The sequence below is a fragment of the Pelophylax lessonae genome (genome assembly GCF_965119305.1).
Source record: "Pelophylax lessonae genome assembly, chromosome: 11".
NCBI lineage: Eukaryota > Metazoa > Chordata > Amphibia > Anura > Ranidae > Pelophylax > Pelophylax lessonae.
In genome coordinates, this window is record NC_138778.1 from 61,376,907 (window position 1) to 61,448,995 (window position 72,089).

General features: G+C 44.2%; 1 protein-coding gene across 1 annotated transcript; it reads right to left on the minus strand.

Annotated features, from left to right (window-relative positions):
• Positions 1-12,374: 12,374 nt before the first annotated feature.
• On the minus strand, positions 12,375-39,951 carry LOC309567362 (uncharacterized protein; the record flags this gene model as incomplete). Its single annotated transcript, XM_082272776.1, has 5 exons — positions 39,714-39,951; positions 39,264-39,416; positions 36,482-36,836; positions 36,180-36,329; positions 12,375-12,565 (listed from the first exon to the last, which is right to left on the minus strand). The coding sequence occupies exons 1-5, from the start codon at positions 39,831-39,833 to the stop codon at positions 12,375-12,377; spliced, it is 969 nt and encodes a 322-aa protein (XP_082128902.1). The 5' UTR covers positions 39,834-39,951.
• Between the last annotated feature and the right edge of the window lie 32,138 nt (positions 39,952-72,089).

A 72,089-nucleotide genomic window follows, 5' to 3' on the forward strand; every position in this document is an offset into this window, starting at 1 on the left:
TGTCAGCAGAGCAGGAAGTGAAGGGGAATGTTACAACTGTCTAAAAGGGCATCACCCTTCACTTTGAAGAGATCTCCTCTTACTTTCTGTTGTGTCTTCATGTCAAATGAAGGAATATATTCACAACAGGTGCTTTAGCCATTCTTTACTCTTATCTCGATCAAAAAAAAAAAAAAATTTAGCTTTCAGATATTCCATACTTTAGCACCCAAGGATTTTGCAACACTTTAAAAATTCACTGTACCCCCCTCGGGCCTAGTGTCTGGTACTTTGACATGTTTATGTTTGCTATATACTGTCTGGAACCTGCACCTGTTGTTTTATGCATTATGCTTCTAAAAAAACCTAACTTCTTCCCGACCAGCCGCCGCAGATATACTGTGGCAGGCTGGCTCTCCTGCGCAAACCTCTCCTGCGCAGGAGCGGCTCTCGGGCGAATGCGTGCGCCGCAAGCGGCGCGATCACGCGCCTGCTTTCTAGCCCTGCAACTAAGCAACGGGTCGCTGCAGGAACTGACAAAAGGCGGTCTGCCCTTGCAAACAGGGCACACCATTCATCTGTCAATGATTGAAACAGGGTTCCTGTGTTCCTGTCATTTCAGAACACGGGATCCCTGTTTCCATCCACCAAGTCTGGCCCCCACACAGTTAGACTCACCCCTAGGTACACATTTAACCATTTGATCGCCCCTGGTGTTAACCCCTTCCCTGGCAGTGTCATTATTACAGTAACAGTGCATATTTTTAGCACTGATTATTGTAGTAATGTCACTGGACCCCCCAAAACTGTAAAAATGTCAGTTAGGTGTCCGATCTGTCTGCCGCATTGTCGCAGTCCCGCTAAAAAAATCGCAAATCGCCGCCACTTTTACTAAAAATAAATAAATAAAAATGACTTAAATCTTTCCCCTAGTTTGTAGACGCGATAACTTTTGCACAAACCAATCAAAATACACTTGTTGGGATTTTTTTTACCAAAAATATGTAGCGGAACACAAATTGGCCAAAAATGGTGAAATGATGATCAAAAAAAGCGCAGAGGGGATCAAATACCACCAAAAGAAAGCCCTGTTTTGGGGGAAAAAAAGGATGTAAATTTTATTTGGGTACAGCGTCACACCACCACGCAGTTGTCAGTTAAAGTAATGCAGTGCCGAATCGTAAAAAATGGCCTGGCCGTTAAGGTCCAGAAGTGGTTAAATAAATAAATAAATAAACAATTCGCTGTATATTATCACAAGTGCTCCTAACAGTCAGAAATGCTTGTTATCCTTCTCTAGGCAATACTATATGGTCTGTCTTTGCTTTAGATGGAACTGTATATGGCTACCTTAATCTCACATGCACAGAACATTTCACTGAGCTAGACACAATTAAATAGGGAACTATTTTTAGATAAGAGCTTGGTTATAAAAATTCAAGCGCACAAAAAAAAATAATAATATTCTATGAGGTTGAGCACTTCTTGTTTTACTCTTGTAAGAGCAGCTGTTTCCCAACATCAGAGAAAAAGCAGAAGGGACCATACATGAACCAAATGGTTCTCTCAGCCCTGAGGCTTTTCCTGGCTTAGTAATTTTAAGATGAATCATAGAATTTGTTGTACACATAGACCTTGTCCTTGGAGACGCTTCTATCTCTGTATGCTTAAATAAGCAAAAGTGCATTTTTAATTATACTGCTTTCCCTGGGGTGATTGTTCCTTTGCGAAGAAAGAAGGTGTGCTGGTGAATAATTAATTAATTGTGTTTGTGTATTGTTTAATTAGTTCCAAAAGCAATCAATAATGAATCTAAAATTAGCAGACCATGTTTATAAGTTTAACTCGCATTTGAATGCAAGAGAAAAATATTCCTAATTCTGTAGGGGCGGCTAGCTGGCCTTGCATTGTTTTGCACGCTTAGAGCATTGAATTCTGATTGGATTTTTTTGTCTATGTTACAAGGGAATACATTTTGCTGTTGGCTACTGTTTAACTGCCATACCATATTGGATAGCATATATAGGTAACACTTTATACTAAGAGCTAGATTTCAGTTTGAATATACTGATTACCTCAAGTGTAAAGTGTTATATAGTGAAGTGACTTAGGACTATAGTTGAAAGTGAAATGAAGGCCCCTTGAACCTCCTTTAGGGAAAGGGAGCCTTTACTGCTGGAAGCATGGTGTCACTGTGGGTGTGACCCTAAAAGAGAAGTACAGTAGCTCCCTTGGGATTGGCTACAAAGACCTGAGGTGACTGGGTGGAGCCTGAACTCTAGGAAAAGGCTACGCTGGGGCACATCCAACTGCTCTGAGGAGATTCAGCTGTTACAAGAGTTGACAACCTCGGCGTGACTCTTACTAAATACCTTGGACTGTATACTTTCCATAATGGGGTAATTTGGATTTTATTGTACTGTTTTGGCATTTTAGTGCACTTAGGACTGATCAATGTTTAAATATACTGTATATACAATAGTTTGTAGACTCTATAACTTAAACACAGACTAAATAATATGCATTGGTTGGGGTTATTTTTAAATAAAAATATAGCAGAAAACATTTATGAAGAAAGATAATTTATTTCAAAATTATTTATGCAAAAACATGTTTTGTTTTTTTCAAAATTTGGAGAATTTTCAGCAGACCACCACCAAGTGGTGATCAAATACCACCAAAACAAAAGCCCTATCTTTCTAACAAAATGATAAAAATTTCATATTGGAACAGTGTTGCGTAATTGTCATTCAAAGTGCGACAGCGCTAAAAAATGGGCTGGACTGGAAGGAGGTAAAAGACAAAGGAGAATTATTTTTGGAACACAAAAGGAACAACATGTCTGCTTTAGACTTGATAAGCAGTTTAGACTCTGAGCGAAGAACTATGAAGATTCTATCTTGATTCGATCTTTGAGTAACTGTTCAGGATATTTATTGCATACACATTGTACATGCTTATTTGAAGATAATTAGCCTGTGCATGTTGTAGGCATATTTTTGTAACTCTAACACAATTGAATCCACAGTCCATACAAATGTTCAAATGGATCAAATACAAAAGTGCAGTAAACAAAAGTTCATCAGAGAGTGCTCCAATAAAGAAGGGAAACTGTCCACCACTTCAAACTTGGAAAAAGCCCCGAGTGCAGGAACCGCCACCAAGATAATAAATGGCCTCTTACCAAATTGTAATGACCCCCATTACAAGGATCAAAGACAGCCTGTGTGATCAAATCAGTGCAAATCATCAGGGGGAAGTCACGTGTTGACGAAACCGGTCGGAGGAGGAGCCTGCGGTTCGTCGTGCTGAGGCCAGCAAGGAGACACGGCGGCCATTTTATTGGTTGGAAACAAAGGTTCTGAGAGTATAGCTCCGAGACATGCTGTGATTTCTTCATGCAAACGTGAGTTGCCACTCTGCTTTTACTGAATAAACCTGTGAACGTACTTCACTATTGGAGTTGTCCCTCTTTTCCTTATGTTCACTTGTTCCGGTCGGAGCAGCTGAGGGAACACTGGGAATCGATACATGTCGATCTGGGCACAGATTTGATCACACAGGCTGTCTTTGATCCTTGTAATGGGGGTCATTGCAATTTGGTAAGAGGCCATTTATTATCTTGGTGGCGGTTCCTGCACTCTGGGCTTTTTCCAAGTTTGAAGTGGTGGACAGTTTCCCTTCTTTATTGGAGCACTCTCTGATGAACTTTTGTTTACTGCACTTTTGTATTTGATCCATTTGAACATTTGTATGGACTGTGGATTCAATTGTGTTAGCGCTGCACCAATCCCATTCTATATTGCTATTTAGATCTGGTATTTCTGATTCTAGATCAGGTGCTGGCTGCTTTCATATGGTCTGTTGACTTTTTATTCATGTATGTTTTTATCTTTACATTTTAGCACAGCAATATCCCCATTTTTATATTTTTGTAACTATGAATTCTGTGATGTGAGTGATGTATATAGGGAAAAAAGCATTGAGGAAAGCTAGGCCCCTACGAGAAGTAGAAATTTATGAATTGTAATTATTGCCTATGTATGGGATCAACAAGTGGATTGTATCAGTTGTGGATATTTTTAACTGATTCATGAAAAATGTTCCCATACATGTGTAATAATATCTGTCACCCACAGGTGGTTTAGTAAAGATCGAATCAAGATAGAATCTTCATAGTTCTTCGCTCAGACTCTAAACTGCTTATCAAGTCTAAAGCAGACATGTTGTTCCTTTTGTGTTCCAAAAATAATTCTCCTTTGTCTGAACACAAGCTTGTTTCAAAAGTCCTAAACACCTCCCCCACATACTTCTTGTTACATGTTTAGCTCCTAAACCAATCGGACTGGAACCTTCTTAACACATAATCTAACTAACTAACTAACAAATACATTTGCTATAAAATCATCAAATATCCATAGCAACACAGCACTCTACCTGTCACCTGCCCACAGTTGACAGATACATTGCGACTAATGGGTTTCCAACCCCTGCTGTATTCCAAAATGCAATGTGAGAAAAAAAAAGAACTAGGTCAGAGCAGCTCCAGTGACTTCCTGTTTATACAGGACATGTGATAATACCATTTGCTTTTGTGTGCAGGCAAACGCATCAACTCAGCCATCAATACTGACAGTGCCAGGCAGGCGCAGTGGCATTGAGAGTTATTTAAAGCCATCAAAGTTCTGCACTAATCACTGATTAAACACTTCAGGTCTTGACACTTTTATCTCCTTCCAGTCCAGCCCATTTTTCAGTTTTTAGCGCTGTCACACTTTGAATGACAATTACGCAACACTGTTCCAATATGAAATTTTTATCATTTTGTTAGACAGATAGGGCTTTTGTTTTGGTGGTATTTGATCACCACTTGGTGGTGGTCTGCTGAAAATTCTCCAAATTTTGAAAAAAAACAAAACATGTTTTTCTTAGTTTCTGCATAAATAATTTTGAAATAAATAATCTTTCTTCATAAATGTTTTCTGCTATATTCTTATTTAAAAATAACCCCAATCAATGCATATTAGTTAGTCTGTGTGAAAGTTATAGAGTCTACAAACTATTGTATATACAGTATATTTAAACATTGATCAGTCCTAAGTGCCTTAAAATGCCAAAACAGTACAATAAAATCCAAATTACCGCATTATGGAAAGTAGACAGTCCAAGGTATTTAGTAAGAGTCACGGCGAGTTTTTTGAAGTTGTAATTTTTTGGGGAAATGAAAATGAAGAAATAAATGTGTTTTTTTCACAAGGTTGTCATTTTAGCAAGTTATTTCTCGCACACAGCATAGGCATACTTGTAATTACAACTCAAAACACATTCTCCTATTCCTCCTGAGTACTGGGTTTACCACATATGTGAGACTTTTTTCACAGCCTAGATGAATAGAGGGGCCCAAAATCCAAGGAGCACTTTGGGCCTTTAAGAAGCATAAATTACACATCTAATTTTCAGATTACCTATCACATTTTTGGAGGCCCTGGAGCACTAGGACAGAGGCAACACCCACAAAATAACCACATTTTGGAAAATAAATACTCCAAGGTATTTTCTTAAAGCATAGTGAGTCTTATGAAAATTTTATTTTTCGCCAATTTTTTGGGAAAATGCAGGAAAGAAAATCAAAATGTATTTTCCTTTATATAAATTTGTCAACGAATATGATATTTCTAAGATACACCATAGGCATACACTCAACTACACCCCAAAACACATTCTGCTACTCCTTCTGAGTATGGTTGGTAATGCCATATGTGTGAGACTTTTTCACAGCCAGCCACACAGAGTGGCCCAACAGCCAGCCCTTCAGGATTTCTAATTTCCTAACTACAATTTGGGAGGCCCTGGAGTGCCAACACAGTAAAAACACCTTCAAAATGAACCCATCTTGGAAATCAAACACTCCAAGGTATTTTCTGAAAGGCATAGTGAGTCTTTAAAATTGTCTTTTTTTTTTTTTTTTTTACACAAGTTTTCAGAAAATGTAGGATCAAAAAAAAATATTTTTTTACACAAAGTTGTCAAGTTAATAGGATATTTCTTACACACAGCATAGGCATACTTAGAATTGGCAATACCACATGTGTGAGACTGTACTGGTTATATTCTGGAGTGGACATTATACAGTATCTTGTGTATCACACAAATCAACCAATTGTATCAAAAGCAATGTACTGTAATTGTCAGCCCTATACAAGTGGTCAGGGAATACAGCTTAGTATTTTGTCAACTAAAGCTGTCTCAGTTCCTATAAGCCAAACAAGCCTAGCCTTCTGGTACATAGCTGTCCCAGGAAAGCCATGTTTACTGGCCAGAAAGTACAGGAGGCTAAAGAAAGGAAGAACAAAAGAGTTCCTGTGGTCCTAGGAGTGCTGTTGTCTGCAGGGGATTGCTGGGAATGGTGTCTTACGGGAACATAGTCAGTCGTAAGTGTAGATGGGTCAGTTGAGGTGCAAGCAGAGACATGGTCAGCAAACAGGCAAAAGATCAGTCTAAGCAACAGACAGAAACAAGGTCAATAAACAGGCCAGGGTTACTCAGGCCAACAATCAGGGACACCAAATGCAACTAACTGTACTATTAGGATTCTTCACACATAAGATTGGAGAGTGGTAAAACCTCATACCTGAGCTAGGGTTTTACCACCCCTTAATTGCTATCACATTTAGCTGCAAAGGCAGCAGCCGGAGGTGTACACATGCCACAGCTGTGCTGCTTTGCAGCTATAGCAGGAATTATGTCCAAGGAGTTAAAGTGGGTGGTGAGGAGGCGATGGAATGCTCTCTGAAGAGAAATTAGAACACGGAGGGCTCTTCAGTGAGCATTGCACATGTGAACAAGTATAGTGATACTATGAATGTTGTGGTGGTGATCAGGGACACTGGGACTGGTGTGGCAGTGACCACAGACACTGTAACTGATTTTCTGGTAAACAGGGACACTGGAACTGGTGTAGCGTTGATCAGGGACAATGGAACTGGTGTGGCAGTGTTTAGGGACACTGTAACTGATGTGGCAGTGACCAGGAACACTGTAATTGATGTGGCGGTATTCAGGGACACAGTAACTGTTGTGGCAGTGATCAGGGACACTGTAACTGGTGTGGCAGTGATCAGGGACAATATGACTGGTGTGGCAGTGATCAGAGACACTGTGACTTTTTTTTTACAATTTGTTTTTATATACCGTCATACATAGTGAAACTGTATGGCTCTGGGGGGTGGGTGTGATCAAATTTTTTTTTTTTTTTACATTATGATAGCTTATTACAGTCATGATAAGCAATCATTAAAAATGTTTAAGGCCTCATGCACACGGGGCGTTCAAAAAAACGTACGTCCAAGCTAGTTATGACGCCGGGAAAACCGGCGTTAAAAACGCACGTTAAACAGCGTTTTTCAAATTATGTTAATGAGCGTTAAGCCTCGTTAAGCCGCGTCAGTGCTAAACAGCGTTTTTTTTAAAAAAACAGTCCTCCTCCATTTTCCACACCCAAAATAACCACAATGCAATGTGTCGATGCCATTGTGGTAGGAGAGAGAGAGAGGAGAGAGCATTTTCAGATCAGCTGAGAGTGTTTCTTGTATTTTCGGAGTATTTTTTGCATTTCTGAGTCATGGATCCTGTTATGCAGAAGGTTGATGAGGCGATCCTGCTCATCATCTTGAGAAGGATGCGTAGAAGGAGACAGTTGGAGGAGGAGAATGAGAGGAGCAGACGGCAAAGGTTCTGGGTGCATCCTGTCATGTTGCAGCATCTGTCCGTGGGGTACTTTACCACCATGTACACCCAACTCCGCATGTATCCGGACAAGTGGTACAACTTCTCACGTATGTCCGTTCCGCTTTTCGATGACCTGCTGGAGAAGCTCAGGCCAAGGCTATCCAGGATGGACACGAACATGCGAAGCAGTGTGTCACCGGAGGAAAGGCTGCTTGTGACACTTCGGTAAGTGAAATAATTTGTGGGTGTTTTGTATAGGGTTAGTACTTGGGTTAAGAGGGTTAGGTGGTGAGGTCCTATTTAAAACATATTTTCAATGTATTTTTTAAAAAATAGATATATTCTTTTATGTAATATGTAATAATTTTTTCTTTTTATTTTAGGTTTCTTGCTACTGGCCAAAGCTTTGTCTCCTTACACCACTATTTTCTGCTAGGTGTCTCCACGGTGGCCAAAATTGTTAAGGAGACATGTGCGGCAATATGGGAGGAGTTGAAGGAGGTGGTCGGAGCCGACTGAAGAGATGTGGGAAGCAGTTGTCGACGAATTTTGGGAGAAAACTCAGTTCCCCAACTGTATCGGTGCCCTTGATGGAAAACACATCAGGGTGAAGAAGCCCCCCCATTCCAGCTCTGCATACTTTAACTACAAGAAATATTTTTCTGTGGTACTCCTGGCATTGTCTGATGCCCATCTTCAATTCCTTGCTGTTGATGTAGGAGCATATGGCAGCCAGGGTGATGCCCGCATCTTTCGAGAATCGGCCTTTGGACGTCGGCTACACGAAGGACGACTCAACATACCAACAAGCAGGCCGCCACCGTGTACTGAGGAACCAAGCGTGCCATTGGTCATGGTGGCCAACGAAGCATTTGGACTGACAGAAAATCTGATGAGGCCATACAGTGGCTATGGACTGAGTCACACCAAACGTATATTCAATTATCGGCTGAGCCGTGCTCGTCGTGTTGTGGAGTGTGCGTTTGGTGTGTGCTCAGCAAAATGGAGGGTTTTGCTGTCATGTATGCAACTGGATGTTGACAATGCCACCAAGGTTGTCCTGGCCTGCTGTGTTTTGCACAATTTCCTAAGGAGAAGCGACAGGAGCAGCGTTGAACCAGAGCCACGTAACCCCATGCACCGCGTGCAGTTTATGGACTTACGAACAACAGCACGAGTCATGACCATCAGAGATAAGTTTGCGGATTTCTTTGTCTCGCCTGATGGGGAAGTGGCATGGCAGGATAATTTTGTCTAAAATCATTCATCTTGTAAACTTTGTGATATCTTCACATACAGCTTTTATTAAACATTTATGTCAGTTCTTTTGATGTCTATCATTCTTCCATTGTTCCAGTTCAATGTTGCATGTGGCAAGTGTGTGCCAGCCCTGGTCTGTGCATACACTTGCCACATGCAGAAGAAGGAGGGGGGTTTCCTTCTGCATGTGGCAAGTGTGTGCCAGCCCTGGTCTGTGCATACACTTGCCACATGCAGAAGAAGGAGGGGGGTTTCCTTCTGCATGTGGCAAGTGTGTGCCAGCCCTGGTCTGTGCATACACTTGCCACATGCAGAAGAAGGAGGGGGGTTTCCTTCTGCATGTGGCAAGTGTGTGCCAGCCCAGGTCTGTGCATACACTTGCCACATGCAGAAGAAGGAGGGGGGTTTCCCTCTGCCTGTGGCAAGTGTGTGCCAGCCCTGGTCTGTGCATACACTTGCCACATGCAGAAGAAGGAGGGGGGTTTCCTTCTGCCTGTGGCAAGTGTGTGCCAGCCCTGGTCTGTGCATACACTTGCCACATGCAGAAGAAGGAGGGGGGTTTCCTTCTGCATGTGGCAAGTGTGTGCCAGCCCTTTTAATGGCCTGTGCAGATGTACTTCTATTACAACATACAACTTAAAAAAATAAAGAGGCAAAATATAATTTCAACAAAAGGCTTTTATTCAATAAACGCAAAAAAAAAGAAAAAAATCACAAATGCTGGTAGGTGTATCCTGACTGATTGTCCTGGCTTGACCGCGGTGACTTCGCACGTGGATAGCTGATGTCAGGATGCGAGTGGGTGGCTTGGACATGTCGTTCCTGCGCAACCTCATGGTGGTAAGGGGGTCCAGGTAAGTTTGGTGGCGGGTAATGGGTAGGTGGTTGGGAGAAATCAATGGAGGAGTGGGGTGGGAAATAGGAGGGCGGGGACAAGACAGGTGTTGGGTGGCGTTGCGGAGGGGACAAGGTAGGTAGGTGGCGTTGCGGAGGGGGGCGGTATTGAAAGTGGGGTGTTAGCGTTGCTGAGGTCCCAGAGGGCATTGGGGGATCAAGAAAAGTGTTGAATGGATCGTTTGATGGTGGCGGGCCACCACTTAGTTTCGCATGCCTATATTGTGTCATAATGGCGAGCATGCGATCCATACAAAGCTTTTCTTCAGGTCCCCCAATGTCCTCCAGGATGTAGTATGCAGTACGGCAGAAGGCGGCGCGTGAGTTGCCAGGATCGAGGAACACATCCACACTGCGCCTCTCCTGCCGCACTTCCTGCAGCAACGCTAACACCCCGTCCTCATTTTGAAGGACAATACCGCCACCCCTCTGATGCTGATTGCGGCCACGGCCACGCACAGCGCCACGGCCACGCACACATACCTCGTTGCCACGAACAGGTACCTCGCCACGGCCACGCCCCACACCACTATCGGGAATTTCTTCAACAGCAAATTCCTGGTCCCTGGATTCCTGTTAAGAAAGAAAAAGGTTCAGTTTGTCACATACATACAATGAAGAACAGAATGGCAGACAGACTAGACAGACACTAACCTGTATTGTGGATTCATCGCAGACATGAGATCCACTGGATTGGATGGGTATCGTCATGTCACTGTTTTCAGTGGCAGCACTGGGGGGTCTGTCCTCTGACTGTTCTTCAACCACCTCCTGACTAGCATCCTGAGTCAGGTCCACAATATTAGATGTTGTCCTGAAAAATATGTAAAAAAAATGGCTGCAGAATAGCAATACATTCACAGAAAACGATGCTCTGAGCACCCCTATATGTAAGTCAAAAATACAGTATGTGCGACTTACTCTCTACTGCTGTCTATCATTGCTTGACGCAGGAATGCCAGGTGGTTGTGGTACACATGTCTTTTTTTGTGGGAGGCAGCTGCACCACTTGTGTTAACGTTTTCCTCCTCTGTCAGATCCCTCCTGACCCGATCACGCAGGGTCTTCCACCTCTTTTGGAATATTTTGCCTAAGAAGAAAAGTGAAGTAAGGTTAAAATATGCATTCTTTGTAATTATACAGCACACAAGTCATGCATTTCAGAAAAACTTACTTCTTTCCTTCTTTTCTGCGGTACTTAATCGGTCCCAGCCTGGTGTAAGTGCCTCTGAGATGTCCATCCATGTTTTTGATTTCTTAATCCTGTCACTGTAGAATGGATGGGAGACATCCCACAGCTCTGGATGGGCCTCAACGGCAGAGATCGGCTCTGTCTGACCTATATCAGCAGCCATTGTCCCTCTCTCCTGTATGTCCACACAGACACACCCACCCACACGGCTGAGCAAAGGACACTTGGGAAATGTAAAAATGCATTTCCTGTGTTTTTACTCCATTACAGTGACCAATCACATTTCTAAAAATTTCTACAGCTTAATAACGCCGGACGCTGGAAAACGCCGCTAAAAACGTTAAATAGCGTTAAATAGCGTCAATCGCTTTTAACGCTCTAACGCTGGGCCTCAGAACGCGCAGGCCGTGGGTTCTTGTTGCAGCTGAAAAACGCTTAGGCCACTTACAGCTTAAAAACGTCTTTGTGTGCATGAGGCCATAGAATAACATGGAGGGGCGTTTTTAGGCTGCAAGAAGAAAACGTCTGACGCTACTTACAGCGGCGTTAAAAACGCCCCGTGTGCATGAGGCCTATATGTTTAATTCATCAAACCTTTGTTTACTACTGTGATGCTGTGATTGGTCAAAGTTATCACATGGAACAGGGCAGCTGTGATTGGCCCTGGTACCATGCGATCGCTGTGACCAATCACAGAGGCCACACAGTAGTAAACTATGGCTTCATGATTGACAGCCTTGTTTACTACTGTAACTTCGATTGCTGTGATTGGTCACAGCAATCACATAGTACCAGGGCCGCTCACAGTGGCCCGGTACAGTGATCGGTTAACCCGCTGTGTCCAGAGAGCGTGAATTAGCAGCTGATGCACATAAATGTGCAGTGGCCAGAGGTGGCTAAATGGATGTTATTTTGTAATCACAACTGGAAACAAAAAGTGCTTACAAAACTAGGTGCAAAAACAAACAAAAGCAATTACACGAATTGGAAAAATTGCATATGTTGTAAACAATTGCACACACACAGTGAAATAACACTTTGTAACAAAAAGTAAACAATTGACAATACTGTGGAACACTCACAGTGCAAGCATCCAAATAGTTGTGCAAAACATTAAAAGTTGCACAGAAATGTAATAAATTGTGAACAATTACACACTATAAATAGTGGAATAACCATATGTGACAATAAAAGAACAATTTACAATACTGTGTGACACTTGCAGTGCAAAAATACAAATTATTGCACAAACATGAATAGTTGCACTAGACGTGAACAATTGTCCATACACTATAGATTCTCAACTGTGATAATAAATTCACTAAAAACAGTCCAGTGTAACACTCAGGCAGAAAATCAGTGTATCCGATGTATCCAACAAGGAACTTTCAGCTGTGGTGTGATCCCACTTCTCACATTCAAACATGCTTACCAGAGACAATTGACCCGCAATCAATGAGCGGTCAAACAAGACATACGGATTTGGCCCCCAGGAATTGGCCTCCACTTCTCCTGGGAAAAGACAGTATAGCAAAAAGATAAAACAATCCATGTAGCATTTAAAAAAAAAAAAACAGTTTAATAAAAACAAAGATAAAAAGTGCACACTCACAATTGTAATGAATAGGCACTGCTCATTTCAATGTGTATCGCAAGTTCAAAACGCTTCGATCTGCCGGCTGCTGTGCATGATGACGTCAGTACAGTATATCTGGCTCCACCCTGCATGTTTCCTCAATAGATGATGGAGGGAATTAAAGACATGTATCTCCTTTGTGTGTGTTCAGGTACCCAGGAAGTTAAAGGGGCTTGAGTCCGCATCTAAGTATTGACAGTAAATGGGAACTACACTTTGCACCTTATGTAAAGTATAAGCAAGCTTCTGTATCCAACGGATTAGGAGTGCATACCTCCCAGCTTTGCATCAGAAGAAAGAGGGACATCTTTAAGCACAAAATATGTAGGCCACACCTCTGCCACTCCCCCAGGTACGCAAATCATGAAGAATTGATATGAAAACAATTATTGGTTAAATGTATAAGAATTTTTTGTACCACCATTTTTTCTTTTTAGGGTTATTTTTATTACTAGAAGTAATAATTTAATGGCTGGAGAAATATTTGGTGCAGTAAAATACATCTGGTAGATACATATTACATCTTCTATAGAAGTCTATACATTAGACCAAAAAGAGGGACAACGGAGAAGGAAAGAGGAACAAAAAAATTTGGTTTTTAAAAGAGGGACAGTCCCTCCAAATGGAGGACATTTAGAGATTTATGTGCATCAGTGTTGTACCAATACTAAAGTATAAAAAACTGACTGGCAATCTTTTAATTTACATTCATTTTACTGATGGAAAATTTCTAAGAGACACTGCTGGATTAGGACACGATGACACACTGGATTCCGATAATAGCCACATACAGTCTTTCTATAAATTATGTGCCTTACAATCTGAATGTGCAAAAGAGCCAGACATACAGTACATGGAGGACAGTATGCTTGCTACCTGTGTTGCCTGCCCCAAGTATCTTTAAAACCCCGAGCTAAGCTCTGCTCCCTCTCTCCGAACCTCAGAGAATTTCTATCAGCAGCTTTTAATATGCAGCCAGCCACATCATCCTCCTGAGGTCAGCAATGATCAGTGTAGTTTCATCCTCTATCACCTCTATGATCAATACAAACCTCTAAGAGTGGGAATATGACTGACATATACATTTCAGATCTAATAACAGAATTGATGATGGGCTTCTGAATTTGACATCTAAAAAACCGTCATCAGTTCAGACTGAGCAGCGTAAAAATTATTGCCTTGGCCCCAGGGCCGTAGGCTGAACAACCCTGTTCCACAATCTGTTTCACAAGACTGTTTCCCAACAGTCTCTTCTTCTTGGATAAATCTACCCAAAGCATTATGATTGAATTTAAATGTGCTCCTTTAGAACACAACTTCTAAAAAAGCATTTTTTTTACTTTAAGGGTTGATTTTTCTGATATACTGTATAGGGTAATTTATTTAAAGATCATTTCTACCCCACAATAAAAATTCTAATTTGGACAAGATTCTGCAAGCAAAGATGCCAAACTTACTTTTGGTTATGTGGGTTATGTCCCTCCTACTCATGTACAGTGATCATCATACACTGTTGTTCTTTCAATTGTATGTTTCTAAAAACTAGCCTACTTTTTTTTTTTTTTTTAACACTAAAGCTTCAGGGCAAGAAATTTCAGCACAGATTTTTTAATTTAATTTTTTCTAAATCTTTATTTTATTATCAGTGTATACACAAGAAGAAGAGAGTAGTACAGACATATACATGCCCATAAAAGGCTAACAAGTGGATCTCTACAGCTCCTCCAGAGTTACCATGGGCCTCTTGGATGCTTTTCTGGTTAATGGTTTCCTTGCCTGGCCTGTCAGTTTAGGTGGACAGCCATGTCTTGGTAGGTTTACAGTTGTGCCATACTCTTTCCATTTTCAGATGATGGATTGAACAGTGTCCTGCAAGATGTTCAAAGCTTGGGTTATTTTTAATAACCTAACCCTGCTTTAAATTTCTACACAACTTTTTCCCTGATCTGTCTGGTGTGTTCCTTGGCCTTCATGATGCTTTTTGTTCACTAAGGTTCTCTAACAAACCCCTTAGGACTTCACAGAACATCTGTGTTTATATATATATATATATATATATATATATATATAATGACATACAAGTGGACTCTATTTACTAATTAGGTGATTTCTGAAGGCAGTTGGTTCCATTAGATTTTAGTTTGTGGTATCAGCGTAAAGGGGGCTGAACACAAATGCACAACACACTTTTCAGATATTTATTTGTAAAAACAATTTGAAAACCATTTATCATTTTCCTTCCACATCCCAATTATGTGCTACTTTGTGTTGGTGTATCACATATAAAATACATTTACATTTTTGGTTGTGACATTTACGTTTTTGGTTGTAAATGAGTAAAATAAGGGGGGGGGGGGGTAAGAGCATCAAAAGAAAACAGCCATATAGAATAAACACCACAAAAGTGGCTATAATGCCCCTTTCACACAAGGCGGATCAGTTTTGACAGACTACGCCTGGTCAGTGGGGATCTCTTCACTAATCTCCACTGAGCAGGCAGATGACGGTCTGTCTCCACTCACTGTGCAGAGACAGACCAGTCAGAGTCCCACTCTGCTCTATTGGGCGATCCAATGAAAACCGACAGCCTGTCCGTTTTCATCTAATCCCATCCGATCCGACCCGCTGGACGAATGGCGAACATATCGCTATACATCTGTTTTCAGCCGATTTTGTTGGATAGGATGTTAGCCAACACATGTCATATGACATCTGCCCCCCATAGAGGACAATGAGTGGCCTGATCGGGTCCGCCTGAAAAACGGACAGGCGGATCCGATAGGTCTGATCGCGTGAAAGGGGCCTGAGTTAGAGAGGAGGGAAAAGAAACAGTCCATCCAACTCCAAGAAAAGAAAACAATAAACAATAAAATAATGCTGACTGCACACACAGTGTAAAAAAATGTTTTCCTGGTCAGAAAGCCATTGAATGGGTCATAAGTATCACAACATAACCTAACAGTACTTCACGATTAGAGCGTAAGTTGTTTATACCAGTCAGAGGAACAAAAATCTATCCAGAAGGTCCAACATTTATACAATTTTAAATCTGTATTGGAGCAGCGATGCCTCCACTCTTCCGCCTCCATAATATTGTGTACTTTCAGCAGCCATTCCTTTATTGTAGGTGCTGCTGGGGATTTCCAGTGGAGTGGTAAAAGGCATTTACCTGCATTGAGGAGGTGAGGCATCAAGGAATGTTTAAAGGACCCCACCAATTTAAATGTGTCATAAAATAGCATACGGAGAGGGTCATCAGCAATTTGAAAGTGAGTCTTGTTATTAATGTTATGGACATCAATCCAAAAAGGTCTGATAACAGGACACTCCCACCACAAATGTAGGAAGGACCTTTCTGTCCACAGCCTCTCCAGCATAGATTGCATACTTTTGGAAATATATGCGGGACAAAGCACAGATTTTTGACACAAATCACTTTTGCATGTGTTTTCACTTATCACACTGAAAACTGAAAGTATCATTCCATAAAAATGTATTTTCCTTCTCTCAACTACAACAACCCCCTAACTAAATTTTGCCCCCAATCGTAACCCCCAAACCTAACCCTTAACTTGAGCATAACCCCTAAATACAGTTGAGCGAACACCTGGATGTCCGGGTTTGGCGGGTTCGACCGAACTTGAAAAAAAAGTCCGGGTTCGTGACCCGGACTTAACCCGAACTTCGCCCCGATCCCGAACCCCATTAAAGTCAATGGAGACCCGAACTTTTGAGCACTAAAATGCCTCTAAAACAAACAGGGAAAGGTCTAGAGGGCTGCAAATGGCAGCAAACTCATCTTAAGAGCATGGCAAGTGTTCTGCAATCAAATGTGGATAGGGAAATAACTTAAAATAACATAAAAAACAGAAAAATAAAAAATAATCATCTTGAATGATGTAAGAGGAGGATGAGGCCCATATGGAGTAGGAGGCTGAGGTGGCGGTGGATGTGGCGGTGTAGGTGAAGGGCGGTGGAGGAGGACAAGGTAGCAAACACTGTTTTTTGTTTTTAATTTTATTTCTTTTTAAATTGGGTACACCCCAAAAGAGTTAGAAAGATCAAATACAACAATGGCTAGGTAAGGCCGGTATACATGTCTATTCTGCACAAGGTATGGACAAGTCCTGTGGGATCCATGCCTGGTTCGTTTTAATGAACGTGAGCTTGTCCACATTGGCTCTGGACAGGCGGCTGCGCTTGTCTGTGATAACGCCCCCAGCCGTGCTAAATACACGTTCAGATAATACACTGGCTTCAGGGCAGGCCAGCATCTCCCAGGTGTAAAGGGCAAGCTCAGGCCATGTGCCCAATTTGAAGACCCAGAAGTTGAAGGAGGCAGACCCGTCATTCAGTACGTGTATAGTACGTAAGGAATGGTAAAGAACCATATATGGTATTTGGTATATGGTAAGGAACGGTGATGGCGGCGGGGAGGCTTTTTTCTCCCTTCTGGGTTGAGTCTGGCCTTGGAAAAGGTATGTGTCCCTGGTTGTGGGCCGGGCTCTCCCAAAGCTGTCCAAGTTCTGAGGCCTTCTGGTAGGGGCGGGGCTGCACTGGTCTTGCCAGGGACCTGATTCTGAAAAGCCTGTGGTGTATGTGCCCCTGGAGTGTCAGTCCAGGGGTGCCATAATTCACGGTGGATGGCAATACTATGAGTATGGCACCAAGGACACTGCACTTCCTACACACATTTTTCACACCTGCCTCTAGGGCTGGGCCTTTTCGTCAGGAGTCAGGACCAGAGGATTTTTTTATTCCTGGCCGAAGGGCCTGCCATAGTATTGCAACGTGGCACTAACCTTGCATTTCGCTACTATCCCTTTCCCCCTTTTTTTTTTTTTATTGTGGTGGTACACTTTATTTTGCACAGCATGATTAGTAGGGAGTAGGTCCTTGAAAGTCTTGGGAGGGGGTGGATATGGCCTTCTGGCTTGGTTCGCCCTCTCTCATGGGGTCTCTCTTCGGGAAAGCCCCACCTAGTACTTGGGGTGGTCTGTTTCAGCAGACCTCCTAAAGAAAGGGGCTGCCTGGTTTCGGCCAGGTTAGCCAGTGTAAGTACCCCAGTCCCTGTCAGGAGCCTTGTGCCCCTGGGGGTCAGGGTCAAGGACCATGTGTACACCCTGTGCACTTTTTGTGTTTCACTTTTTTGGTGTGCACTTTTTTATGCACCCACCGGGTGAGTCTGAGTGTGTTCACACACCAGGGGCTTAAAAAAAAAAAAACAGCTGGTGGTCCTGGTTGTTGTGGCGTGCCAACAAAGCTTTTCCACATTTCATACATGCTAACCCTGCCTTCTGAGGTGCTGGCGGTGCCCTGGCTGTGTTTGCGACCTCCTCCTCTTCCTCCTCTGCCTTTGCCTTGTGCTTCCACGATGCCCCCGCTGTCAGGTGGGAATGCCACCAGCATCGCTTCTCGACCTTTTGCCTAAGATCAAGTGTAGTATCTGTTGTTATCTGGGTGCCACCCTGCTGTGAACATGGTTCCTCCTCCTCCTCATCCTCACCCTCCACCTCGTCATCCTCCAGAACTGTGCCCTTGCTTGACAATTGTGTACCTGCCGTTTGTAGGTGCAGAAACCCACCCTCGGAGATCAAGTGTAGTATCTGTTGTTATCAGTTATCTGGGTGCCACCCTGCTGTGAACATGGTTCCTCCTCATCCATCTCCTCCTCCTCCTCATCCTCCACCTCGTTATCCTCCAGAACTGTGACCTTGCTGGACAATTGTGTACCTGGCATTTGTGGGTGCAGGAACCCACCCTCGGACCCACTTGTGAATGACTGCCCTGAAAGACTTGGAAATGATCACTGCTCCGGATGTGGAAGAGGATGAGGACGCGGAGTAGGAGGAGTTAGCAACAGGAGGCAAACTGAAGCGCCCTGCAATCCGCGGTGTTGGAAGGAGATGCGCCAAACAAATTTAAAGGGTGTATCTCACAGTAACATAATCAGCAAACGCTGCAAAATTATTAATTTTCACCTAAATGGGTGTTTATTGAATAGCAGAATAGAACAACAGTATACAAAGGGTGTATCTCACACGTACAGATACAGACTAAGCCGCAATGTAATATCTTTCTGACCCTTAAATGGGTGTTTATTGAATAGCAGAATAGAACAACAGTATCCAAAGGGTGTATCTCACACGTACAGATACAGACTAAGCCGCAATTTAATATCTTTCTGTCCCCTAAATGGGTGTTTATTGAATAGCAGAATACAACAACAGTATCCAAAGGGTGTATTTCTTACGTACAGATGCAGACTAGTCCGCAATTTAATATTTTTTCCCTAAATGGGTGTTTATTGAATAGCGGAATAGAACAACAGTATAGAAAGGGTGTATCTCACAGTAAAATATGCAGACTAGCCCGCAATTTTTTTCCCCCCTAAATGGGTTTATATTGCAATGCGCAATACAACAGTATGCAATGGGTGTATCTCACTGTAACATATGCAGACAGGGCCGCAATTAACCTTTTTTCCCCAATATGGGTTTTTATTGCAATGCGCAACACAACAGTATGCAATGGGTGTATCTCACTGTACCATATGCAGCCTAGGCCACAAATAACTTTTTTTCCCCCCTAAATGGGTTTTTATTGCAATGCGCAACACAACAGTATGCAATGGGTGTATCTCACTGTACCATATGCACACAGGGCCATAATTAACTTTTTTTACCCCCCTAAATGGATTTTTATTGCAAATTGGAATACAACAGTATGCAATGGGTGTATCGCACTGTAACATATGAATGAAAAGCTGAAAAATAATTGTCCCCTTAATTGGTGCTTGTTGAACAGCAGATTTGAAATGCAGTGTCTGTCTAAACGCTGAAAGTCACAGTAAAATATGAAGGAAAAAAGTTTTTTTCTTTTTTAAATGCAGATTAAGCAGACACATATGGACTGAGGTTGCAGGAAATGGCCGCTACAAACCGCACGCCTAACAGGTTGCATACTGTTGTTGTTCTATTCCGCTATTGAATTAAAAAAAAACCCCATTTGAATGAAAAACTGAAAAATATTTTTTTTTCCCCTAAATACTGAAAAATAATTATTTTCCCTTTACGTTGGTGCTTTTTGAAGAGCAGGTTAGAAAAGCAGTGTCTGTCTAAAGACTGTATGTCAAAGTAAAATATGCAGGAAAAATGTTTTTTTTCTTTTTTAAATGCACGCCTAACAGGTTTGATACTGTAGTTGTTCTATTCCGCTATTGAATAAAAAAAAAAAACCCATTTGAATGAAAAACTGAAAAATATTTTTTTTTCCCTAAATACTGAAAAATAATTATTTTCCCCTTACATTGGTGCTTTTTAGAAAAGCAGTGTCTGTCTAAAGACCACTAACAGACTGATAAAAGTTTTTTTTCCTCCTTTCTCCTCCTCACTGGGCTCAGGTCAGGGCATAAAGATCGTGCACTGCACCCCCACACAATACAATCAATGTAGATCGCTGTCTGATTAAAGAAGATTTTTCCTATCTATGCTTTCCCTCAAAGCAATCTCCAGCCTAACCCTACAGTAATCTCCTATCTCTCCCTCCGGGCATAAAGACCGTGCACTGCACCCCACACAATCAAATCAATGTAGATCGCTGTCTGATTAAAGAAGATTTTTCCTATCTATGCTTTCCCTCAAAGCAATCTCCAGCCTGACCCTACAGTAATCTCCCTATCTCTCCCTCAGCAGTATCAGCAGGAACCTCTCCCTAGTATAGTTTGAGCAGAGTGATGCGCGGCGCTATGTGACTCCAGCTTATATAGACTCTGGGTCACATGCTGCACTGGCCAATCACAGCCATGCCATTAGTAGGCATGGCTGTGATGGCTTCTGGGGCACACTAGTTAAACGCTTGCTCATTGGCTGCCTTGCACCTGTTGAAACCGCACCATTAAAACTGCGCCAAAACATCAAATAACGTTACCGAACAAGGGACAGTACCCGAACATACAGTGAAATGTTTTGGTCTGGGTACCGAATACCCAAAAATCCAGTACGAACCCGAACAATACAGTCCGAGTTCGCTTAACCCTAATCAACACGCATAAATAACAGTCACTGAAGACCCTGTGGGCCGACACATTTTGAGGAATTACGGTACTCTTCTCCGAGCCACAGTCAGGTGTTTTTATACAATAAAATTGTCTTGGGATAATGCACTAGGTTGGTGCGCCACCCTCAGTTTGTTTGCAGTGTTAGACTTCCCCAAGTCTTTGAGGGCAGCAAGACCGTAGTTACCCATTTTCAAAAGTAATGAAGAGCTAAGCGTAAGTGTAAAAAATGTGTATTAAAACCCGCGCTAAATAAACATAAAATAGTGTCACCTACAGCTGCTGCTCACAAGGTACAAATCAAGAAAAATTGTAAGATGTATTTAAACAGGGCTACCAGGTGTATATAAAGTGATAAATATGAATAATTATAAAATATAAATAATAATGTGCACTAGTGACAGAATCTAAAAAATATACAATCACAATAACAATAAATGTGAATAAAAAATCGATAAATATATTTAATCGATAAATTCATATATGGTGCATAAGTGCCAAAGTGCAGTCCAGAAAAAAATATATAGTCTACTTAGAATTAAGGTGCTGAATAAGGTGCTTCAAGTGCTCCACACAGGTGCCGAAGTGCTTTCAAAAGATACCCTTTGGGGATCTACTCACCAGATTTAGGATATATTAAAGCCTCAAATATGCAGTGGTTGATCAACCAAATGGCCAGTAAAGATGGTCGGATCAGCAGATTACTATCATTTCTTATCTTTATTATAAATGAATTTTGCTGACATATTTTATATCAAGTGATTTACTAATTATTACGCTATTTTTTAATTTAAAGAAATTAATATTCATAATATCATATATTTTTTACTTCATGCAGTAGATGATCCTTTATTTCTAACATATACCATAGTTTTTCTTAAATATTTAATAATTTGTTTTAAAAATGGTCTTAAATATTAAAAAAAAAATTTTTTTTAATAAATAGGTTTTTAATAATAGTTTTCTATGCATTATGTATTGTGAATAGGAAGTGAGGTGGTGTTTTTAGCATATGTTCGAATTTTCATATTAAGATTAATTTGCCACATAAAACATTGAATGATGAATCATGAGATCGTGTTAATTTAACTTCCTGATCTCTATGGGGACATCCATTGTGTAATGGTATAAACAGGAAGTGATAATAACATGAATTGGCACCCACCCCGCTCCTCTGATTGGCTCGATGTACCGTCAGTTTGTTATAAATAGGTTCTGCCATACACAGGAAGTGATGTCTTTGATAACGCCCATTGTAGGCGGGCGAAACGCGTCAACGTACTTCCTGGCAGACAAGAAACCACACAAAGTCACTTTCTATACTCCGTGGAACGCACGCCCGCAGGGTACCCGGAAGTGGACGGATTTGATGTGTTACTGCTAATTCTTACATGCGATCTTATGCTTTACCTTTGTGAGTAGATTTTATATCTAATTTACATTTAGACTCCGTGACCACGTGGGAGAGTGCCTCCGGCGGCACGCGCTCGCTCCCTAGAGCCTCACAGGCTAGCGACGTAGCCCTACGTCGCTTTGCCTGTGAGGGGCTGACCGCCGCCGTAAATAGTCGTGCGGCGGTTGGCAAGTGGTTAAAAAAGAAAAAAAACATTTTTCCTGCATATTTTACGTTGACATACAGTCTTTAGACAGACACTGCTTTTCTAACATGCTCTTCAAAAAGTACCAATGTAAAGGGAAAATTATTATTTTTCAGTATTTAGGGAAAATAACGGAATTTTTGTAAAATCTTACCTGTAAAATTCCTTTCTCTGAGTCCTCCGACAGTCGCCGCCTCTTCATATTCGTCACATATGGGGTATTAGACTTTGCTCCGAAGGAGTAGCTAGGCAACAGAATATGTTAACAATAAAGCTTTAACATATCCCACCCTCAAGGGGTGGTCCCCTCAGTCAATACCCTCCTACTTCCTGCAACCATATCTCAGTTTTAGTGGAATAGCAGTAGAGTATACATTCAAACCCCAAAAGAGGGGCGGGGGCGGCGACTGTCGGAGGACTCAGAGAAAGGAATTTTACAGGTAAGATTTTACAAAAATTCCGTTTTCTCTTACGTCCTCCGACAGTCGCCGCCTCTTCATATTCGTCACATATGGGGACGTCCCAAAGCAGTGCAAACATGAGGGGTGGGAAACGCATCCGCGCCGAAAGGCAACGCAGTCTCCACATCAAAGAAAGGAACCTTACCAAAGGAAGGAAACCAGCTGGGCAACAGCAAAAATAAGTGCTCAACAGGAGCAACAACCCAGGAAAAGACAAAAAACCAGGGGATACAAAACTTATCCCAACAGCCAGGAGTCCCCAACAAGGGGCCCTAGGGAACAGCCGCACTAAGAACCTTGCGGCCAAAGGAAGCATCCGCCGATGCCTGAACATCTACTTTGTAGAATTTTGTGAAAGTGTGTACGGTCGACCAAGTCGCCGCCTTACACACCTGGGCTACAGAAGCCCCATGACGACAGGCCCAAGACGTACTCAGAGATCTAGTAGAGTGCGCCTTCACAGGCACAGGGGGAACCTTCCCCTGCAAGGCATAGGCCTGTTCAATGGTCTGCCTGATCCATTTGGCAATGGTAGAGGCGGAAGCCGCCATGCCCTTCCGAGGACCCTCTGGAAGAACAAACAAGGAGTCCGTCTTTCGAAAAGACTCAGTCGATTTAAGGTAAACCCTAATCGCCCGAACAACATCCAGAGAATGCAATCTCACCTCCTTTGGATGTGTAGGCTTCGTGCACAACGAAGGCAAAACAATATCCTCGTTAAGATGGAATTCCGAAACTCGTTTCGGCAGAAAAGAAGGATTAGGTCGCAAGACCACCTTATCCAAATGAACAACCAGGTACGGAGACTTGCAGGACAAAGCCGCCAGTTCCGACACTCTGCGAGCCGAAGTGATCGCCACCAAAAAGGCGACCTTTTTGGACAACATAGACAACGAGATCTCCCTGATCTGTTCAAAAGGAGCACGTTGTAACACAGATAGGACCAGATTCAAGTCCCAAGGGGGCAAAGGATCCCTCCTAGGAGGAACCAGATGCCGCACACCCTGAATAAAAGTGCCAACCAAGGAGTTGGAAGCCACGGGACGTTGAAACAGAACGGCCAGCGCAGACACCTGACCCTTTATCGTAGCCAGCGCCAAACGCTGATCGACACCCGTCTGAAGGAAAGACAGCACACGGGAAACCGAGTACGTGCGGGGTGAAAACCCCCTGGACTCACACCAGGCAAAATAGGCCTTCCAAGTACGGTAATAAACCTTTCCCGAGGAAGACTTCCTCGCGTTGATCAAGGTATGAACAACCTCTGGAGAGAGACCCTTCTCCTTCAGGACCTCGGTCTCAACAGCCAGGCCGTCAAAGCCAGCGACTGTAAAGCAGGATGGTAAATCGGTCCTTGAGACAGTAGATCGTCCCGAAGAGGCAGACGCCAGGGGGCGTCGACCGCCAGATTCACGAGGTCTGCGTACCAGGACCGGCGAGGCCAGTCCGGCGCCACAAGAATCACCGTGCTGCGTTCCGAGTGTAGCCTGCGAAGGAACCGGGACAGCAACTGAATCGGTGGAAACGCGTACATCAGCCTGTACTGATGCCACGGGGCCACTAACGCGTCCGACGCGTCTGCCCGAGGGTCGCGCGTCCTTGCCACGAACCTCTTCACCTTGTAGTTGAGGCGGGACGCGAACAGGTCCACATCTGGAAGACCCCACTTCGCGCACAACATCTGGAAGACAGCCGGGTGGAGAGACCATTCCCCCTGATCCAGGGTCTGGCGACTCAGATAGTCCGCCTGCCAGTTCTCCACTCCCGGAATGTGAACCGCCGTTATCGCCGGGACATGAGTCTCGGCCCAAGACAGAACGTCGGCCACTTCTTGAGCCGCTCGGGCACTCCTGGTGCCCCCTTGGTGGTTGATGTAGGCCACCGCCGTGGCATTGTCCGTCTGCACCCGAACCGGGCAGCCCTGCAGCCGGTCCGTCCAGCGATGAAGACAGAGCCTTATCGCACGCAATTCCAGAATGTTGATCGGGAGGGAAGACTCCCCCTCCGACCAGGTCCCCTGGGCGGACAGAACGCCCAGAACACCACCCCAGCCCGACAGGCTGGCATCCGTGGTGATTATCGTCCACGAGATCGGACGAAACGACTTGCCCCCGGACACCAACGGGGACTGAAGCCACCACAGAAGGTTTTCCCTGGTGCGATGACTCAACGAGATCTGAAGATCCAGAGATTGAGGTCGCCCGTCCCACTTGGACAAGATCTCCGCCTGGAGACCCCGCGTGTGAAACTGCGCGAAAGGAATCGCCTCGAAAGCCGAGACCATCAATCCCAGACATCTCATACACGTCCGCAGAGACGAGTTCGGAACGTCCCTGAGGGACCTGACTTCCTCCTGAAGAGTCCTGAGTTTGTCTTCCGGCAGGAAGACCTTCGCCTGCACCGAGTCCAGTATCATTCCCAGATAGGGAAGACGAACCGACGGACTCAGTGTCGACTTTGGAACATTTATCGTCCAACCGAACTCCTGCAGAGTTTGCATCGTGACAGACAGGTCCTTCTCCAGACCCTGACTGGTCGCAGACCGAATCAGAATGTCGTCCAGATACCCCAGGACAGAAATGCCCTGGGCCCTCAATAATGCCAGAACCGGTGCAAGCACCTTGGTGAAGACCCGCGGAGCCGAGGCGAGCCCAAAGGGCAACGCCACGAACTGGTAGTGATCCTCCGCAATGGCAAATCGAAGGTATCTCTGATGACCCTCGAATATGGGGATGTGAAGATACGCATCCTTCAAATCGATGGAGGCCATGAATTCCCCCGGAACCAGGGCAGCCACCACCGAGCGCAGGGATTCCATGCGGAACTTGCGAACCCGCACAGAGCGGTTCAGAGCTTTCAAGTCCAGAATTGGACGAACCTTGCCCTCCTTTCTGGGCACGGTGAACAGATTGGAATAAAACCCCCGAAATCTGTCCCGATGAGGCACCGGAACCACCACTCCCTGAGCCCTCAGGTCCCGCACCGCCAGGTGCAGATCCCGCAGGCGCTCTGGAGACAGTTGTAGATTTGAGGGAAAAAATCTGCTCTCCGGCCGAGAGAGAAACTCGATCTTGTAACCAGATCGAACGATTTCCAGAACCCATCTGTCCCGCACACGGGCCAACCAGGGTTGAAGAAAACCGAGCAAGCGTCCCCCCACCCCAAAACTGGGTGAGGGCGCCCCTTCAGGCCGAACTGTTATGGGCCGCAGGTCCGGATTGGCCGGACTTTTGTTTCCCAGACCAGGGTTTCTTCTGAGAGCCCTGGCCCTTGAACGGTTTGCCCTTGTAGTGCGGCCGAAAGGCACGAAAGGACCCCTGAGGGGGCCGAAAATTCGCATGCTTCTTCCCAGAAGCCCCCTTAGCCTTGGGGAAATGGGGCAAGAGAGTGCTCTTACCCCCGGTGATCCCCTTAATCAACACATCCAAGGACTCCCCAAAAAGGCGAGACCCATCATAAGGCAGATTGGCTAAGGTTTTACGTGAAGATTGGTCCACCGACCAACATTTCAACCAAACCAGGCGGCGAGACAACACCGCCACGCTGTGCACACGTGCAGCCAACGGAATCAAGTCCAGGTCCGCATCACACAGATACATGACACCCTGGTGGATCTGATCCACCATGTCCAGGGTCGCCGCCGAGGCCGAATCGGCCACTAGGACGCGCCTAAGCATCTGCGTCCAACTTGCGATCGCCTGGGCCGCCATGAGAGAAGCAAATAGAGCTTTAAGCATAGAACCCGTAACAGAATAAGTATGACGGGCAAGAGACTCCAGTCTCCTATCCGTGGCATCACGGAAAACAGGGGATCCCTCTGCAGGAATCGCAGTGGCTTTGTTCAAAACCGCAATTGCATGATCCACTGGTGGAGGCACACACCACCGTTCATCAGTGGCAGGGGAGAAAGGATAACGCAGCTTGAATTTACTTGGTACCGCAAAAGGTTTGCGCAGATCGCGCCATTGATCCTTTACCGCGCGCTGAAAATCAGCATTGCAGGGAAAAACCTGCGGCGTCCTGCGTTTTCTCTGCGTCCCATAAGCCGCCAAGGCAGCGGGGGGACACACTTCGTCCTGCAAACGTAGCGTCTGCTTAATGGAAGCAATCAACTCATCCATGATTGCAAGCTCTTCAGGCGAGCCAGGGGGAGAATTATCAACCCCCTCAACCTCAGCCTCTACCTCAGACCCCACTAGATCAAGAGAGGAGCGGGACCCCGATAGGGAGGTCCCTGCCAGAACAGCCCCATCACCTTCACCCTCAGAATCGGAGGACAGAGTAACTCTGGGCCGTTTAGTAGATTGAGCAGCCACCAGCATTTGCACCTGGGCAGCAAGGCCAGCCACAATAGTGGCTAAATCCCCCCCTGGGGGGGAAACAGCGGTCCCCTGGCTTTCCACCAATACTGTGGGAAACTTGCCCTCCTGAGAATCCATTGCCCCTGTACGCCAGACAACCAAGGGTTAACTGCCCCCTTTCAGCAAGCGCGGTAAGCGCAGCCCACCGCACACACTCAGGCACAATGAGACCCCCACAGGGAATATACAGACTGAATACAGGCAATGGACAACAGGAATAGAAGGATAAAACCTGAGGAGACCCCGCTGCTGCTGCTGCCTCGACCGGTGTTCCAGGAAAAAGGAAGTGATGCTGCCAGGGCGCTCTATGTAAGCCTATGGAGGCTACAAGAAAATGGCCGCCGTGCATGTAAACCATGCGGCCGGAGCGGGCGCCGGTAAAATGGCGTCGTTTGGCGCCGAAACCGCCGCTCCACAGTGCATAAAAACACACACAATTTCATCCATTATATGGATACATGTTAGATCGCCGCAGCGATCGCTGTATATGCCCCAACATGCCATTAAAAACATGCCCCACAGCACACAGCTTCCCACACTGCCCAGCCTGACACACACAGTGTCATACAGCTCCCCCCCCCCCTTGCAGCCCACAGCATGCAGCCGAGAGATAGGGAGACAAGCAGTGTGATGTAAAGGCAGGTTACACAGTCCCAGACTGAGACCCCCCCCAGACAGACAGGTCCCCACATAGACACACTTACCTCATATGGCGTGGGGAACCCGCACAGGCGAACAAGCCGCTGCACATGAGGCAGGGAGAGTCGCAATTCAAGACGCCCACAAAGGCGGTTAAGAAACCGCACAGCGTCCGGTGAGGTAGCCACCTCACCAAACATCCCTGCACCGAACAGGGATGGGTCGTTCACCGTGCCAGGAGCGTTACCTGGCTGAACGCTCGATGGCAGACTGGGAAGCCACTGACCCACGACCTGCGATCAGGGGGATCAGCCCGAGACCCAGTCCACATGATCCTCTTCGTCCGAAGAACTAACTAATGCTGACAAAAAACAACAGCTAAGTAAAGGTAGAGAAAAAACTCAAATAAAATATTAAAAAGAAGAAAGAGTCTGGGACAAAAAGTCCCAGCACAGAGAGAGCCAGCCACTCCTGACAAGCTAGACATTAAAACTGAGATATGGTTGCAGGAAGTAGGAGGGTATTGACTGAGGGGACCACCCCTTGAGGGTGGGATATGTTAAAGCTTTATTGTTAACATATTCTGTTGCCTAGCTACTCCTTCGGAGCAAAGTCTAATACCCCATATGTGACGAATATGAAGAGGCGGCGACTGTCGGAGGACGTAAGAGAAAAATTATTTTTCAGTTTTTCGTTCAAATGTTTTTTTTTTTTTATTCAATAGTGGAATAGAACAACAACAGTATCCAACCTGTTAGGCATGCAGTGTGTGCAGTGCAACCTCAGTGAATATGTGTCTGCTTAATCTGCATTTAAAAAAGATAAAAACTTTTTTCCTTCATATTTTACTGTGACTTACAGCGTTTAGACAGACACTGCATTTCAAATCTGCTATTCAACAAGCACCAATTAAGGGGACAATTATTTTTCAGCTTTTCATTCATATGTTACAGTGTGATACACCCTTTCTATACTGTTGTATTCCGCTTTGCAATGTACGTGAGAGATACACCCTTTGGATACTGTTTTTGTATTCTGCTATTCAATAAACACCCATTTAGGGGACAGAAAGATATTAAATTGCGGCTTAGTCTGTATCTGTACATGTGAGATACACCCTTTGGATACTGTTGTTGTATTCTGCTATTCAATAAACACCCATTTAGGGGACAGAAAGATATTAAATTGCGGCTTAGTCTGTATCTGTACGTGTGAGATACACCCTTTGGATACTGTTGTTCTATTTTGCTTTTCAATAAACACCCATTTAGGGGACAGAAAGATATTAAATTGCGGATTTGTCTGTATCTGTGCGTGTGAGATACACCCTTTGGATACTGTTGTTCTATTCTTCTATTCAATAAACACCCATTTAGGTGAAAATTAATAATTTTGCAGCGTTTGCTAATTATGTTACTGTGAGATACACCCTTTAAATTTGTTTGGCGCATCTCCTTCCACCACCGAGGATTGCAGGGCGCTTCAGTTTGCCTCCTGTTGCTAACTCCTCCTACTCCGCTTCCTCATCCTCATCCTCTACCGCCACCGCATGCGGAGCAGTGATCATTTCCAAGTCTTTCAGGGCAGTCATTCACAAATGGCTTCGAGGGTGAGTTCCTGCACCCACAAACACCAGGTACACAATTGTCCAGCAAGGGCACAGTTCTGGAGGATGATGAGGTGGAGGATGAGATGGATAAGGAGGAACCATGTTCACAGCAGGGTGCCACCCAGATAACTGATAACAACAGATACTACACTTGATCTCCGAGGGTGGGTTCCTGCACCCACAAACGGCAGGTACACAATTGTCAAGCAAGGGCACAGTTCTGGAGGATGACGTGGTGGAGGATGAGGAGGAGGAACCATGTTCACAGCAGGGTGGCACCCAGATAACAACAGATACTACACTTGATCTTAGGCAAAAGGTCAAGAAGCGATGCTGGTGGCATTCCCACCTGACAGCGGGGGCACAGTGGAATCACAAGGTGAAGGCAGAGGAGGAGGAGGAGGTCGCCAATGCACCTCAGAAGGCAGGGTTAGCATGTATGACATGTGGAAAAGCTTTGTCGGCACGCCACAACAACCAGGACCACCAGCTGTTTTTTTTTAAGCCCTTGGTGTGTGAATACACTCAGACAATCACCCGGTGGGTGCATAAAAAATGTACACCAAAAAAGTGAAACACAAAAAGTGCACAGGGTGTACACATGGTCCTTGACCCTGATCCCTCGGGGCGCAAGGCTCAAATAAAAAAATCTATTTGAGAGATGGCCTTTACCTTTATTATGGATACCATTTGATGCATCTTTATTATTGCATTTCCTTTTGGATACTGTGCTTACCCCTTACGGGCTCATTCGGGGATCGGCTTGCTGTCGGCCAACCCGGTGACAATTTGTATTGCTGAAAATGCTCTAACAACTGGCCTCTCAGGACTGTCCAGTTACTATCATATGAGGAACTTCTCGTCTTACCTCTGATAGTCCTCTAACAGGGCTAATCCCCTTGTTGTTTTTATTACATCACACTCAATGAGTAGCTTTTGCCTAGGTCAATAAAGGCTTAAATTGCATACCATGACATAGACCCCTGAAGAAGCGGCTTTTCAGAGTCCGCGAAACATGTCGGGTTAATTTCCAATGAGTTCCACATCGGATGAGCTGTATATTTATATACATTGCCATTTTGTACCTTTGCATTGTAATACTGTTTGTTTCACCATTTATGTGTTTTTTTCAGTACTTGTTTTTAAGATGTATAAATAAATATTTATATTTTATATATTGTTGTTATTTTCTGATTTACGGTACCTCAAAAATCCCACCAGTCCTCCATTTGTTCCTTGTTTAGCTCCCCTTTTCCTTGTCTATTGTTTTGTTTGTTTTTTCTCTTTCTTTTTTCTATTTCTGGCTTTCTCCCCTCTTCTTCCCCTGTTCCCATTCCCCCCCTTTCCTTTCCCTCTCACTTTGCTGCCCTTTTTCCTCTTCCCCTTCCCCATCCACCCCGGTTCCCTTCCTCCTCCTTTCTTTTCCTCCTCCCCTTCAGCCTTTCTTTTCTTTCCCTTCTCCCCCCTTCCTTTCTTTCTCCCCTTTTTCTTTTTCTTTTTGTTCTGTTTTTTCTCTTTATTCTTTCTCCCTTTTCCCTTTTTCCATATTTTTTGTTCTTTTTTCTTTTTTTCTTTTTCCTTTCTCTCCCTTTCTGTTTTTTTGGAGCCATCTTCCAGTTTTTTTGTAGGGTTTCTTCCCCTACTTACATTGTTTACATACAACTGGGATGTTGGTACCCTGTTACTTTTCTTTAAAACAAACACTATTTGTTTCAAAGGATCAGATAAAGTAATAATATGATAAGATGACTACTTTGTGTAATTTTACATTTTTTCCCTGTGGTCTAATGACAGCAACATGATATACCTCTATTCCCCTGCTGTATGTACCGAATACTTGCCATCTTTTTGAATTTGTGATAATGTATAATGATGAAAATGTTTCACCCTTTAATACATGACAAAAACAGCAAAAAAACTATGAAAAATTATGTATATCATTTTATTTTTAAACGCAGTATCATTTGTATGTTCAAATAAAAAAGATTTTTAATTCAAATAGAGAACTGTGTAATATCGGTTTGTGTTCAAATCCCACTGTGGTTTAGACCACATGCATCCTCTAACATTTCAATAATATTAATTACAAATGAACTCATAAGACAAGAAATATTTATGAACAATACTATCTTTGGTTTTGATCACTAGGTAGCAGAAACTTTATTTTCTCAAATATAAGCGCTGCCGCTTCCCCCCTCCGAAAGTTTGGTTCTTAAAGCGGAGTTCCGGCCTCAGAAACTATTTTTCAATAAAAATACCCCGGGCAGTCAGGGCTAGTACATTCCACAATGGATAGCCTCTGAACTGTCTCAGGTTGCACTTACATTTTAGAAGAAATACTTACCTTGAAAATGTCTTGTCCAGCGCTGCCATCTCAGGTGTGGGCAACTGAAGCCAGCGCGTCCTCTTCGGCGTCCTCTTCCGTGTCCTCTTCGTCCCAGAATGCGCCTGCACCAGCCCCGCTCATCATGTCCGGTGCAGGCGCGTCATTCCTGCACAGCTTCTGGGCATGGCCAGAAGCTGTTTAGCAGGGAATGACGCGCCTGAACCGGAACTGACAAGTGGAGCCGGTGCAGGGCATTGACTCCTGGGATCGATAACGTTCAGCTCCCAGGAGTCAGCACAAGCAGGAAGTGATGGCACGGGCCGTGGCCAAAGAGGGAGGAAGTAGAAGGAAGGTAAGTATACTTTCTTCAAAAATAAGGTAAGTAAAGGAAAAAAAATAAATAAAAAATCGGGAGAATCCATTTGTTTTTTAGGGGATTTACAGCAAGCAGATGGGCCAAAGTCGGTTTTGAGCCCGGAACTCCGCTTTAATAATGAAAAAAAAGCAAAAGCCTGAATATAAAGGTCTTCATTATTTGAAAAAAAAATAAAAATAAATAAAAATATTACAACACATGTAAATTTTAGTAATTAATAATAAAAAAAGCATGCACATTTTTCTGTCCTCTCTTCATCGTCCAGATTTCTCACAGTACAAAATGATCTCCATCATACTTTGCCACACCACCAGACTGCTAGGATTTCTAATTCATCAGCTTTGGAGGAAGTCAGCCCGCATGTCGCAGCACGGAAATCCAGCTGCCCACAATGCCACCAAGGAAATCCATTTCTTCAACAGCATTGCAGGGCACCTGGATCAGAGCCTTATAAGCAAATCTCTATTTAACGCCTGATCATAATGTGTCATTGAATAAAAGGCGAGGTGACTTTCATAGCATTTGTTCTGAAAAATAACTTATAATATTTGAGAAAATACGAGAAATAGTTTCATGCACTTAATTAGGCTATTCAAAGATGTAAGCGTGTCAAAAATGGACTTGTGATTAACTATAGAGCATATTCCACACATTAGCTGAAAACACGCTTTCCACAACTCAGGTACTTGCTGTGTGGGACAATTAAAAATGAAATTTTAACATAACTTTAAAAGGGAAGGTCAAAAACATTGTTAAAAACAGTAAATGTAGAGAGAAAAAAAAAAGTGATACATTTATTGAATAACTTGTATTGGTAACTTTACAAAACACATTGTAGTTACATTTATTAGTTCACATAAATTATAGAACAGGGGTGGGGAACCTGCGGCCCCCAAAGCCATCTGATCTGGCCCTGCCATTGGGCTGCCTCCGGAGGGAAAGGGGAGGGGGAGCTGATTACACACAGAGCGGGTTCCTCTGCTTACCCGGGGTGGCCGCTGTCATACAAAGTCGCTTGATCTTCCTGGGAAGGCAGTACACCTTCCTGTCACCTTCGGTGGATCGTCCCGATGTGAAGTATCATTCATTTCATCATGTAATTTCAATAATCTGTACCTGTTGTTATAACTCACCAATGTAATTGCTATATGTTGGATATATTTGTACATTTACGCCTCTTTGTAAGGCGACGTCTATGCTAATGTTAGTTTTTTTTCCTTTGATGCTTTTAATAATGTGATTTAATAAAATGTATATATTTTATATACTCAGTGCCTCCAAAGTCCATGTTCTTCCAAAATGTTTTTGTTTACACATACAACATACTTACTACTGTATATATTAGAATGACATGAAACGTGATATTACCTTTATTTCTGGCATCCATTGTTTGAAAACCATTGTCTCAATGCGTCATTCTTGTGCCAAATGTGGGATTCAGTAAGTGCAGAAAGTGCCTTTTGGTGGTCTTTCAAGCAAGCTGCTAATGCAATTCTCCGAAGCATACTTGTACGTGTTGCCGACTCTCATATACACCATGGTCTTTTTTGTTAACCCACTCGGTCCATACTTTCGCTCGATGAAAATCGCAAAAAAAAATATTTGTGTCTGAAATGTAAGCTATAAATTAGGACTGTGTACTAGATATTTTGATCTCATCTTTAATCCGAAAACTATTCAGAACTCCTTACATTTAATGAGGATTAAAAAAAGCACGTGATCCACTAACATTTGTGGGTAAAGGGTCAGTAATGAAAAACATCTTAAAACTACACTGCTCCAAAAATGTAAAGAAACACTTTGAAAACACATCAGATCTCAATGGGGAAAAATATAATGCTGGATATCTATACTGGTATGGACTGGGTGTTAAGAGTGTTAAGCTCTATACTGGTATGGACTGGGTAATGTGTTAGGATCTATACTGGTATGGACTGGGTAATGTGTTGGGATCTACAGTATACTGGTATGGACTGGGTAATGTGTTAGGATCTATACTGGTATGGACTGGGTAATGTGTTAGGATCTATACTGGTATGGACTGGGTAATGTGTTAGGATCTATACTGGTATGGACTGAGTAATGCGTTAGGATCTATACTGGTATGGACTGAGTAATGTGTTAGGAAGGAAAGGATTCCACATCGTTGGATGTAAATGAAAATTATCACCCCACAGAGAGCTGAATTCAAAGACACCCTCCGAAAATCAAAGTGAAAAAATGATGCAGCAGGCGAGCCCATTTTGGTGAAATGTCATTGCAGCAACTCAGAATGGTCCTCAGTAGTTTGTATGGCCCCCACGTGCTTGTATGCATGCCTGACAACGTCGGCGCATGCTCCTAATGAGATGATGGATGGTGTCCTGGGGTGTTTCCTCCCAGATCTGGACCAGGACATCACTGAGCTCCTGAACAGACTGAGGTGCAACCTGGTGGCGTCAGATGGACCAAAATATAATGTCCCAGAGGAGTTCTATTGGATTTAGGTCAGGCAAGCGTGGGGGGCCATTCAATGGTATCAATTCCTTCAACCTCCAGGAACTGGCTGCATACTCTCACCACATAATGCCAGGCATTGTCGTCCATCAGGAGAAACCCAGGACCCACTGCACCAGTGTAGGGTTTGACAATGTGTCCAAAGATTTCATCCCGATTCCTAATAGCAGCCAGGGTGCCATTGTATAGCCTGTAGAGGTCTGTGCGTCCCTCCATGGATATGCCTCCCCAGACAATCACGAACTCCCCACCCAACCGGTCATGCTGAACGATGTTACAGGCAGTATGATGTTCTCCATGGCTTCTCCAGACCCTTTCACGTCTGTCACATGTGCTCAGGGTGAACCTGTTCTCATTTGTGAAAAGCACAGGGTGCCAGTGGTGGACCTGCCAATTCTGGTGTTCAATGGCAAATGCCAATCGGGCTCCACGGTGCCGGGCAGTGACCTCAGGGCCCACTAGAGGATGTTGGGCCCTCATGAAGTCTGTTTCTGATTGTTTGGTCAGACATTCACACCGGTGGCCTGCTGGAGGTCATTTTGTAGGGCTCTGGCAGTGCTCATCCTGTTCCTCCTTGCACAAAGGAGCAGATACCGGTCCTGCTGATGGGTTAAGGGCCTTCTACTGCCCTGTCCAGCCCTCCTAGAGTAACTGCCTATCTCCTGGAATCTCCTCCATGCTCCTGAGACTGTGCTGGGAGACACAGCAAACCTTCTGGCAATGGCACATATTGATGTGCCATCCTGGAGTTGGACTGCCTGTGCAACCTCTATAGGGTCCAGGTATGGACTCATGCTACCAGTAGGGACACTGACCCTAGCCAAATGCAAAACTAATGACAGTCAGAAAAGATGAGTAGGGGAAAACTAAAAAAATCCCAGTGGCCTCCACTTGTAAAACCATTTCTGTTTGATTTGGAGGTTGTCTCATTGTTGCCCATCTAGTGCACCTGTTCATTTCGTTAACATCAAAGCAGCTGAAACTGATTAACCCCCCCCCCCCCTCTCTCTGCTACTTAACTGACCAGATCAATATCCCAGGAGTTTAAATGACTTGATGCTATACTCAATGAAAAGTGTTCCTTTGAAACAGTATTTTATCAGTTAAAGATTATATTATCTTTGGAGATTTTAGATTGGCGGCACAGTGGTGTAGTGGTTAGCACTTTCACCTAGCAGCAAGAGGGTTGCTGGTTCAAATCCCAACCAAGACACTACCTGCCTGGAGTTTGCATGTTCTCCCTGTGCCTGCATGGGTTTCCTCCAGGTACTCCGGTTTCCTCCCACACTCCAAAGACATGCTTGGATCCTGTATAAAAAATTTAAAAAAAATGTCCCTACTGTGTATGTATGTGAGTTAGGGACCTTAGATTGTAAGCTCCTTGATGGCAGGGACTGATGTGAATGTACAATGTATATGTAAAGCACTGCGTAAATTGACAGCGCTATATAGGTACCAGAAATAAATAAATAATAAATACATTTTGCACTTTTGAGCAGATCTTTGGGCCTCAGTGATCTATGATATGTTCTTTATTTTAACTTACAAAATAAAATGTAATTAATTACCTTTAAAAGTTTTGGAGACGTCATTTATCTCTTCCACACAAAAATCAACCAAAAAGCATCTTGGTTTCCACTCAGGATTCCAGGTTTTGAAAATTTCCAAAGACTCTTGTATGCATGTTGCTGTTTCCTGCTGAATTAGAAAAGCCCCAACTATGACACAGCACACATTTGTAGGAACACAAATAAAAATAAAAAAATGGGACGTGCGTAACGTGTTGTTCGGTAATGTAGCATCCAAGAGAGTTATTTGGTTACCATAGATTTTTAGTAATCTCTTTTGCCAGTGTGTTTGGTAACAATACATAAAGTTTTTTGCGGATGCAGAGCATCATCCTCACAGAAGCTTAACCGACAACAGACAATCATTTCTGGATTCTTTTCCTTCCAGGAATTTACCAAGTTCAGAATATTTTCCTGATCTACTGTTGAGCTTCGTCCCTCACGCCTGGATTTAACCAGTAGCTTGGCAATATCTTTTCTGGTGGGATAAAATCTTCTCTGTGACTCTTCTGGTAAACTTGCACCTGGGTAGAGTTCTTGAGCAACAAAAGCATTAGTGTGTCTTAGAATTTTGCTTACTTTCCTAACACCACTCCGGTACAAATCTATAATTTTTATTTGTACTCTTATATCCACCTTCTCCCGGATATTTGCCAACTGTAAAAAAATAAAAATGCTTACAATTTAATTGAATAATATCTACTAACTGTGTGGGGAGAAGCAAGGTTTGTTGTTCTGTCCAGACTGGACTCAAACTACTTCTCTGATGTCCAGAATGCTATTTGATCCATTGCAATAGTTCACAAGAGTTTCTTGAGAGTCAGAGAAATGGGATTAAAAGGCTGTTTTTTTTGGAATTGTAGAACCATTGTTTTCTATAATCATGGATTTGGATTTACTAATGCCAATCAGAAATTAAATTGTTGGCTTATATGAACTGTCCTGTTAGTTGCTATTATATTTAAGCACTCATACTTTTAATACATTATAAATATAAATGCATACATCAGCATAATGGGATATATGTGAAGGTTGCATATTTTTCATTTTAAAGTTCAGGCCCTCACAATTCCCATTCTTAATGTACAACTAAAGTTTTAAACAGTATCCCTTTCCAAGTAATAAACTAAACGTGTTCCTTTGTAGATACAGATGGGTTTACTCTCACCCAGGGCCAGCCCTTCCATGGGTCCCACTTGGTCTATTGGACCCAGGCGGCAATTTGAGAGGGGTGGCAGAGCAGGGCCGGCGCTACCAATACGATTCGCACCGAGTGTGAACTTAATGAGTGTCACAAGCTGCCTCATACAGTGCTGTCCTGTGCAGCTGTGGCACTCTCACTATGTCTGCCCCCAATGCTTCAGTGACAGCTGGAGAGCAGTGTGAGCGAGTCTCCTCCTTTGCTCAGCCCATATGATGGAGCCAGGAGGAATTTTCTCACACAAGCTCCTGATGAGCAGGGGTGGCGCCAGGTAGGTGCAGGTCATTGAAGGGGCAGTCGGGGAGAACTGTAGATTCTGCATACTGATCAGCCGATCACAGAGCTCCCACCCCCTGATCCAACATCAAGACCCCTGAACTTCCACTGTCTCCCCATTACTGAGCATAGTGACTCAGAAGGGTGACAGGGAGAACCTGGACTGTAGGAGGGAGTGACAATACACAGAACAGGTAAATTCTGCATATACTACCCTAGCCTGCCCATTTACCACCCTAGCCTAGAGCCAGCCAGAGAGTGATCACCCAGGCTGCACTGTTTGCAGATCACAGGTGAGTCCTGGTCCGAACACCCTGTCCTCTCCTCCTTCCCTAGGGGAGACTGTATGTGGTCATGGAGATTGCTGGCCTGTATGCGGGATTGAATGTAAATAGTAAAGTCATGCTTATGTCATTTATGGGGGTCTGGGGCTCCCTGTTATACCTGGTTGATTGAGAGCCGGTTCACACTAGCACACAGTCGGTGCACTGTGTGCACGTTTTCCACGCAGCAGGTGACTACACTACCCTTGCAATCTGCTGCATGTGTGTGACAAAGTATTGTTAACGGCATCCCAAAAGCAGATCACAAACACAGTGTGTTTGCAGACACAAAATCGCATGGGTACCACAGTACTTTGAGGTTTGTTGCAGTGCGTTTTTAAAAGTAATGCAAACACTACTTTTTCCGCAGTCTTACTTTTTGAAGCCCATTCAAATGAACGGACTGTCAAAATGCTCCCCACAGGAAAGCGTGTGTTCCCATGTGATCCTGGTATGAACTGGCCCTTAAACTTGGTTCACACTTGTGTATAGTGCAAAAATCGGACTTCCTGATAAATTACATTTTAGTTTTAATTATATTTTAGTTTTAATTATCATGATATAAAAATGATGGATGTGGGGGACTTTTGGTGGGTGTGATTTTTTTTTTTTGGGGGGGGGGGCAGCAATTCATTCTTGGACACAGGCAGCACAAGCTGATCTCAGAGTGGGGTTCGCCCAGTTTGTCTGATTGGGGTCTGTCAGGTCCGGGGGTCTCCCTCTGCTAGTTAAGGTCCCCTTTGGTGAGGACATGTAAAAATGAGCATCTCTGCACTAGGAGAGAAAGGCAATTGCCAGCAGTTGCCTTTCCAGTGAAGCATGGCAGCTTACGATCAGAGGATAAACTTGCATGTATCATCAAAAGTACATGCCATTTTATCCTAATACTAGAGACACTGTATGAGCACAACTGTAGGTACGAGACCAGATCAGATCAAAAATATCTGACCCTATAGGATGTTACCTAAGACAGGTCTGAAAAAAAAAAAAAAAATTCCCCCACGTCTGTTATTAGAGAGGATAACTTTCCATTAGCACATCATACGGTTTTCACCTAAATGCCATACAAGTTTTTTCAGCATGTATAGGGATCATATACACCAAAGCACAAAATGCTATGGCCTCAAAAGTGGATATACTCTATGGATTCTGTCAAAACCAAACATGTATGTTTAGGAAATGTATATATTTACAACATATTATTTAACCGGAACTAATGTAGGAAGATTTTAACATGCATAGAAATGTTTATTAAATATATAATAAGCATTCTTCAAATATTACCTCTACAGAAGTTGCATGGTTTTTGTGGTCAGACAATTGTGGAAATATTCTCTTATATCCATGAGCCACTTTTAATTTTTCAGTACTTTGCATAAGGGCCTTGCAAAATGTCTTTGATGCCGTTTTTTTCCTTCCCTCTGTATAACTTTTAATCTGAAAAATGCATTATTAAAATATTATCAATTACAATAGGTAGAACACATTTTAAAGTAATACATTTTAACTGTACAGATGAATGAATGTTTATAAAGCTTAAAGGCACTGACTTACCAAAGTGTTATAATGCCCAAAATTAGTGGCAGGCATTAAAAAAAATAAAAATAAAAAAAGGCACCCCTCTGACAGTGGACACATGCACTCATGGCAGAATGATTAACATTTACGGATGTTGCAACAGACAGAAATCATGAAAGTATCTACATTCATAAAAAGATTAATTCAGAAACCTACCATATTGTCCCAGTTATAAGCTTGGATTTTTACAGCCCCATGCAATAATGGGCGATTGAAAGCAGCACCAGGAGTAGAGATCACTTGGAGCCTCCTTGATATGGCTGGCGTGGAGCTCATTCTTTATCTTCACAGGCCGATTGTGCCGTTAAAGGGTGGGGGCCTGCTAGGATGCTGTGAAAAGGTAGTGGGATCTACGAGAATGCGGTTGAGAGTTTGGGGAGAATTTGATAATGCTGTAGATAAGCCTTCCCAACCTAGTGTGGGAAGATGAAGTCAAAGATGAATGGGTGGAGAAAACAAAAACAGGTAAGTTTTTCACCCATTGCCTTCTGTGATGGCCCATTTACGGTTCTTCTTCACATACATGGGGCCCTTCCTAAAGTGTATCATGAATCAAAAAGTTTACTGTAAAATTAATATTTTATTTAAAATGATCCTAAATGTAAGTGTGCGGATTATAAAAAGGAACAAAAATGCATGAGCTATTTGAAAGTTAAAATTTACATATTTTGGCTTAAATAAATCATGTATAATAAACTTTGAAATAAAAAAAAATATTTATTTAAAGAAATGTATATATATATATATATATATATATATATATATATATATACACATACATATACATACACACACACACACACACTTGAAATAGAAAATAGAATATTGGATTGGAAGACCTACATATTTTGGTATTTGAGCTTTGAACAAAAATACTACAAATTCTATAACAAATGTGTATGTCCAATTACCTCAAAGTTAGGATATTGTATTATGTGAGATATGTGAATTTTTGCTGGACACCCCATTTTTTTTGTATCCTGTATCAGACGTCTTCTTTTGACAAAGCTATGGTCTTCTCCCTTACAGTAAGAAATGTCAAAAAGAATGTTAAAACAATTGAGATGATTTGGAAGGAAAGTGATTATTACTTTGAATAATAATGTCCAGTTAATAGCTAGTGACTTTAAAAAGGGATTGTAAAGTCTCATTTTTTTTTCATATAAAAAAATAGAATTTTTGTAAGAACTTACCGTAAAATTATTTTCTGAGTCCCCTGACAGACGCAGCCCTTCCAAATGTCATCACTAGTGGGTAATGGCGCCCTCTGCAGGAGCAGGCTAGGTAGTAAAACTTCATCAAAAAACTTTCAGCAGAAATACCTTTTGGGGGCTGTCCCTCCAGACATTACCCCTAGACACATTGAGCTTACTAATCAGTTTTGTAGCAAGCAGTACAGGAAGACAACCAACCTCAAAATAGAGGGGCGGGGGCTGCATCTGTCAGAGGACTCAGAGAAAAGACTTTTACGGTACGTTCTTACAAATATTCTATTTTCTCTTGCATCCTCTGACAGACGCAGCCCTTCCTAATTTCATCACTATTTGGATGTCCCAAAGCAGTGCAGGTGTGAGGGGTGGGAAGAGACACAACCAGCAAAATGGTAACGTGTCAAAGCCAACAGGGCAACAAAAGCTCAGCCAAAAAGGAGCTAACCCCAAGAAGAGAAAAAGTATGTCTCTTCAACAAACTGCAGCGCTCAAAACTTTGCGGCCAAAGGAAGCATCCAAGGATGCCATCAAATCAATCTTGTAGAATTTTGAAAAAGTGTGCACAGATGACCAGGTCGCCACTTTGCACACCTGAGCCAGAGAAGCCTGATGGCGAAAAGCCCAAGAGGCAGCTCTAGCAGAATGTGTCCTCACAGGGAAAGGAGGCACCTGACCCTTCAGTGAATAGGCCTGAACAATAGTCTGTGATCCATTTGGAAATGGTTGCAACACACACAGCCGAACTCTTCCGAGGTCCCTCAGGAAGGACAAACAGGGAATCAGACTTCCTAAAAGATTCCGTGGCCGACTGGTAAACCCTGATCGGCCGAACCACATCCAATGAATGCAGGGCAAATTCAAATTCCTTGGGATGCTTGGGCTTTACACAAAGCGAAGGCAACACAATATCTTCATTGAGGTGGAAGGCAGATACCACCTTAGGGAGAAAAGACTGGTTGGGTCGCAGAACAACCTTATCCCTATGAACAACCAGTTAAGGCGAACAGCAGGACAGAGCCGTCAATTCAGACACTCTGCGAGCAGAGGTGATAGCCACCAGAAAAGCAACTTTCTGGGACAACACAGGCAGAGATATTTCTCTGATATTTCCCTGAGGGACCTGATCTCGCCCTGCAAAGTTTGAAGTTTTTCCTCTGGGAGAAAAACCTTCGCTTGAGCAGAGTCCAAGACAATGCCCAGGTAACTCAGACGGGCTGATGGGGTCAGTGCCGACTTCTGGAAGTTGATGGTTCACCCGAACTCCTGGAGCGTCTGAACCATGACCGCCATTCCATCCGACAGAGTGGCACACGAGTTCACCCTTAACAAGAGATCGTCCAGATAACCAAGGACTGCAATCCCCCTCTTGCATAGCAGAGCCAGCACCGGGGCCAAAACCTTGGTAAAGACCCTGGGAGCCGAAGCCAGACCAAGGGGTAATGGCACAAATTGAAAATGGTCCTCTGCCACTGTGAAGCGGAGATACCGCTGGTGACCTTCATAGATAAAGGATGCATATCTGCACATCCCTAAGTCGATGGATGCCAGAAAATCCCCCTGACTCAAAAACGCCACCACCGACGGATGGATTCCATCCGGAACTTCTGCACCAGCACAAAGCGATTCAGAGATTTGAGGTCCAGAATCGGACGCACCTTGCCCTCTTCTCTGGGCACCGTGAACAGATTTGAATAGAAACCGCAAAACCTGTCACCCGCTGAGGAACCAGGACAATAATGCCGTGAGCAAGAAGATCTTGCACTGCCCCCTTGAGATCTGTTAAACGATCAGGAGAAAGACGGAGATTTGATGGAAAGAACCTGTTTGCAGGGCGAGATCGAAACTCGATCTTGTACCCTGAATGAATCAGTTCATGCACCTATTTGTCCAGAATTTGGGACAACCAGGGTTCCTGAAAGTAACGCAGATGTCCCCCCACCTCTGAAACGGGTGAGAGCGTTCCTTCAGGTGGATGAAGACTAGGCCACAGCACCGGACTAAACGGCCTTGCTTACCAGACCAGGACTTGTTACTGCAGGAGGCCTTGAAGGATTTTCCTTTGTCCTGTATCCCTGAGGCACGAAAGGGCCCCCGATGAGCCTTGAAGGAAGGACCCCACCGCGCGCGGGATGTTTTACCCTTTGCAGCTTCGGGCAGGAGGGTACTCTTACCCCTTGTGAGACCCTTGACAATCTAATCCAAGGAGTCCCCAAAAAAGACATTCCCTCAAATAGGGGATATCAAACACGTCTTTTTTCAAGGCATGGCCTGCTGACCAGCTCTTCAGCCATACCATGCGGCAGAGTGCAATCCCCACCGCAGACAATCTTGCCAGGGGAGCCTCGCCCAGGGCCACATCACACATGTACACCATGGCCTGGGCCATTTGGTCCACAAGGTCAATGAGAGTCGGGGGGACCGATTCAGCCACCAAGTTGCACTTAAACACCTTGATCCATTCCGTAACTGTTTGAGAAACCAGCACGGAAGTGAAGACAGGCTTGATGAGTGAGCCTGCCACCAGATACATGTGGCAGGAAAGTGACTCCACGCGCCAATCCTTCGGGTCTTTAAACACCAGGGAGTCCTCCACGGGCACCACCATGGATTTATTCAACCTGGAAACAGTGTGGTCCACCCTAGGTGACACCGTCCAGCGATTGGAAATTGGATTTGCAAAAGGGTAGCGGCGTTGAAAACGCTTAGGCACTGCCAGCACGTGCTTAACTGTTCATTCACGATATCATGAAACTCCTCGGGGCAGGGGAAAACCTGACTTGACTTCTGGGCTTTGCGGGACCCGAAGGAAACCCACTTACCTGACTGGGTGGGTTCATCATCAATGTTCAAAGTCTCCCTAATGGAGCGAACAAGTGCTACAACCAAAAGCGCGTTCCCAAGCCGCAGCGGGGGAGGACTTATCCTCCTCCCTATCCGAATTTGTGGACAAGGATCCCTCAGGGAGGGCAGTGTCCATGGCAACCACATCAGGCTCTGAATCAGAAGACAGAGTGTATTGGCCGTTTTTTTATATTGACCTGTGACATGACAAGATCAACTTTGGATGCCGAAGTTTCAATGGCTGCAGATAAGGAAGCTAGGGGAGGTGATCCGGATGTCCAGGATGCACAAACAAGATCAGTGGGGAAATTGTCACTCTGGGACTCCATTTTGGTAGAAATACAAAAAAGGAATGCTGGCCCTTTGAATCAGCGATTCAACCCGCTCTCCACGCTACTCTGCAGCAAGTGAAAGATAGCTGACGGGGAGTGACCAAATAACTAGAGGCTGAAATGTGCCCTAAGCTACTCAAACATGGTGACAATAGAAAGTAATAGGGGAAGCACAGGGAAAATGGCTGCCGCCCTTACAAGGCGGCTTGCCCACATCCAAGAAGGCACCAAAAACTGCGCCAAAAGCACACAGAAATGCAAGAAAATGGCTGCTGCCCTAAAACGGATGCAGCCAGTCTTGCCCTCACCCAAAATGAAACCGGCGTCGACAATCAGGAGCCCAGGGACCCTGGCCACCGCGGGAATCCACTACAGGAAGCCCCCCAGGACAAGGTAGGAGCCCTACAACCCCCCACACAGTAGGCTCCGCTAGAGCACCCCCATAAGGAGCAGGGAGGCAGGATCTGTCCTGACCGGCAAGGGGGGATATCACAGAGACTGCAGCTCTGACATCCCCAGGAGTGGGCCCACATCACCCCCCCCCCCAGAGGATTTTCCCAGGGACACAGGGGGTAGCATCACTCACCATACCATGGACCGTGGGCTCTGCTCCGATACGGCTCGTCACCCACCCTGAGTGGGGGTGCCGTCAACCAAGAGGGGACGCTGCAACACGGGGCATCCAGAGTTGATGCGTTTCAGCTAAGAATTTTCTCCGCAGGCTCATCCCCATCCGTCGTAGCACCCGCTGGGGTACCATAAGGAACTATATTATCCAGTGCGAAGCCCAGCCCGGCTGTCGCTTGTAGTTCTCCAGGAGGATCCCCCTGACTAACTAGCGATAGTGAGTGAGGAAAATACAATAAACATTTTTCAAAGAAAAATAAAAACAGAGACCGGAGTCCCAGCAGGGTTTCCTAGGTCCTACTCCTGAGCTAGACAGCAAGAAACTGATTAGTAAGCTCAATGTTTCTAGGGGTAATGTCTGGAGGCACAGCCCTTAAGGTGTGCCTGGTCTGATGAACTTTCACTACCTAGCCTGCTCCTGCAGAGGGCCCCATTACCCAATAGTGATGAAACTTGGAAGGGCTGCCTCTGTCAAAGGACAGCCTTTCTAACCCTTGGAGATAATACTCCTTACTGGGAAGGATGTGCAAATGCACTACAGGGGACTCCTCCTATATCCACTTGATGGTGGACACTGATTGAGTACAGGTGTGCGTGGGGGGGTGGGGAGGGTTGCTCAACCTCGATAGTCTGGTCAGACCGAATACATAATAAACAGGCAAAAAATTTGGGGGAGCATACCCATGTATTTCTAAAGCTGCTGCAGCTATGAACCAAAAGAAATGTATATTAAAAAAGAATAGCGCGCAAATGCAAAAGAAATAACTACCAAATCAGAAGACAATCCATAAATAAAAATGGGGGTTTGGTCCCACCATATGGCCATATCGTGCTCAAGCCCACTACTGCGTCAAAGTACCCCATTATCAGTGGGTCCTACACTATCCATGAAAAAGAGATGAATCCAGCCTTTCTAACCCTTGGAGATAATACTCCTTGCTCGGAAGGATGTGCAAATGCACTACAGGGGACTCCTCCTATATCCACCTGATGGTGGACACTGATTGAGTACAGGTGTGTGTGGGGGGGTGGGGAGGGTTGCTCAACCTCGATAGTCTGGTCGGACCGAATACATAATAAACAGGCAAAAAATTTGGGGGAGCATACCCATGTATTTCTAAAGCTGCTGCAGCTATGAACCAAAAGACATGTATATTAAAAAAGAATAGCGCGCAAATGCAAAAGAAATAACTACCAAATCTGAAGACAATCCATAAATAAAAATGGGGGTTTGGTCCCACCATATGGCCATATCGTGCTCAAGCCCACTACTGCGTCAAAGTACCCCATTATCAGTGGGTCCTACACTATCCATGAAAAAGAGATGAATCCAGCCTTTCTAACCCTTGGAGATAATACTCCTTACTGGGAAGGATGTGCAAATGCACTACAGGGGACTCCTCCTATATCCACTTGATGGTGGACACTGATTGAGTACAGGTGTGTGTGGGGGGGTGGGGAGGGTTGCTCAACCTCGATAGTCTGGTCAGACCGAATACATAATAAACAGGCAAAAAATTTGGGGGAGCATACCCATGTATTTCTAAAGCTGCTGCAGCTATGAACCAAAAGACATGTATATTAAAAAAGAATAGCGCGCAAATGCAAAAGAAATAACTACCAAATCTGAAGACAATCCATAAATAAAAATGGGGGTTTGGTCCCACCATATGGCCATATCGTGCTCAAGCCCACTACTGCGTCAAAGTACCCCATTATCAGTGGGTCCTACACTATCCATGAAAAAGAGATGAATCCAGCCTTTCTAACCCTTGGAGATAATACTCCTTGCTGGGAAGGATGTGCAAATGCACTACAGGGGACTCCTCCTATATCCACTTGATGGTGGACACTGATTGAGTACAGGTGTGTGTGGGGGGGTGGGGAGGGTTGCTCAACCTCGATAGTCTGGTCGGACCGAATACATAATAAACAGGCAAAAAATTTGGGGGAGCATACCCATGTATTTCTAAAGCTGCTGCAGCTATGAACCAAAAGACATGTATATTAAAAAAGAATAGCGCGCAAATGCAAAAAAAATAACTACCAAATCTGAAGACAATCCATAAATAAAAATGGGGGTTTGGTCCCACCATATGGCCACATCGTGCTCAAGCCCACTACTGCGTCAAAGTACCCCATTATCAGTGGGTCCTACACTATCCATGAAAAAGAGATGAATCCAGCCTTTCTAACCCTTGGAGATAATACTCCTTACTGGGAAGGATGTGCAAATGCACTACAGGGGACTCCTCCTATATCCACTTGATGGTGGACACTGATTGAGTACAGGTGTGCGTGGGGGGGTGGGGAGGGTTGCTCAACCTCGATAGTCTGGTCAGACCGAATACATAATAAACAGGCAAAAAATTTGGGGGAGCATACCCATGTATTTCTAAAGCTGCTGCAGCTATGAACCAAAAGACATGTATATTAAAAAAGAATAGCGCACAAATGCAAAAGAAATAACTACCAAATCTGAAGACAATCCATAAATAAAAATGGGGGTTTGGTCCCACCATATGGCCATATCGTGCTCAAGCCCACTACTGCGTCAAAGTACCCCATTATCAGTGGGTCCTACACTATCCATGAAAAAGAGATGAATCCAGCCTTTCTAACCCTTGGAGATAATACTCCTTGCTCGGAAGGATGTGCAAATGCACTACAGGGGACTCCTCCTATATCCACCTGATGGTGGACACTGATTGAGTACAGGTGTGTGTGGGGGGGTGGGGAGGGTTGCTCAACCTCGATAGTCTGGTCGGACCGAATACATAATAAACAGGCAAAAAATTTGGGGGAGCATACCCATGTATTTCTAAAGCTGCTGCAGCTATGAACCAAAAGACATGTATATTAAAAAAGAATAGCGCGCAAATGCAAAAGAAATAACTACCAAATCTGAAGACAATCCATAAATAAAAATGGGGGTTTGGTCCCACCATATGGCCATATCGTGCTCAAGCCCACTACTGCGTCAAAGTACCCCATTATCAGTGGGTCCTACACTATCCATGAAAAAGAGATGAATCCAGCCTTTCTAACCCTTGGAGATAATACTCCTTGCTGGGAAGGATGTACAAATGCACTACAGGGGACTCCTCCTATATCCACCTGATGGTGGACACTGATTGAGTACAGGTGTGTGTGGGGGGGTGGGGAGGGTTGCTCAACCTCGATAGTCTGGTTGGACCGAATACATAATAAACAGGCATAAAATTTGGGGGAGCATACCCATGTATTTCTAAAGCTGCTGCAGCTATGAACCAAAAGACATGTATATTAAAAAAGAATAGCGCGCAAATGCAAAAGAAATAACTACCAAATCTGAAGACAATCCATAAATAAAAATGGGGGTTTGGTCCCACCATATGGCCATATCGTGCTCAAGCCCACTACTGCGTCAAAGTACCCTATTATCAGTGGGTCCCCTGTAGTGCATTTGCACATCCTTCCCAGCAAGGAGTATTATTTCCAAGGGTTAGAAAGGCTGGATTCATCTCTTTTTCATGGATAGTGTAGGACCCACTGATAATGGGGTACTTTGACGCAGTAGTGGGCTTGAGCACGATATGGCCATATGGTGGGACCAAACCCCCATTTTTATTTATGGATTGTCTTCAGATTTGGTAGTTATTTCTTTTGCATTTGCGCGCTATTCTTTTTTAATATACATGTCTTTTGGTTCATAGCTGCAGCAGCTTTAGAAATACATGGGTATGCTCCCCCAAATTTTTTGCCTGTTTATTATGTATTCGGTCCGACCAGACTATCGAGGTTGAGCAACCCTCCCCACCCCCCCACACACACCTGTACTCAATCAGTGTCCACCATCAAGTGGATATAGGAGGAGTCCCCTGTAGTGCATTTGCACATCCTTCCGAGCAAGGAGTATTATCTCCAAGGGTTAGAAAGGCTGGATTCATCTCTTTTTCATGGATAGTGTAGGACCCACTGATAATGGGGTACTTTGACGCAGTAGTGGGCTTGAGCACGATATGGCCATATGGTGGGACTAAACCCACATTTTTATTTATGGATTGTCTTCAGATTTGGTAGTTATTTCTTTTGCATTTGCGCACTATTCTTTTTTAATATACATGTCTTTTGGTTCATAGCTGCAGCAGCTTTAGATATACATGGGTATGCTCCCCCAAATTTTTTGCCTGTTTATTATGTATTCGGTCCGACCAGACTATCGAGGTTGAGCAACCCTCCCCACCCCCCCACACACACCTGTACTCAATCAGTGTCCACCATCAAGTGGATATAGGAGGAGTCCCCTGTAGTGCATTTGCACATCCTTCCCAGCAAGGAGTATTATCTCCAAGGGTTAGAAAGGCTGGATTCATCTCTTTTTCATGGATAGTGTAGGACCCACTGATAATGGGGTACTTTGACGCAGTAGTGGGCTTGAGCACGATATGGCCATATGGTGGGACCAAACCCCCATTTTTATTTATGGATTGTCTTCAGATTTGGTAGTTATTTCTTTTGCATTTGCGCGCTATTCTTTTTTAATATACATGTCTTTTGGTTCATAGCTGCAGCAGCTTTAGAAATACATGGGTATGCTCCCCCAAATTTTTTGCCTGTTTATTATGTATTCGGTCTGACCAGACTATCGAGGTTGAGCAACCCTCCCCACCCCCCCACACACACCTGTACTCAATCAGTGTCCACCATCAAGTGGATATAGGAGGAGTCCCCTGTAGTGCATTTGCACATCCTTCCCAGCAAGGAGTATTATCTCCAAGGGTTAGAAAGGCTGGATTCATCTCTTTTTCATGGATAGTGTAGGACCCACTGATAATGGGGTACTTTGACGCAGTAGTGGGCTTGAGCACGATATGGCCATATGGTGGGACCAAACCCCCATTTTTATTTATGGATTGTCTTCAGATTTGGTAGTTATTTCTTTTGCATTTGCGCGCTATTCTTTTTTAATATACAGAGCTGAAACTTCACAGGTACACTTTTTAGACCCCCCAGACACTAAATCACACAAAAAAAAAAAGTTCTTAAAAATTGTCATTTTTGATAGAGAGCCAATGATCTTTTTTTTTTGGTTCTGGACATGCTACAGAGCTGAAACTTCACAGGTACACTTTTTAGACCCCCCCAGACACTAAATCACACCAAAAAAAAGTTCTTAAAAATTGTCATTTTTGATAGAGAGCCAAAAAATTAAAAAAAAAAAAACTTTGAAAAAAAAAAAAAAATCTTTGAAATTAGTGTCTGGGGGGGTCTAAAAAGTGTACCTGTGAAGTTTCAGCCCTGTAGCATGTCCAGAACCAGAAAAAAAAAGATCATATAGGTGTAAAAGGAGGGTCCCACCATCCCTGCTCTACTGAAAAATTATCTTTTTTTCTGGTTCTGGACATGCTACAGAGCTGAAACTTCACAGGTACACTTTTTAGACCCACCCGAGACACTAAATCACACAAAAAAAGTTTTTAAAAATTGTTATTTTTGATAGAGAGCCAATTATTGGAAAAAAAAATTTCTTTGGATTTATTGTCGGGGGGGGGGGGGGTCTAAAAAGTGTACCTGTGAAGTTTCAGCTCTGTAGCATGTCCAGAACCAGAAAAAAAAAATAGAATTAGGGTTAGGGCTAGGGTTAGGGCTAGGGTTAGGGCTAGGGTTAGGGTTATTTTTAGTGCTTAGGGTTAGAGGGTTAGGGTTAGAGGGGTAGGGGTAGGGTTACTAACTCTAACCCTAAGTATCTCACCGTAACCCTAACCCTATCCCCGAACACTAAACCTAACCCTAACCCTCTAACCATAACCCTAACCCTCTAACCTTAACCCTAACCCTCTAAGCCTAGCCATAAAAATAACCCTAACCCTAAACCTAACCCTATCCCTAACACTAATCCTAACCCTCTAACCTTAAACTTAACCCCCTAACCCTAGCCCCAACCCTAACCCTAGCCCTAACCCTAGCCCTAACCTTAATTCATAATTTTTTTCTGGTTCCGGACATGCTACAGAGCTAAAACTTCACAGGTACACTTTTTAGACCCCAGACGCTAAATCCAAAGACATTTTCTTTTATTTTTTATTTTTTTAATAATTGGCTCTATCAAAAACTACAATTTTTAAGAACTTTTTTTGTGTGATTTAGTGTCTGGGGGTCTAAAAGTTGTACCTGTGAAGTTTCAGCTCTGTAGCATGTCCAGAACCAGAAAAAAAGATCATATAGTTGTAAAAGGAGGGTTCCCACCATCCCTGCTCTACTGAAAAATTATCTTTTTTTTCTGGTTCTGGACATGCTATAGAGCTGAAACTTCACAGGTACACTTTTTAGACCCCCCAGACACTAAATCACACAAAAAAGTCTTTAAATTCTTTGGATTTATTGTCTGGGGGGTCTAAAAAGTGTACCTGTGAAGTTTCAGCTCTGTAGCATGTCCAGAACCAGAAACGAAATTAGAATTAGGGTTAGGGCTAGGGTTAGGGTTATTTTTAGTGCTTTAGAGGGTTAGGGTTATAGGGTTACTAACTCTAACCCTAAGTATCTCACCATAACCCTAACCCTATCCCCTAACACTAAACCTAACCCTAACCCTCTAAACATAACCCTAACCGTTTAACCCTAACACTAACCCTTACCCTAACCCTCATCCTAACGCTCTAACCCTAAGCCTAAATCTAACCCTAAGTATCTCACCGTAACCCTATCCCCTAACCCTAAACCTAACCCTAACCCTCTAACCATAACCCTAACTGTAGGTTTCTAACCCTAATCCCTAATCCTCTAACCATAACCCTAACCCTCTAAGCCTAGCCATAAAAATAACCCTAACCCTAGCCCTAACCCTAATCCTAACCCTAACCCTCTAACCCCAACCCTAACCCTCTAACTATAACCATAAACCTAACTGTAACACCCTAACCCTAACCCTTACCCTAACCCTAATCCTAACACTCTAACCCTAACCCTAAGTATCTAACCCTATCCCTAACTCTAACCCTAACCGTAAGTATCTAACCCTAACCCTAACCATAAGTATCTATCCCTAACCCTAAGCCCTAACCCTCTAACCATAACCCTAACCCTCGAACCATAACCCTAACCCTTACCCTAAACCTAACCCTAATCCTAACGCTCTAACCCTAAGTATCTAACCTTAACCCTAACCATCTAACCCTAACCCCCTAACCCTAACCCCCTAACCCTAGCCCTAAAAATAACCCTAGCCCTAATTCTAACCCTAACCCTCTAACCCTAACCCTCTAAACCTAGCACTAAAAAAACCCTAACCCTAGCCGAAACCATAGCCCTAACCATAATGCTAATCCTAACTCTAACCCTAGTTCTAGGCCTGACCCTAACCCTAACCCTAAACCATAACCCTAACACTAACCCTTAACTCTTAACCCTAACCTTTAACCCAAACCCTAAACTCTAACCCTAACCCCAAACCCTAGCCAACCTTAAAACAAACTCTATCTAACCCTAACCCCCCTAACCCTAACCCTAAATCCCTAACCCTAAATTCTAACCCTACCCCTAACCCTCTAACTCTAAGCACTAAAAATAACCCTAACCCTAGCCCTAACCCTAACCCTAATTCTAACCCTAACTCTAACCCTAGCCCTAGGTCTGACCCTAACCTTAATGTTAAACCCTAAGCCATAACCCTAACCCTTAAAGCCCAGTTCCTGTCCCATTTTGGTCGGTTCTGGTCTGTTTGCGGTTGTTTGCGGGGCGTTAAACGGGGAGTTTGGTCTGTCAGAGTTTGGTCAGACTGTCACTGTGAAGCGGGCGTAACCCTTACACTACCTGATCGATACAACATCATACCTGATCGTATACACACACTGGATGTTTTAAAGCACGTTATTGCAAACAATTTAGGAATGTTAGGTGATTTATGCCCTTTATGCATTAACCACTTTACCCCCAGCCCTATTTCGGACACTTTTTGTTCACTAGTTAAATCCAGTATTTTTTCCTAGAAAACTACTTAGAACCCCCAAACATTATAAATATTTTTTTAGCAAAGACTCTGGAGAATAAAATGTCGGTCATTGCAAAATTTTTTGTCACGCGGTATTTGCGCAGCGGTCTTTAAAACGCAATTTTTTTGGAAAAAATTTGAAAAATCACATTTCACTGCATTTAAAAAATACTAAACAGTAAAGTTAGCCCATTTTTTTTGTATATTGTGAAAGATGATGTCACGCCGAGTAAATAGATACCAAACATGTTACGGTTTAAAATTGCGCCCCCCCGTGGGATGGCGACAAACTACGGTCAATAGAGATCTCAATCTGCGACGCTTTAAATTTATTTAACGGTTACCAGTTTAGAGTTAGAGTGTAGCTCTTTTTTTTTAATTATTGCCCAAGCTCTGGCGATCGCGGCGATACCTCACATGTGTGGTTTGAACAGCGATTTCATTTGCGGCTCGACTTGCGTATACGTTTATTTTTGTGCGCGAGCTAACGGTGACGGGGGCGGCTAATTTTTTTTTTTTTTTTCCTATTTATTTTTTCTTTTTTTTTTAACTTTATTACAGGTTTTAAAAAAAAAAAAAAAAATCTGATCACTTTTATTGCTGTCACAAGCAATGTAAACATCCCTTGTGACACCAATATGTAGTGACAGGTACACTTTATGGAGGGATCGAGGGTCCCTAGACCCCTCCACTACACTTCCCTGTATGCAAAACGCCAAAAACGGCATTTTTGCATACAGCCGTTTTTCAAATCTGCCGCCTTTTGCAGCACAGTAACCCGGAAGTGACGTCATGGACGCCGCCTCCGGGTTACGTCATCGGAGACCCGATCGATGCCGTTTCCGGCATTCATCGGGACTCCATCCAGCCGGCGGATGCGCCGGCTGGGTGCTCGGGGCTCCCGGTGGGACGGGATCCCCGAGCAAAGCCGCGGAAGGCGACGGGAGGGGGGGTCGTCCCCTCCTGCCCCCCCGGGTAACAATCGAGCGGCTCCCGAGCCGCATCGATCGTTACCGACGGAAAGCCGACCATCGGCTTCAAACAACGGTACAGGGATGATGCCTCTAGCTAGAGGCATCATCCCGGTATAACCACTCAAAGTCAGCCGACCTAGATCTACGTGGCTGGTCGTTAAGTGGTTAAAACCCGACTCTGCGTCAACTACGTAATTTTCCATGGGAGTTTTGTCATGGATCCCCCTCCGGCATGCCACAGTCCAGGTGTTAGTCCCCTTGAAACAACTTTTCCATCACTATTGTGGCCAGAAAGAGTCCCTGTGGGTTTTAAAATTCGCCTGCCTATTGAAGTCTATGGCGGTTCGCCCGGTTCGCGAACATTTGTGGAAGTTCGCGTTCGCCGTTCGCGAACATTAAATTTTATGTTCGCGACATCACTACTTACCTGCTCTGTTGCAGTTGGTTTTGGAGCAACCCAGATCCTCCTCTTCTTCTTGGGTCCCTCGTTGCTGCTTCTGGCCCCTCTGCCTCCTGTTCAGTGCCCCCACAGCAAGCAGCTTGTTATTGGGGCACCCGAGCTGAGCTGCAGCTTCCTTTGTCTATTCAGACACGGAGAGCCCCGACAGGGCCCCACCCCCCTCTCTCCTGATTGGCTAGCTGACTTTAACAATAGCAGCAGCCAATGGTGCCAAATTAGGAGGGAGAATCTTGGATGGCTGAGACACTCATGAACATCTCTGGACAGGGAGGGACCTCAGGTAAGTATTAGGGGGCTGAGGGGAGATGCTACATACAAAATGCATAGAATGCATGAAGATAAAAAAAAAAAAAAAAACTTTCTAACTTCAACTCCTTTAAGTTCTGTTGTCAGTTGCTTTGAAAGGTATATGGTAATGATGCTTTTTTGAAAAATTTGATTATGGACAAAGCAAATTATTTCAGCAAATTTAACATTTGGCTACACTTAATATTCCTTGCCCCCATTATAAAAGGTTTACTTTTGAAAACGAATCTCTTCTCATGTTGGTAAATAATGAAGACTTTGGCAGTCGGTAGCGAAACTAATCTTAACATTGATAGATTTGGGCTTTATATTACAGGGTCTATAAAAACATTAAAGGCCAACTGTTTTAACTGTAAAAATTAAAGTGTAACTCTACTTTTGTTGAGAAAAAAAAACAACCATTCCCCGCTGGGTGATCTCTGTACATTACGGGGATTGTAACAACTTTGTTGCAGAGTACCTACCTTTTGTTATTCTAAAGAAATCCCTGTGTGTTCCTCAGTGCCGAGTGAGTCTAATGGGAAACCGTGGTGCTGCAGGGCACTAATGAGGGAATATAAAAAGTATATCTGCTGACTTTTCATAAAAACACACACTCACCTGTCCCACGATCCAGCCTCGGTTCTCTCCCTCATCTCCCTGAGGAGCACTAATGTGGGAATCCAGCTGTGACAGCTTGTAGCTCCGCAGCCGGGTGCGCACTGCGTGTCCTAAGTGGATGGCAATCTTTTGGGACCTGCGACGTGTCCCAGAAGATTGGAGGGAGGGGGTAGAACTTACGATTGAGACGTCTAGGCAGCATGAGCGGAAGTGGGAGCGGATACCTGTCAAATTAGGTACCCGCTTCCCTCACCCCAAAAAAAAAAAAAATGATATGGCAAATGTGGTATGTTAAGGGGTCAGGGGGCCTTAAAGCATAAGTTTCACTTTTGGGTGGAACTCTGCTTTAACTGTACATCACTACACTAAAGGTATGCAAACAAAATATACATTTTCAGCTAACACTGCCTTAATGATTAATTCACAATTGACCTGAAGACACTTTTTTTAAACCTCTTTGTTCAGTATATTTTCGTTTTTTGAAACTTTCCCTAAATGACACTGGAGGATTTTTTTTCCGACAATTACATAAGGAATGCATGTATACAAAGGTGGAATATCACACTTGTCTTTCCATCAAAATCGTGACTTCGGAGTTACCTGAAACTCTTCAAAATCATCACACATATGTTTAAATGTACTCATTTTTATAATCCGTATATTAATATAAAGGTTTATTTCAAACAAAACCTACAGAGAAACTAAAGCAAAACAAACAATTTTATTCAGATGGAAGCACACTTATGTCTTATTAGAACACCTTTTTAATAGTTAGGACTTCAGCTGCCACAAAGGATAGCTCCATCGTATGGTCTTCAGTCTGACTGAAGAGGATTTTTGGAGTTTAGGGCCTTCAACTCAAAGCACTACTCACAGTAAAAACCATTCACAGATTTTATTTTTTTTTAAATGTAACTGGCCCCACTAAAGTGTCCTTTTTTGTTTCTCTGAGTCAAAGGGTAATTATTTCAGGAGGACTTGTAGGAGAAGTACGGGAAAAGCTTGTTTGGCTGTACATCTCCTATGGATCACAGGATCGCAAGTTGTTTTGCACTCATGTGACCCATTTTCAGCAGAGAACGGTCTTAACTCTCTGCTGACTTCACAGATGTTAGTCCAGGCTCTGCGTCATCACGACCACAGAGCCGGAATCGGCAGGATGCCTGGACTGACACAAAGACTCCTGTTCTTCTCTTATAAAACCTCCATATGCTCCAAACATCAGGAATCGGGGTATAAAATTTTGACCAGATGGTATCACACTTCGACGAAGATTCGTAAGATGTTCCCAATCTGCTCTGACTTGTGCTGGGAGGTGAGGGGAGGAGCCGGGATCTCTCTTCCACATCTATTGGTCCTGTTGCCTATTGCGGTCTTTTTGGACTGAGGTCCTTGAGATCACCCAAAAATTCATAGATCATACACTCCACCTTGGACCCTGTGCTTTTTCTGCTGCACCATCACTGGTTTGCTGTAATGTTCTGGTACCTTTGGGTACCCTAATTACTCTTTCATAAGTGTATGCGCCCCACCATTCTCTTTTGGTAAGGTGCGCATACACCTTTAAGACTGATGCTGTCATCACTGAGCGCCGGACTGATGGCTATTTAGATCTCCGGCTCTTACTCACATGTGTTCGTTCAAACTGCTTTGTGCCTTGATGCTAACCTGTCTTGAAGCTCTCATGCTTGCAAGCTTACCTCGCTGTCGGAACCACGCTGCGCTGATCCCTGTATCCCGCTACCGGATCATCCGCTCTTGCCGAACCTCTCCTCTGCTACATTGCTATTAGTGATAAGTACCCCGTAGGGGAAACCTCTATAACTTTCATACTAAAGCTTACACTATCTAGCTCTGCATACTAAGGACTATTACTACATCTGCATTATCTAAGATTGCTAGCTCTTGAGCCTACTACCACCTGTTCTTGCACTGATCTCTCTTGTATGTCCACCTGCTACTCTGTCATCTGCTACCATACATGATTGCTAAACCTATCTGCATCTCATCTGCTACTATCTTACTTTCAAGAACATTTCCTTTCAAGTGTCTGTCATCTACCATCTCTACCCAACCTGTCTCTTCAGCCTATCATCACTGTGTTACTATATACATAAGCCACTCTAGGAAACATCTTATTGAGTGTGTGTATTTACTTGCTGAATTGAGATCCTCCACACATGATGAGTCATTGAGAGTTGGGAATGGTGTCTCAGCGTTTCTCTACATGACTACTGAAGTGGAATATTTCTGCAGCTGAAAATCCACATCATACATAAAACGCAGGAGCGTTACAGATTGAACGAACCACAAATGGATTCAGCAGAAATAACCACTCAGATGACACAATTAAAACAGCAAGTACCTGCGTTAATACACGCACTTGCTGAATTAAAAGAAGACAATCAGGCTCCGTCGCAGCAGGTAATTAGACTGACACAACTTTCCACTGCTCAGTCCCCTGAACCCAAAATAAATCCTCCTTTGGTATTTACAGGCGATCGCAAAAAATTTTGCGAATTTAAAAACGCATGTGAGTTACTTTTCTTGCTAAAACCCCGTACCTACCTTACTGATCACATTAAGGTTTGTACTATTATTTCTTACCTAACAGGCGATCCTCGGGCCTGGGCAGACTCTCTTTTTGAGAAAAGCGACCAGCTTCTCAACTCCTATGCCTTGTTCCTAGCAGAACTCACTAGCCTATATGATGATCCCAATAGGCAGAGTACTGCCGATCTTCAATTAAGATCCTTGAAACAAGGTGGGAGACCTGTAGAAGACTTTGTCGCAGAATTCAAGAGATGGACCCTTGATTCAGAATGGAATGATGCAGCTCTGAAATCCCAATTTAGGCTTGGCCTATCAGAGGCCATTAAGGACGAGCTCGCCCGAGCGGATCTGCCAAAAACCCTGGATGCATTGATACAACTCAGTGTCACCATAGATAGAAGACTACGAGAAAGAAAGGCTGAGAAAATGGGAATGCCATTATCCAGTTCTTCTCGGATTTCGGCCGTTGACCCCGTTCCTATGGAGGTAGGAACCATACGCCCACCTCTATCAACTATGAAAAGAGCCAGAAGACGATCTGGTAATCTCTGCTTGTACTGTGCATCCCCGGATCACAAGATAAACGTCTGTCCCCAAGTCTACAAAAAGAAGGGTGAGTGTTCACATGTCCTCCTAGGGGGATTGACAACTTCAATCACTAACTCTTACCTTTCTGTTTGCTTAACATTACAGTGGGACCAGAACAGGATTACTACTAAGGCCATGATTGACACAGGATCTTGTGGAAATTATATTGACATACGTTTTGCTGCTTTAAATAAAGTTCCTATTATTTCTAAACTTAAACCTGTCTCAGTGAGTCTTATTAACGGTGTTCCTTTATCCTCTGGTCCGATCACTGATCAGACACAGGCACTCCTAGTCACTACTAACGGGTCTCATATGGAGACCACTACCTTCGATCTAATACCTTCACCCCACTTTCCCATTGTTTTGGGACTTCCCTGGTTGCACACACATCAACCAACCATAGATTGGAAGGAACGGACCCTGACCTTCCTCTCTTGCTATTGCGAGGGTACGTGTAACCTCCCGTCTTTCCGGAAGATCCTGTCTGTGGTGACAGATGAGATTGCACCACTATGTTATCAGGATCTCTCTGAGGTTTTTCTTGAGAAAAATGCTCAAGCACTACCTCCCCATCGAGACTATGATTGTAGCATTGATCTACTCCCAAATAGCAAATTGCCGTTCGGTCATGTTTATCCTCTTTCACAGGATGAACTTTCCCATCTCAAAGACTATTTGGATGAGAATTTGGAAAAAGGTTTTATTAGACCTTCCACTTCTTCCACAGCAGCAGGACTCTTTTTTGTCCGCAATAAGGACTCAAGTCTCAGGCCTATCATCGACTATAGGCAATTGAATGCTATTACAATAAAAGATCGCTATCCTCTACCGCTTATCCCTGAGCTCATTGAGCAGGTGCGTGGAGCTACCTATTTTTCAAAATTGGACCTGAAAGGAGTATACAATCTCATTCGAATCCGTGATGGACACGAGTGGAAGACTGCATTCAGAACCAGATACGGATTGTTCGAATATCTTGTAATGCCATTCGGGCTATGCAACGCCCCTGCAGTTTTTCAACGATTTATAAACAATATTTTCAGAGACTTACTAGATGTCTGTGTTGTGGTATATCTGGACAATATACTTATATACTCACGATCCCTGTCTGAACACATAAGACATGTAAGACTAGTATTATCGAGATTGCTTGCACACAACCTTTATGTGAAACTGAAAAAATGCTTGTTTCATAAAGAAGAGGTACTGTTTCTAGGCTACATCATATCCAAAACAGGAATCGAGATGGACATGAGTAAGATATCCTGCATTCAGGATTGGCCTACACCAACCACACGCAAGGCGCTACAGCGATTCCTTGGATTTTCGAATTTCTACAGGAAGTTCATTAGAAACTTCTCTGCCATTGTGAGACCCCTCACACAGCTCACTAGCATTAAAAAACCATTCAAATGGTCAGATGAAGCAAATAAAGCTTTTCACCTGTTAAAGACAAGGTTTACTTCTGCTCCCATACTACGCCATCCAGACCCATCCCTCCAATACATTCTGGAAGTAGATGCGTCAAACATGGCAGTAGGAGCAATACTCTCCCAACGACCAACTCACACTTCACCACTTCATCCAGTCGCCTTTTTTTCTAAATCCCTAAGCAGTCCAGAGATAAATTACCCCGTGGGTGAAAAGGAACTGCTTGCTATAAAATTGGCTCTGGAGAATTGGCGACATCTACTCGAAGGCACCCAATTACCAATACTTATATACACGGACCATAAAAATCTCCAATATCTTCAGACTAACAAAACTCTCTCGCACCGACAGGTACGATGGTCACTATTCTTTCTAAGGTTTAACTTCCTAGTGACCTACACACCTGCAGATAAGAACAAAAAGGCGGATGCACTATCATGACTAACTGAAGAAAACTACTTCGAAATCCCTTCCGTTCCTATAATACCTCACAAACGCATTATTGGAGTTGTCCGTTCCTTGAAGGAAGAGGTTTTGCATGGTATAAGTTTGGATTCACCCCCACCACAACTAAATACTGATGCAGAAGGCTTCCTCTACTACAACAACAAACTTTACATACCACCTACCATACGCACCAAGATCTTGGAATTATCGCATGATGTGCCTATGGCAGGACATATGGGTATGACAAAGACTCTTAATCTGATTACCAGGCAATTCTGGTGGCCTGACATGAAAACATCTATACAAAAATTCGTCTCTTCATGCAATGTCTGTGCCAGGTCCAAAATTGACACTACGAGACCATCCGGTCTACTATGCAGTCTACCAATACCCCAAACTCCATGGGAAGTTGTGTCCTTGGACTTTATAGTGGAATTGCCTCCTTCCAAAGGATTTAATACCATCTTAGTGTCAGTGGACCATCTGACAAAAATGGCACATTTCATTGCTATTCGCAGACTACCTTCGTCCAAACAAACGGCAGAACTCCTGATGAAACATGTCTTTAAGTTACATGGTATCCCAAAAACTCTTCTGTCTGACCGTGGATCACAATTTATTTCCAAGTTATGGCAAGAACTATGTCACATACTACGGATCGAGCGGAAGCTCACTTCTCCTTACCATCCGCAGACCAACGGACAGACTGAAAGAGTCAATCAATGCATCGAGCAATATTTACGTTGTTACACTTCTTACCAACAGGATGATTTGGTGGATCTTCTCCCTCTGGCAGAATTTGCCTACAACAACGCAACCCACAGTACGACCAAGCAGAGTCCGTTCTACTTGAACTATGGGTTTCATCCCTCTATTCTTCCACCACGCATCCTTCCTTCAAATAACCCAGTAGCTTCAGACTATCTTACCCAAATAAAGGACTCTCTGGGTTTGCTTAATACTACCATTGCACACGCTCATAGTCAACAAAAGAAGTACTATGATCTTCGCAGAAGACCTTCTCCTCAGTACGCTATCGGGGACCTCGTTTGGCTCTCAACAAAAAATTTAAGACTGAAAATCCCTAGCAAAAAGCTTGGACCTCTGTTCTTGGGACCTTTCCCAATCAAGAAACTTATTGGAAAAGCTGCAGTACAGCTTACATTGCCAATAGACCTCAAAATACATCCCATTTTCCATGTGTCGCTACTGAAGCCCCATGTTCCTGACCAAGGAATAAGGCCTACGATCCCACCTCCTCCTCCTGTACAAGTTGAAGGTGGAGAAGAATATGAGATAAAAGAGATTCTGGATTCTCGTATCCACAGAGGAAGACTTCAGTACTTGGTTCGATGGAAGAACTATGGGCCCCAAGACGACACCTGGCTAAACACCTCTGACATACATGCCTCTAGATTAATCCGCAATTTTCATGCGAAGTACCCAGACAAACCAGCTCCAGAGGCCTTCAGGAGCCGGCCTTAAGGGGGGGGGGTACTGTAATGTTCTGGTACCTTTGGGTACCCTAATTACTCTTTCATAAGTGTATGCGCCCCACCATTCTCTTTTGGTAAGGTGCGCATACACCTTTAAGACTGATGCTGTCATCACTGAGCGCCGGACTGATGGCTATTTAGATCGCCCGCTCTCACTCACATGTGTTCGTTCAAACTGCTTTGTGCCTTGATGCTAACCTGTCTTGAAGCTCTCATGCTTGCAAGCTTACCTTGCTGTCGGAACCACGCTGCGCTGATCCCTGTATCCCGCTACCGGATCATCCGCTCTTGCCGAACCTCTCCTCTGCTACATTGCTATTAGTGATAAGTACCCCGTAGGGGAAACCTCTATAACTTTCATACTAAAGCTTACACTATCTAGCTCTGCATACTAAGGACTATTACTACATCTGCATTATCTAAGATTGCTAGCTCTTGAGCCTACTACCACCTGTTCTTGCACTGGGTTGATCTCTCTTGTATGTCCACCTGCTACTCTGTCATCTGCTACCATACATGATTGCTAAACCTATCTGCATCTCATCTGCTACTATCTTACTTTCAAGAACATTTCCTTTCAAGTGTCTGTCATCTACCATCTCTACCCAACCTGTCTCTTCAGCCTATCATCACTGTGTTACTATATACATAAGCCACTCTAGGAAACATCTTATTGAGTGTGTGTATTTACTTGCTGAATTGAGATCCTCCACACATGATGAGTCATTGAGAGTTGGGAATGGTGTCTCAGCGTTTCTCTACATGACTACTGAAGTGGAATATTTCTGCAGCTGAAAATCCACATCATACATAAAACGCAGGAGCGTTACATTTGCGAGGTCATCCTACAGGAGATCCATTTTGCCTGTGCTGATTACAGCAGCAAAACATTGCATCCCTTTATTCTGGAAGCAGACTCAGCTCCCTTCAGTGGCCATATGGTTGAAAAAAGTGGCCAACATCAATGAAATGGAAGATCTAGTGGCCACAGAGAAGGGTACACGGGAACAGTTTCTTACATGCTGGTTTTATTGGGACAGATTCATTTACTCTGAGGAGTACAAAAGGTTCATAGCATAGATGGGCCTCCACAGAATATGGCAGCACTTATTCCCCTCCCACAGGGGTGTCAGTTTTTTACCTCCTCTCCCTCCCCTCTCTATCTTTCTTTTCTGGCTGTTTCCTCCCTTTATTCATGTCTTTTCTTCTCTCTGGGACACTGCTTATGTTCTATTTTCTCTCTGATAATAATTTTAAATTACTCAAGGGTATTCTTACAATCTGGGTGGATATGCATGCCTGTGCGCGTGACTGTCCCTGGGGCCGAGAGCCATTGCCTTCATATGCCGGCCAGTAGACAGATGCCGTTGGGGGCTTTGGTTTCATCTGGGGCTTCTCATGTGCTTGGGTACCTTCTACTCTAATTGTTACATGGCAACGTATGATGTTATACATACTAGAAGTTTGGTGATATCCTATGGGTTATACTTATGATCTGTATGTCGGAACGCAGTGTGACGAATGTCCCCTCTGACCCTTTCGGACGCTTTCTAGTTTTGTTCCACAGATAGCATCATATCCCAAATGTATGCTATGTATTAATAATGCTTCTCTCTGTACTGCATACCATTAAATAAAAAAAAAAAATGATAAATATCTATTTAAAATCACAAAAAAAAAGTTAACTTGCTTACCTTCATTGGCAAAGTTCTTACTTTTTTTTTTTATACATGCAAAGTTTGATTTTGTAGCTTCCTCAAACTCATTCACCGCATTGAACATCGTGTGAACTGAATCATACAACTCCACTTTTGGATTTTCTACTGGGTTTGCATCATCATGAAATTCAAAATCAGTAACCTAGGGACCCAAAAGGTAAGATTTTTACTTTACTGGTGTGTTTTTGTTGCTCATATTACTGATACTGTGTGTAAACCACAAATCCAAAAAAAAAGGTGAAATGAACAAAGTATATATACTTAAATATTTTGCAGAAATGGCAGTGATGTACCCTGTCAACTGGGATAGGTGATGTTGAGGATTTCTATTACTATATACATTTTTAAGTAACTGACCAGTGTTTAACAATAGTAAAAAGTATTAGTAAGTGAAAAAGCTGCGCATCAGGTGTGCCATTTAAAGAAGGAGCGTGCTCCAAAAGGCATTGAATGAAGTGGGGAAGGGGTAATTCAATGTGTAACATTACATTTAATTTTAAGGTAGTCCAAAAAGTTTTCCATGTGTGCATATAAAATGTTTGAACTTACTCTGAGTTATATTAGTTAAACAACATATTACACAGTCCTGTGCAGAAAGGACGTGGCGACAAACAGGAATTTCATTGTACTCACATCTTGGGTTAATTTTTTTTCTCTAATGTATTAATCTCATCTGCCATTGTAGCTGAAGTTTATCTCTTCCACATCAACTCCCCTGCCAAAAATACATTTACACGATTAGGTAAGGATGAGTTGTATACAGCTACAGACACCACCACCCCCCCCCCTATATACAGCTACAGACACCCCCCCATATACAGCTACAGACAAACACCACCCCCCTATATACAGCTACAGACACCACCACCCCCCCTATATACAGCTACAGACACCACCACCCCCCTATATACAGCTACAGACACCACCACCCCCCTATATACAGCTACAGACACCACCACCACCCCCCTATATACAGTTTCAGACACCACCACCCCCCTATATACAGCTACAGACACCACCACCCCCTATATACAGCTACAGAAACCCCCCCCCCCATAATATACAGCTACAGATACCACCACCCCCCCCCTATATAAAGCTACAGACACCACCACCCCCCTATATACAGCTAGAGACACCACCACCCCCCTGTATACAGCTAGAGACACCACCATCCCCCCTGTATACAGCTACAGGACACCACCACCCCCCTGTATACAGCTACAGACACCACCACCCCCCTGTATACAGCTACAGACACCCCTCATATACAGCTACAGACACCCCCCATATACAGCTACAGACACCCCCATATACAGCTACAGACACCCCCCATATACAGCTACAGACACCCCCCATATACAGCTACAGATACCCCCCAATATACAGCTACAGAAACCCCCCCCCCCCCTATACAGCTACAGACACCCCTCATATACAGCTACAGACACCCCCCATACACCCCTCATATACAGCTACAGACACCCCCCATATACAGCTACAGACACCCACCCCCCATATATACAGCTACAGACATCCCCCCATATACAGCCACAGACATACCCCACAACTGAAGTCAAGCCATCAGACAGTTCCAAATTAGTGGTCATGCTATCAGACAAGTTTTTTTGAGTTGGAAATTGTAGACGGAAACATTATTTGACACAATACACAGCAGATTGTAACCTACAAAATAATGATTACACAAATGTGTCATACACACCCCCCTCTACCATATCTTACAATACGGTGAGATTTTACTGTGGAAATATAAAGATACAGAGCCCCAAATATCAATCCATTGACTACAAACTGACATTTTCGCAATACTTCAAAATGGGTCAGAAAGGAAATCTCACATTGGACCAATACGTTTACAATGCAGATGTATCATACACACCCCCCTCTACCATATCTTACAATACGGTGGGATTTTACTGTGGATATTTAAAGATACAGACACCCAAATATCACCCCTTTGGCTACAAATTGACATTTTCGCAATACTTCAAAATGGGTCAGTAAGGAAATCTCCCATTGGACCAATATGTTTACAATGCAGATGTGTCATACACACCCCCTCTACTATATCTTACAATACGGTGGGATTTTACTGTGGAAATTTAAAGATACAGAGCCCCAAATATCAGATTGACTACAAACTGACATTTTTGCAATACTTCAAAATGGGTCAGAAAGGAAATCTCCCATTGGACCAATACGTTTACAATGCAGATGTGTCATACACACCCCTCTCTATGATATCTTACAATACGGTTGGATTTTGCTGTGGAAATTTAAAGATACAGAGCCCAAAATATGAATCCATTGACTACAAACTAATATTGTTTTCAAAAATTTTAAATGGGAGAAAAATAAAATCTCCCATTGGACCAATACGTTTACTATGCAGATGTGTCATGCACAACCCCCTCTACAATATCTTACAATACGGTGGGATTTTACGGTGGAGATTTAAAGATACAGAGCCCTAAATATCACCCTTTAGGCTACAAACTGATATTTTTTCAAAAATTTTAAATGGGAGATAGATAAAATCTCCCATTGGACCAATACGTTTACAATGCAGATGTGTCATACACACCCCTCTCTACGATATCTTAGAATACAGTGGGATTTTACTGTGGAAATTTAAAGATACAGAGCCCCAAATATCACCCCTTAGGCTACAAACTGACATTTTCGCAATACTTCACAATGGATCAGACATAAAATCTCCCATTGGACCAATACGTTTACAATGCAGATGTGTCATACACACCCCGCTCTATGATATCTTACAATATGGTGGGATTTTACTGTGGAGATTTAAAGATACAGAGCCCCAAATATCAATCCTTAGGCTACAAACTGACATTTTTGCATTACTTCCAAATGGGTCAGAAAGGAAATCTCCCATTGGACCAATACGTTTACAATGCAGATGTGTCATACACACCCCCTCTACGATATATTACAATGTGGAAGGATTTTCGTGTGTAAATTTAAAGATACAGAGCCCTATATCAACCCATTGGCTACAAATTTAAATTTTTTCAAAAATTTTAAATGGGAGAATAACAAGATCTCCCAGTTACTTAACCTTCCTAGCAATATTCCCGAGTGTGGCTCGGGGTTAAATTTTAGTTCCAAAAGCAGTAACCCCCGAGCCACACTCGGGATACCGCCAGAAAGATCGCTGGATCCTGGTAGAGGGGTTACTTACCTTTTCCCCGGGATCCAGTGATGTATGCGGGCGGTGAGCGGCGGCGGAGCTTCCTCCCGATCCTCTGTGAGCCCTGGCTTCCGTCTCCTGCGATGTGACGTCCGCAGGGGGGTGGAACCGGCGGCAAATTCAAAAAGTAAATGCACAAACACACTGATACACTGTAATCCTATTGGATTACATTACTAAAATAAAATAAATTGACCTTAGATTGCCCCCCAGTGCTTTCTCCATTGCCCTTCCTGCATTTTTCCTGTACCTTGTGTCTGGACACTGCAGAGCGACCATGGCATCAAACAAGCGCGCCGCCACCTCAAAAGCGGTATATGACCTTCTGGGTGACAGCGACAGCGATACAGAATAGCTTGCAGAATGGAGTGACAGCGATTCGTGGGGAAGTTCGTCATCAGACACAGAAAGCGATTTCAGCGATGAGCCTGCGACTGCCCAGCGATGTGCGGGCTTGGTGCTCGATCGACTGCGGTACGGAGCACATAGCGCCCCCAAGGTTCCGTTTACCGGAGCACCTGGTATCAAAGTGGATGTTGAGGATGACAACTCCTTGGCATACCTGCAACTTTTTTTGACCGATGAGGTTATTGAAAAGATTGTTGTGGAAACCAATCGGTACCACGAGCAACAAGCTGCAGCGCATCGGCGGTTTTCAAGGAGCAGGATGTGGGAACCCGTGACCAAAGCGGATATCTGGAAATTTCTGGGCCTAATTATTCTGCAGGGAGTGGTGGGGAAACCCCTGCAGAAGTGGTATTAGACCACCAACAAATTACTGGCCACTCCTTTTTTTGGCACGGTTATGTCGGAGTACAAATTTTAGCTCATTATAAAGTATTTGCACTTTACAAATAATGATGAATTTGACGAGACTTCCAGCTTCAAAGCTCAAAAAGATTTGGGACGTTTATAGAGTCATTTTGAAAAATTTCCAGCATTTTGAAAAAAAGAGACATTTGTATAGACGAAAGTCTAATGGCCTATAAAGGGAGACTCAGCTGGATACAGTATATTGCGTCCAAGAGAGCACGCTTTGGCATTTATGCTATGTGCATCCAGCTCTGGATATATTTGGAATTCGGTCCTATACACCGGGAGAGGAACTAAGTTCAACGAAAGGTTCAGCAGCTATGGAATGGCAACCGCTTCAGTTCTGATGCTGATTGAGCCTCTGCTGAATCAGGTGTACTGTGTCACCACAGACAATTTTTATACATCCCCAGAACTGTATGAGTTCCTTCTTCAGAACAAGACGGATGTGTATGGGACTGTTAGAGCTAACCGGCGTAACATGCCCCCCACCTTTGCCAACAAAAAGCTCAAGCCCAGAAATAGTTGACTGGCAGAAAGGAAAAATGTTGGCACTGAGATGGCGCGACAGAAAGGATGTGTGCCTGATGAGTACCATTCACAACACCTCTACTGTCATGCAGTGGCGTCGGCAGGGGGGGGCTGACAGGGGCTATAGCCCCGAGTTGGCCCCCAAAAAGCCCCGAGTCTCATATTCCATTTTAAAATGATTAGCCCCGAATCACTCCGAAGGCGTGGGGTTGGTCGGGGCTAAATACTCAGCATAATGTCCATCCAGTGATTGGTGGGGCAGCTGCAAAAGGCTGGAGCTGTCAAAACGAAGAATTGATGTCGGGGTGGGCGGGGCCGAAATGTGGGGCTCCGCCCCCTTGTTCGGTTTCCCTTTTGCAGGCAGCATGAGAGCCAGGGACTCAAAAGAGCTCCACCATGGCACCGCCTCCTTGACCCCGCCCCCCTGAAGAGACGAGATAGAGCTGTGTAATGTTAGAAAAGCATACACACTCCTGCTGCGAGTTGCTTTGTGTCCTGTGACAGGGAGGTCGGCTGCACCAGTCACAGGGCTGAGTGTCTCTGTCTTCCATACACTGCACAGCCCCCTCCAGAAATGCTCTGCCTCCTCCCGCCCCTCTCTCAATGTGCCCGCCCACACAGGAAGCCTGTGTCTCTGAGGTCTGTGAAGAGGATTGTGTGGGCGGGAAAGTTTGAACTGACAGTCACATCCTAAGCATGAAGCCTGCATTGCCTTTTCAAGTAAGTGAACTGTCACCACTCACCAGCCTCTCCTCCTCCCCCCTTCCTGCTCTCTCCCAAATTCCTCTTCCTTCCCCTATTTTCTTATCTGAAGCTAAGGAGTTCTATTTCAGCATTGTGTGCAGTGATCTGCCCCTATGTAGTGTGATTTGGCTGCAGTGCTGATGTCCCCACAGTCTTCCTGCATGTTTCCCCCAGTCCCATAGAATTCTATTAGTCTGTACATTTAACTGCTTGCTTACCAGCCACGCAGTTTTAGGGCTCTTTCACACGGTCCGCCTCCGTAGGCGGATCCGTGTTGCTCAGCGGGGATCGATCCGCGATCCCCACTGAGCCGGCGGATGACAGCTCCGTCTCCGCTTGCAGAGCGGAGAGGGAGGTGTCTCAGCCCCCGCTGCCCTCTATGGGGGATCGGAGGAGAGCGGACCGCCTGTCCGCTCTCATCCAATCTGATTACTGAACGGATGGAAAAATAGGGTTTCCATCCATCCAGATTTCACAGACAGGATCGGATACGGATGGCAGCGGGTGTCAGTGGAGGTGTCTCCGCTGACACCTGCTGCCCCATAGAGCTGCATGGAGGATCCGATCAGATCCGCCTAAAAAACTGACAGGATGATCTGATCGGATCGCCTGTGTGACAGAGCCCTTACTCTATTACACAAAACGGCGTACCTGTATGTCGTTTCGTGTAATAGACAGCAGGGACATGTGCCAATTGGCCAGAGGGGAAGCCAATCAGCAGGTACTTCGGACGCGATGTGTGCCAGAAACCCACAATCGCTCCCCATGGAGACAGAACTGCGGGCTGCCTATGTAAACAAGGCAGTACGCCATTCTGTCAGTAATGAACACAAGGATCCTGTGTTCCTGCTATTTAGGAACACAGGTTTCTGTGTTCATCTAGTGAGTCCATCCCCCACACAGTTAGAGAGCACTCCCTGGGGACACACTTAACCCTTTGATTGCCCCTGGTGTTAACCCCTTCCCTGCCAGTGACATTATTACAGTAACAGTGGATATTTTTAGCACTGATTACTGTAGTAATGTCACTGGTCCCCCCAAAAGTGTCAAAAATGTCAGTTAGGGGTTCGATCTGTCCGCCGCAATGTCGCAGTCCCGCAAAAAAACGCAGATCACCGCCATTACTAGTAAAAATAAATAAATAAAAATGACAAATCTATCCCCTAGTTTGTAGATGCGATAACTGTTGCACAAACCAATCAATATACACTTATTGGGATTGTTTTTAACAAAAATATGTAGCAGAATGCATATTGGCCTAAAATGATGAAAAAATTCAATGTTTTACAGCAGAAAGTAAAAATATTGTTTTTTTTTTCCAGAATGGTCGTTCTTTTTTGTGTGTTTATAACGCAAAAAAAAAAAAAAAAATTCATCAGAGGTGATCAAATACCACCAAAAGAAAGCTCTATTTGTGGGGACAGAAAGGACATCAATTTTATTTGGGTACAGCGCCGCACAACCACGCAATTGTCAGGTAAATTAGCGCAGTGCCATATCGCAAAAAATTACCTGGTCCTCAAGGGGGTAAAACTGTCCTTAAGTCGTTAAAATGAAGAAAAAGAGCTTTGATGCACTCTCCTCTCCATGTCTGACCCTTTCCTCTCCATGTCTGACCCTTTCCTCTCCATGTCTGACCCTCTCCTCTCCATGTCTGACCCTTTCCTCTCCATGTCTGACCCTCTCCTCTCCATGTCTGACCCTCTCCTCTCCATGTCTGACCCTTTCCTCTCCATGTCTGACCCTTTCCTCTCCATGTCTGACCCTCTCCTCTCCATGTCTGACCCTTTCCTCTCCATGTCTGACCCTCTCCTCTCCATGTCTGACCCTTTCCTCTCCATGTCTGACCCTTTCCTCTCCATGTCTGACCCTCTCCTCTCCATGTCTGACCCTCTCCTCTCCATGTCTGACCCTTTCCTCTCCATGTCTGACCCTTTCCTCTCCATGTCTGACCCTCTCCTCTCCATGTCTGACCCTTTCCTCTCCATGTCTGACCCTTTCCTCTCCATGTCTGACCCTCTCCTCTCCATGTCTGACCCTCTCCATGTCTGACCCTCTCCTCTCCATGTCTGACCCTCTCCTCTCCATGTCTGACCCTTTCCTCTCCATGTCTGACCCTCTCCTCTCCACGTCTGACCCTCTCCTCTCCATGTCTGACCCTCTCCTCTCCATGTCTGACCCTTTCCTCTCCATTTCTGACCCTCTCCTCTCCATGTCTGACCCTCTCCTCTCCATGTCTGACCCTCTTCTCTCCATGTTTGACCCTTTCCTCTCCATGTCTGTCCCTTTCCTCTCCATGTCTGACCCTCTCCTCTCCATGTCTGACCCTCTCCTCTCCATGTCTGACCCTCTCCTCTCCATGTCTGACCCTCTCCTCTCCATGTCTGACCCTTTCCTCTCCATGTCTGACCCTCTCCTCTCCATGTCTGACCCTTTCCTCTCCATGTCTGACCCTTTCCTCTCCATGTCTGACCCTTTCCTCTCCATGTCTGACCCTCTCCTCTCCATGTCTGACCCTTTCCTCTCCATGTCTGACCCTCTCCTCTCCATGTCTGACCCTCTCCTCTCCATGTCTGACCCTCTCCTCTCCATGTCTGACCCTTTCCTCTCCATGTCTGACCCTTTCCTCTCCATGTCTGACCCTCTCCTCTCCATGTCTGACCCTTTCCTCTCCATGTCTGACCCTTTCCTCTCCATGTCTGACCCTCTCCTCTCCATGTCTGACCCTCTCCATGTCTGACCCTCTCCTCTCCATGTCTGACCCTCTCCTCTCCATGTCTGACCCTTTCCTCTCCATGTCTGACCCTCTCCTCTCCACGTCTGACCCTCTCCTCTCCATGTCTGACCCTCTCCTCTCCATGTCTGACCCTTTCCTCTCCATGTCTGACCCTCTCCTCTCCATGTCTGACCCTCTCCTCTCCATGTCTGACCCTCTTCTCTCCATGTTTGACCCTTTCCTCTCCATGTCTGTCCCTTTCCTCTCCATGTCTGACCCTCTCCTCTCCATGTCTGACCCTTTCCTCTCCATGTCTGACCCTCTCCATGTCTGACCCTTTCCTCTCCATGTCTGACCCTTTCCTCTCCATGTCTGACCCTCTCCATGTCTGACCCTTTCCTCTCCATGTCTGACCCTCTCCATGTCTGACCCTTTCCTCTCCATGTCTGACCCTCTCCTCTCCATGTCTGACCCTCTCCTCTCCATGTCTGACCCTCTTCTCTCCATGTCTGACCCTTTCCTCTCCATGTCTGTCCCTTTCCTCTCCATGTCTGACCCTCTCCTCTCCATGTCTGACCCTCTCCTCTCCATGTCTGACCCTCTCCTCTCCATGTCTGACCCTCTCCTCTCCATGTCTGACCCTTTCCTCTCCATGTCTGACCCTTTCCTCTCCATGTCTGACCCTCTCCTCTCCATGTCTGACCCTTTCCTCTCCATGTCTGACCCTCTCCTCTCCATGTCTGACCCTCTCCTCTCCATGTCTGACCCTCTCCTCTCCATCTCTGACCCTTTCCTCTCCATGTCTGACCCTTTCCTCTCCATGTCTGACCCTCTCCTCTCCATGTCTGACCCTTTCCTCTCCATGTCTGACCCTTTCCTCTCCATGTCTGACCCTCTCCTCTCCATGTCTGACCCTCTCCATGTCTGACCCTCTCCT